This window comes from Astatotilapia calliptera, chromosome 15, assembly GCF_964374335.1.
Source record: "Astatotilapia calliptera chromosome 15, fAstCal68.1, whole genome shotgun sequence".
Classification (NCBI taxonomy): Eukaryota; Metazoa; Chordata; class Actinopteri; order Cichliformes; family Cichlidae; genus Astatotilapia; species Astatotilapia calliptera.
This window is the reverse complement of record NC_137436.1, coordinates 15,982,300-16,053,465: the sequence shown is the minus strand read 5'-3', so window position 1 is coordinate 16,053,465 and position 71,166 is coordinate 15,982,300. Positions and strand designations below refer to the sequence as shown.

General features: G+C 41.1%; 3 protein-coding genes across 10 annotated transcripts; 2 read left to right on the top strand and 1 right to left on the bottom strand.

Annotated features, from left to right (window-relative positions):
* Positions 1-718: 718 nt before the first annotated feature.
* syt14b (synaptotagmin XIVb) lies at positions 719-20,311 on the top strand. Of its 5 annotated transcripts, XM_080289558.1 has the most exons (10): positions 772-817; positions 4,336-4,383; positions 4,788-4,929; positions 9,620-9,766; positions 12,179-12,316; positions 14,740-14,999; positions 15,324-15,761; positions 16,197-16,377; positions 16,764-16,820; positions 18,630-20,311. In XM_080289558.1, exons 3-10 carry the CDS (start codon positions 4,917-4,919, stop codon positions 18,944-18,946), a joined length of 1,551 nt encoding a protein of 516 aa, XP_080145684.1. In that variant the 5' UTR covers positions 772-817; positions 4,336-4,383; positions 4,788-4,916; the 3' UTR covers positions 18,947-20,311. The 5 variants fall into 5 exon arrangements, 4 of the variants coding, with proteins under 4 accessions (XP_080145683.1, XP_080145684.1, XP_080145681.1 ...); XM_080289557.1 differs by lacking the exon at positions 4,788-4,929 and having other exon boundaries at positions 719-817; XR_013901681.1 differs by lacking the exons at positions 772-817; positions 4,336-4,383; positions 4,788-4,929 and adding an exon at positions 10,998-11,963 and having other exon boundaries at positions 8,511-9,766; positions 18,630-19,060; positions 19,168-20,311.
* A 1,430-nt stretch (positions 20,312-21,741) lies between these two features.
* Positions 21,742-62,629, bottom strand: extl3 (exostosin-like glycosyltransferase 3). Of its 3 annotated transcripts, XM_080289550.1 has the most exons (6): positions 62,409-62,629; positions 34,946-37,579; positions 32,088-32,215; positions 27,820-27,964; positions 27,597-27,725; positions 21,742-25,617 (listed from the first exon to the last, which is right to left on the bottom strand). In XM_080289550.1, exons 2-6 carry the CDS (start codon positions 37,082-37,084, stop codon positions 25,408-25,410), a joined length of 2,751 nt encoding a protein of 916 aa, XP_080145676.1. In that variant the 5' UTR covers positions 37,085-37,579; positions 62,409-62,629; the 3' UTR covers positions 21,742-25,407. The 3 variants fall into 3 exon arrangements, with proteins under 3 accessions (XP_080145676.1, XP_080145677.1, XP_080145678.1); XM_080289551.1 differs by lacking the exon at positions 62,409-62,629 and having other exon boundaries at positions 34,946-38,225; XM_080289552.1 differs by lacking the exons at positions 21,742-25,617; positions 27,597-27,725; positions 27,820-27,964 and adding an exon at positions 28,541-30,483.
* Positions 62,630-63,665: 1,036 nt separating this feature from the next.
* On the top strand, positions 63,666-70,556 carry riox1 (ribosomal oxygenase 1). Of its 2 annotated transcripts, none has more exons than XM_080289560.1 (15): positions 63,666-63,835; positions 63,966-64,109; positions 64,203-64,345; positions 65,123-65,222; positions 65,898-66,011; positions 66,360-66,466; positions 66,553-66,660; positions 67,074-67,108; positions 68,710-68,888; positions 69,203-69,307; positions 69,400-69,541; positions 69,645-69,765; positions 69,856-69,955; positions 70,041-70,127; positions 70,324-70,556. In XM_080289560.1, exons 1-15 carry the CDS (start codon positions 63,749-63,751, stop codon positions 70,381-70,383), a joined length of 1,632 nt encoding a protein of 543 aa, XP_080145686.1. In that variant the 5' UTR covers positions 63,666-63,748; the 3' UTR covers positions 70,384-70,556. The 2 variants fall into 2 exon arrangements, with proteins under 2 accessions (XP_080145686.1, XP_080145687.1); XM_080289561.1 differs by having other exon boundaries at positions 63,667-63,835; positions 64,209-64,345.
* Positions 70,557-71,166: the final 610 nt, after the last annotated feature.

The following is a 71,166-nucleotide window of genomic DNA, read 5'->3' as shown; positions in this document are numbered from 1 at the left end:
AGGAGATAAAAAGCGGTGGAGGAAGATGGGCTACGCCTTCTCATGATCAACTGAGGAAGCAGGAGGGTCCCTCCTCCAGAAGAAACAGAAGCATTTATCATTATCTTATCAATATCGGGTCTTAGGTATTTTTTATTCAACAATTACAATTTTTTGGAAAGAGAGTGCAATTGGACTGCAGTTAAACGCACAATATTTGCCCCAGAAATGAGGTGGAATAACTGGAATAATGTAGCATAACAGCAGACTTCTAAAGTGTAGGTTACTACAACTGGACAAATGAATGAAATCCAAATGAATGTTACCACGGAGAACAAAAATAACCAACCTACATCAATAATACAGTTATACTGCACATATTATTATTTGTAGCCTGTTTTATATAATTAAATATATACATATATATATATTGGGGCAGGGATAGCTCAGTAGGTAAAGTGGTCGCCCCATGATCGGAAGGTCGGCGGTTCGAACGGCTACCCTGAGGTACCCCTGAGCAAGGTACCGTCCCTACACACTGCTCCCCGGGCGCCTGCTTAGTGGGCTGCCCACTGCTTCACTGAGTGAATGGGTCAAATGCAGAGAAAAACAAGTAATTTCCCCATGGGGATCAATAAAGTATCCATTATTATTATTATTATTATTATTATTATTATTATTATTATTATTATATACATATAGAACTGTTACACAACCTCTCTCGCTCTCTCTGTGACACACACACACACACACAAATGAATGACCGGCCGCCTCCATCACACCCCCACACCCCCCTACAGTTGGTAGAGTCCGGGACGGAGCATCATGGCGATTGACGGTAGGTACTCGCTCTCAGGTGTCCTGCGGGACTCGTGGGAAACTTTGCACGGGGCTGAAGGAGGACGTCTTTCCATAATCTCACGCGGTATTCACCGAGTGTGTAATTTCTGGTCCAGTTTCTCTGTAACTCACGCGGCGAGTATACCGCAGTGCTCCGGGGGCGCGGGGCTGATGCTGAAGTGCGGACACCCGCACTGATGCAGGACCGCTGAGGTCTCATTATCTTCTCGGGATGTGCACGTGAAGTGATTCGCGAGTAAACCGAGACAAGCAGGCAGTCCCGGTGCTTTGATTTTAAACTAGGGATGTTTTTAGACGGCAGAAAAAGCGTCAGTTATGGGACACCTGTGAGCACGTAGCGATTAATTTGAATATTTTAACACAAAGTCTTAGCATGCCGCTGCTTGGCGTCACATGACTTTTTGTTTTTCTTCCGTTAAAGAACTATATAACTTGGCGGAAGAATAGGGTTGTAATATTTGAAGAACACTCCGCTGCTGTCAAACTTTATTTGATGGCTGCACGTGCTGTAGATACCTTCATAGCTAACATGTGCAGCGGATCTAACAGCCTTCATGCTGAGGGAAAAGTGTCTCCTACAGGCTTTAGTGAGAGTGACCGGGACACATCACCAGGCAGCGACAAAAAGTAGGCTCGTGCCTTGTCCCGTGCTGTCACGGATACGGGTCTTATTGTTTCACGGGCGCTTGTTCCTGCGCAGTGTCACTTGAGAGAGGTGGTGTGGTTTAATTAAAGATAGACAGCTCCAGAAGAATTTTAGTGTAATTTTTTTAAATTAGATGTTTTATTGCAAATTTTTAATGAAATTTGCAGCAGCTTGGCGTCACTGAGCAGGGGCGTGTACAGAAGGGTAGCAATGGGTGGCACTTGCCCCAAATTCCCATCCTGGGGACCTTTCCAGTAATGCCACTGGTCTAGAATAGCCATTCCTAAAGTCAAGAGTGCTGCGGCCCACTTAAAAACCAGCAAATCTGTGGGGCTCAACGAATCTTAAACCGTTACTCCATTCAAATATAAGAGAGGGTGATATGTTTCCTTGAAAATTTTATTCAAAATGCTGTTGTCTATAAATATTACCAGTTTTAATACTTTTCATATGAATAAATACATTTATATAAATTTGTAACTGTACATACTTGTGAGTAATTTCAAACTGAAGTTCTGTTATTACCACGGCCCACCTGCAGTACCTTCCCGGGGCACATTTTGGGAATCACTGGTCCAGAAGCTGGTCTTAAACCTTGATGTTAGAACATCATTGGATGAGGGTGTGGAGAGGTCCAGTGTTGAAATGTAAGGGCTTCACCACACCTACTATGCAGTGGCTGGCGAACAGAAGTTCAGAGATTCGCAGATTATACACAGGACTTGTTGAAACAGTTTGAAATACTGTGGAAAAAAACAATTTCTTTGCCTACTGTTTTGACTTCTTCTCCTTCTGTATCAGCACTGATGTGGAGGCATTGTTATATTAACTAATAGGTCGGTGTTAAGTGGCTTAACAAAAAAAGCAATTCTCTGGAAATGGTCAGATATGAGAACTGGACTAAAAATGAGTGGAAAAACAGGCAGTTTCCATAGAAAGTCTCTGTAGGACCTTCAGAAAATATGGAGAAATATAACCTAAAGTCTGGCTCAGTGAAAGCAGAATATGAGTCACAACTGTACACAGACAGACAGTGACAACATTTACTTCTATTATTGTAAAAATCCATCTCTTTTTGAGCTTTTAAGGCAAGTACTTGTTGTACACTAAGAATTACTAAAGTTTGGTGAGAATAGACAACAGAGAATTTCTGCTAATGAATTAATAGAATGAATTGAGTCGCTCAAGGTCTGTCTGCTACCTCAGTCACAGTTTTCTCTTTGCTCTGGCACTAAAGTCAAGACCTCATGCCACTTCTACTATCTTGTGCAGTCCTGGATGTGAAGAAACTAATACACCTTTTTTAACGTTATGAAGGGATTCTTAATGCACTAAAATTTTGTTTCTTGGTTTGAGACAACTCAGCAACAAATTTCAGAATGTATAAAACACATTGCCGCTATTTTTAATTTAATAATAAACCTAAATTCAGAGCCAAGACGTGACCTTGCCAAACTCTTAAGTAGAGACACCTTAATTAATGGTGATACTGGAGCCTCAATACTGAACTATTCAGCCAAAGAGAGATTATGTGTCACTGTAAAAACTTGGGGATGTGAAGGAGAGGAAGCACTGTTAACTTAAGCCTCATAGCGATTATGTAAAACAACCAGTTGACACATTATGAAATTGTATTCCAGTGAAAATACTAAATCCTAAAACTTATTTCTCCATAACCCAAACAGAGCAGCGTATTGCATTGCATTGCATTGCGTTACAAAATCATGTTGATAATTTTCCAGCAAAGCAACTCATGCCTGGGCTTTTGCATCTGTCGAGGAAATGGTTCATGTAATTTTATTTTTTAAATTTCTACGCTGTTGCTTATAGTTGTAGGAGCCGACCCAAATATAGCAATTTGACAGAGGAACTTTTAGTGACTTGTTGAAGGGTTGGGTTCACATCTGTCACTGTACATGGACTTTTTCCTCTATTTAACATACCGAAAAGGAAAGCCTTACAACCACAGAACTACAAGGCTAAAATAGATGTAAGAGCATTTATTTGAAAGATGAAATATTCTATTTTCTTGTTTAGCATAAGGCTAAAATGCGCCTATCAATGAACCCTACCTTTTTAATTTTTTTTTTTTTTTTTGGTGACTAGGCGAGTAATAAGGGATTACACAGGAAGGCAGTTCAAAGCAAACAGTGCAGTAAATGTCTCCAGAAAAATCAAACTAGAATACAAAACCCACCCTGTGCTCAAAACTTACAGGAAAGGATACGGAGAAGCAATAATAAAAAATGCTCGACTGGGAACTGAAGGCCAGTGGCAAGAGCTTTACAGGAGATGCATAAACAAGGGACAATGACAGCTAATTAAAAAGAGGCGTTATTAAAAAAAATATCCGGAAAACAAACAGAGACACAGAGTAAAACTGACAAGGCATCATAGCTAAGTGGAATTACAAAATAAAACAGGAAATTACTTTGTAGAATCCATGCCAGTCATCACAGCAATGAGTTATTAGTTGCCTTATAAAAAATGCATGGAGCTATAATTACTGCCTTTAATATGCATGACTTCTTGACATCATTGAGCCTCAGAGTAGCTGTGGCAGAGTGCATTTTTAAAAGTGTTCCTTTGTAGTGGCCCGTGGTTATTACTGGTATAGAGATGATTAATGATAGCCTACACTGCTCTATAGGCTAATATACCCATCAATATATTAAAGACAGAGAAACAGAGACCACGAAAAGCAAACAAGGTCATTCAAGCCTATTGGTTTTATGTTTGCTGACATGTTCATCTGTCTCATTTAACCTGAGGACAGACCATATGTTTCTACATTGCATAAAGTCATATTTAAAACTCTGACTCCCAGCTTTACATCGTCTTTCTCACAGGAGGGGGGAGGAACTGTGGTGTTCATGAGCTCATCTGTGCCAGACGAGGTAAGACCACATTGCAACCACACATTTAAAACCGTGCGTGTGTGCATTTTCAAGAGTATATTTTGTTAAACAACAAGAAAAGAAATTAACCAGGGTATTTACAATAATATTGCATTTATATTTAATTAATTTAATATTCATAATATTAAAAGTCTTATGATTTCCTTTTTTAGACAATAAAACTTAAAGAATACAAATGGGTTTAACATGACATAATTAAATCCCACTTCCACTTCTTCCACTTTGACTAGCTGTGCCATTTAATATTTAATATGTAATAATGTGAAAATGCAACAGCACAAAATGCAGTTAGTTCAGAGAAATAATAAATATCCTATTGCAGTAAATTCCTGTTTAAACATCCTGCTTGGATGATGTACTGATGATTCTGATTTCTTGTGTAGTGTCATCTGCGGTGCGTTGGTCTCTTTCCCACATCTGCATCTCCAGACAGGAAGGGCGGCATCATGTTTTAGATCAACATTAAGATCAACAGCAGGCTTTGGAGTTTAAATATCAAGAAATATTTGAAAATGACTCAGCTAGGTAAAGTGTTCTACAGCATCTTGGACTGATTATGGACTTCTGAATGATGCAGTGAATAACGGTCAGGTCAGGGATGATCTTTCCACACAGGAGTGTAGCTGTTCCTGTCTATCAGCCCTCCCGACAGGGTTCCCTTCAAAAAAAGGAGTTCCTGAATGCTGAATGTCACAGACATCAGCCCTGATGAATAACTGCAAATCCAGAAACTGAAATAAGAAGTTGTAGAATTCACCTCTGTATTAAATTCTGATAATGAGGCAAGCGGTTGGCACGCAGTAGGATTGTCTCTAAGATTTTGTGATGCTCCGTTTTCATGTTGTAACCATAGACAGTATTAAAGATGGCTGTGGCTGCTAGGGCTGTGCGATATGACCAAAATCTCATATCCCGATATAAGACATCTATCGATATAAATCACAAAAAATTTACTTTTTTTTTGTAAATTCTGTGAATCTCGGGCAGCTCGACTTGCGTGGACTGTTTCCAGCTGGGTGTCATGTACCTGGAGTCAAGGGTGCCGATGCATGAAACGATACATTTTTAGACATAAGTTTTAACGGCCGCCGTTTTCTTTGAGTATTTATTACACAGCGTGCTGCGGGGAAAAGCCTGTTCTAACATTTGAGTCTAAGGTTTATTTTTTAGCACCTGGCGGCTCTTTTTTTTGCTTCTCATCCGTAAATAATCTGCTCTTTCACGCGATTCAGTTTATTTTGAAAAGTCTCAACAGGATCTTGAGCTTTATTGTGAAAGGTTTATGTGGAACATAAACAAGCGGACACGTGACGCAATGGTTTTACCGTCGTTGTCGTATAAATACATGCGCTTTTCCGTCCGTAGTGTGGTTATATTAAATATAAGAGAAAGAGAGAACTTTAAGAAATTAATATAGCCACTACAGTGACCATCAAAACGATGAAAAAATATTGCCCTAAACAGTTTATTTTGCGACACCACGAAACAAACGATAGCGTAAAATTAAACGATAGACGTTTTTATATCGTCATCCGGTATATATCGTTATATCAAACAGCCCTAGTGGTTGCTGTGAAAATTTCATTGGTTTTTGAAGTTCCATTTTGAAACCTTTTCACTGTCACCATCTTGGTTGCAGAAAACGGATGTGATTTGAAAAGATGGGTCTGACTGAGAACCACTTGCTAACTTGCTAATGATTTGCGATTGGCAAGTTGTTAGTCATTGAATGAGTAGGCAATACCACGATTCAGCTTTAAGGCACTTATGCATTGGCTTCATTTTTCCAACATGGAAGCTATGACAGTGTTTTGTTTTTGTTAGTTTTATTGTTGTTTGCACAGTAGACGAGGGATTAGTAATTAATATTTACCAAGGGGCCACATGGGAAATTAGGACTGTTGTGGAGGGACGGACCAATAAGCTTATAAAATGAGCAAAAGTGAGTTGAGCTATAGGTAGAGGCCATCTACAGCAACCCCAATTTCTAATATGGACCCTTGGGGAAAAATTAATTACCCAGTCCTGTTTCAAGATGTAAAAGCTTTACCCTCATCAGGTATAAAATAATCATTTGACATGTAGATGTGTGAACTCTTTATCCCTCCTGGCAAAAAGATCAAGAAGAAATGAACGAAAAGGGCAAACATAACAGCAATTAAAACAAATACAGGGAATATAAGTATTCCTTTAGCGGCTGTGAATTTAGTGCATATATTTTTTATCTTACCAATTTACCACTTGGCAGGTGCTACATATGTGCGCATTAACCAGTTACGAGTTAATCTGACACGTGTATTCACCATCTGTTATGCATTACAGCACAAGCTGATTTTCAATCCTCTGCTAAGATTTAAGTTTCCAGATCTTTGTTTCAGCTTTATTTTGTGAGTTTTCTGATGTAAGCAGATTATAAAATTTTGATATAATGCCATTTCTTAAGCGGGCCTTTGTGCGTGCATTTTTAAGCCTTTCTGTTGCATGACTGGAGAAGACTGGCTCATCCCCCCACCCCCAGGCACTCTCTTTTGCTTGTGAATTTTTACTGAAATATGATGTATAGAATGCTTTTCTATAGCTTTCTCAGTAAGCACACGGTTCATGTGTGAATTATGCACAGCGTATCAAGTTTAGGTTCACTTCAGCAAAAGAAGGCAGCTGTGTGTTCATGATTTATTCAGAGTGGAGGTTTTGTTTCGTATCAGAGGTCCATGTGTAAGCAACAATTCCAGATTGCATAACGAGCATGTCCCAGAAACGCCACTGAGTTTTAAAGCTTTAAACAAAGTAAATTAATCAAGCACTCGCAATGTCGAAATTTTAGTCATTCTGTGTCTTAGCAGATTAGGAACATGAAAGAGTAATTTGCTTCCCTTGTTTTATTTGACACAGACACTTCATTCAAACTAGCTCACATTTCTCTCAGGCTGTTATTTATTTTCTCAATGAATGCTTCGGTGGCTGTGCTTTCATGTTTGTTTGTTAGCTTGCTGGAGTCATTACCTGGGGAAAAAAGGTAGATTGAATCCCGAGGCTCATTTCAGAATCCGGAGTTCAGCCTGAGTTCACATGCTGTGAGAAACAGATTTATTCTGTTATTTTTATCTTGTTTATTCAGTTTGCACACACAGATTGCACATGCACACACACTCAGGGAGGATAAAATGAGATGAAAGAGCGGAGTTTTTAAAAAATCCACCTTAATCTGCTCTGCTCTTAAGAGAGATATCACACTTTCCTAGGTATTATGTAAAAACAGGAGGGCGAACTGTTTCAAAGGCCTCTTTGCTGCTCCGCTCCACTTTCCAGTGTATATCGTTTGGGGGGGGGGGGGGGCTCAGGTTACCTACCCCAGGTGTCTGAATTATTCAGCTGCTGTTGACATTTACAGAATATGGCCATGTATGAAGTGTCATCGCTTGCCGCAGCTCAGGACCATAAGCTGTTCGTTTTCGACAGATGGCTGCTGCTCTCGTAGCCTCAGAGGTCATTCTGCCTCAATCAACACTGCTGTCGGGAGTGAGAGTTGATACGTAAGCCTGGCGAGTGCTGGACCAGACTAAGTGTCAGGGATTTGTTACATGTAGGATTACTTTTGAGCTGGACAACTTTGTTATTTCCCTCCCTCTTCTTAGATCATTTACTATCAGTGCTTTAAGAAGCAGTGCTTTTTGGGAACAGCTGGCTTTAAAGAGGATATTCATTTAGAGGAGGTAAGCCTCTGTTGTCACATTGCTCTCTTATCTCCCTCCTACTTCTTTTGCCGTTCTTGGGAATTTAGCATTCACCATTTTGGCAGTCTGCAGCAGGCAGCAGCTAGTTGTCAGGCTATAGTCATCTCTGCCTGTTGCCATGGTGAGACAAGTCGGTCCATAATAAGTTCAGTAACAAGGTTTGCAAAAGTATACCTCTGTTTTTCCTCTCTCGTTTTCTCATCTGAGACCAGATTTTTACACCAATTTGATCAATGACGGGTGATTGGTCCTCAGGATGTGACCACCTGCTGCAATGCAGATGTGTAACAACTGTCAAGCTCTGTCAAGTTGTCCCAAATATACCTCAGGTTTATGTCTTTGTTTTGTTTTAATGTTGAAACAAACAGTCATCTTCAATTTCACCAAACTCATACCACCAAATATAATGTGTCACAAATGAAAATGGAACAACACGGCAATATTGTGAATGAGGTTTCAGTAAGCAGTGTAAGCTTTCACCTTAAAGGGACGTGAAGCAGCATCTTAAAGCTGCCTGTGGCCGTTTTTAGACAGTATTTAAATGAGTAACTGCAGTGTAAAGTTGGTTGTTTGCTGCTGTGAGATACGTGCGATCTAATTCTGCTATGTTACATTATAACACAACAACTCAACATAACCCTCGAAACTCTTTTATACTATTGCTCTGGTATTTTGCTTAGTTACAATCGATGAGCCGTGATTGGACAATTTGGATTAGGGGTATAAAACAACCTAATCCTTAAAAATGGAAATGCAGAGGGATTAATTCATGAATATGCCCATAGTTTTTTATTGGGATTAAATTTTGTTAAGGCAGTAATATGTGCCTATAACTCGCTCAGTTTCAGTGTCTCTTATTTAGCAATTTGCCCTTTCAAGTGATCTTTAGAAATGCAGTTCATGCTTCACTGTCCACCTTCTCTTCCCCGTTTCCTGGCTATTACACTGTGCTGTGTCTGTGTTGTAGCCTATTAAACCAAGGTCCGGTCTGTTTTTTTCCCTGGGTTTGCTGAGTCTAGGTTTCAGTTAGATACAGTCCCTTTGAGGCTCTTATAAAAATAGCACAGGGCTGCATGGTTACATGAAGTATGGTTGGCCTACATACAGTGCTGTAGATTTTATCTCGTGTGCCTTTGAAGTGGATCTGTTAAAATGAAAAATATCTAACTCTCCTCTGACAAGCCAAAATGGCAGGAGTTTTATTGCAACTTTAAGATATTATCACAAAACAAATTATTTGACTGGGGTTGTTTGCGGCTTTTCAGGAGTCCTGATCAAAAGACTTTTTTTTTTTTTTTTTAGCTTGTAACCACCTTGTGTATTTTTATTAGAAAAACATGGGGCTCTTTTTTTCTTACTTAATCAAATACCTTGGTTTGGTATTACTTCTGTTTAAGTCTAACATTTGGATTTCTTTTTTTCTGTCAGTTCTTGCTTTGCTTGTTCCTCATGGCTCCTCCTCTTCTTCTTCTTCTCCTCAGTCTCTCCCGAGCTCCTGGGTGTCCTGTCTTCCATTGCAGCTTTCATGGCATTGATGGCTCTGTTTTTTCTTTACCTCAACAACAAATTGTCAATGGAGAGTCCTGACAATCTGTCACATCTCAGTGACTATAAGAACAACCAGCCAGGTACTGAACACACTCAAAGATTTATTACGCTATTAAATCTGTAGAAATTTATGCAGACGTTTGGATTGCTCTCGGCTTTATCGTGTGGGCATCACTGTAATGACAGCGCGTCCACATCTTTATGAGCCATGCTTAAACTGAACATTGTACCTGCTGCATTATGATATTAATGGCAGCTTTGCATCCTCTTAGCTGTGTTCTGTTAAAAAAAATACAACGGCATATGAACTGAGACAACATTTCTCCAAGTCAAAACGATGTCATTCTATTACCTCAGCTTACTGTTTTGTTTCTTAATTTGTACACTTGTACAGAATTTGCTCTCTGATTAAGAATTAAAACCTTCTCAACTTGTCTAAGTCTACTTATGTCCTTCTTAGGTCTTCAACAAGGTTCCTTGGACTTTCCTGTTGTTCTCAGTATTGGTCAGTCCATTGAGTTCTGTCAAATAAATGATTTTTCTGTAGTCAATCATGATCACTAAGGAGAAGTAATTAGGCTTTGGCCTTGTCAAGTTAAGACATTGTAGAACCTTAAGCACCACTTATTAGAAGGCTTAAGTAAGCACATTTTAGCCTGCATGTATATTTTTTGAACCTGGGTTGAATAGGGAAAATCCAAACTAAATTCAAACTTGTGCATCCAACTCTTGTTATCCCTCAGCCATAAAAGGCTGATGGTGAATTGTGGTGATGTGTTGTTCAGTGTAGAATTGGTTGCATGTATTAGCGCTGATGCCAAAAAGCTTGACCCAACAATTACCACAGTTCATCCACCGTGGATTCAGGCTGTTATGATTATTGAATGTTCGGTTTGCAAACGAGTCATAATGTGTGCTGTTTGCAAAAAGCACCAAGACAAAACCAGCACAGTGTCAGAGTAGAGGAAGTAAGAGTTAGCACAGTTGGCTTAAACCATTAAATGTGTAACACTGCAGTTTTTGTATTTTCTTATTTTGAAGGCAGAATAATACACATTTTATTGCTTTTGCTGTGACACACATAGTCTTGTCTAAGTTTTGAACTGAAAGCTGTTTTTGTGGTCTTAATTGTATTTTTCTTTTAGTCTATGACTAGGCTTACTCTACATCCGTGACACTGACCGATAATGTCTAAGCATGAGACCTGTAACGAGTATAATTCTTATTACCACCATATTGGTGCGTATGTACATGTCAGCACTCACTGTAACACTGCCAGCACACCATGCTAACAAACACATGTTGTGTCAGTGCCTCTGATGAGCTAATCTAGTGATCAGCACGGTGACAGGAGGAACCCCGGCTGAGAGATGGCCTTCTTCAAGAGTTTCCAGCAGAACCTCCCATCTGTCAACATTTCCTCCATCTTGGACTCAGTCACCAGTCGTGTGGACGATCTCGCCAATGCCGTCAGCGATGTCACCTATGCTGTCAGTGACCAGCTGACCGAACAGGTCACTACTATCATCGACAAGGTGCAGGAAAAGGAAGATGGAGAAAACGGCAGCCAGGAATCGGGTCAGAATTCCACCCTGCAAGAAGGCAAGTCCGGGAGTAAAAGCATGTGGCAAATGCCCAGAGACTCAGAGGGGGGGAACACAGGCTCAAAGAACAGCCAAACTAGTGATACAACCGAGGCAGAGAACACTCAGAGCCAGCTGGAGTGGGAATGGAGGGACGGATGTTGGCGAGTTAAAAAGACAGAAGCCGAGTTAGCAGAGGAAGAGAGGAGGAAGAAAGAGGAGAAGGACCTACAGGAGAGGAGAGAACAGAGGAGAAGAGAAAGGAGACAGAAGCAGCTGGAGAAAGAAGCCAAGTCTCCGAGAAATGAAGAAGACTCTCAAGAGGAGAAGGCTGATGATTTAGAAAACACAGAAAAGAAGTTAAATGACCAATCAGCTGTTCAGCAAAAAAGTGGTGACAATGATAAAACTCCTCATTCATCTGGTTGTGAGAGTGAAAGCAGGGTGTCAAAGCAGGAAGAGCAAAAAGATCATGAGGAGGAGGGAGAGAAGGTAGAGGATGGCACTGAGCGAGAGGGAGACGATGAGGAAGAATCTGAGCTTTATAGATCGTCTTCCAGAGTGAAAACGTCGGATAAGAAAAAGGGGAAAGTCGCAAAAGAGGGTTCGAAAAAAACTGAACAGGCTTCGGATGTGGAAAAAAAGAGGGACAAAGGCAAGAAGAGCAAAAAGGGGAAAAAGAAAGGAAACCAAGGTTAGAGAGTGTGCTGCTTCTCTCTCCTCACTGCCCTTTGGATCTTCTCTTCTGCTCATGTTTTCAAGTTCTTGCACTAAAATTCACAATTTTGACCTGTTGTGTGCCAGTTTCAGCAGCTGCATGTTTAACTGGTTGAGTTTCTTACTTCGTTAAATATTGCACACGTTATAATCTGTGGTTTACTAGAATTAATGCCCATGTGTGACGTGCAGAGGGAGTTTTATCAGACAGTGAGGAGGACAGAATTCCAGAGGGCGAGGCCCAGCAGAACACAACCTCTGCATGGAGCAGCACACGCAAACAGTCATCTGAGCACGGAGGATACAGCAGCGAGGCCTCCAGTGAACAGGGTGAGAGCACATGCAGTGGAAAAGTACGTACACGGTACATCGCTGAACATAAAACCCCACAAAATCAGATACAATATGATAAGAATCATAAAACACAATGCATACAAGAATCATCTAAGATTGCATAAATACTAAACTCGGAACATCAAATGCATAACATCTTTTTGTGTTTATTTATCTGTAATTGTAGTGTCTATTCTGTTTTTTTTTTTTTTAATTAATAGAAATAGCTACATATTTTGGGTTTCGTTTCATTGAGCCCCAATGTCTCTTTGGTGGATCATATGGAGAGTTTCTGGCGAGTGTCCTTTTCTCTAAACATCTTGGGTTAGTGCTAAATGTCTGTTACTAGAAGGAAGTAAAATTTATTTGGTTTCTTTCCCAGACTTGGAATAGAAAATTGATAGCAGTCTAACACCCAAATACATGAATCTGGTTATAATTCAATAATGACACTACCCTCAGGACTAATGGGGAAAAACTCACCCAGATTGATCCAGAAGTAACAAATATTCTCATGCTACAATCTCTAAAAGCCACTATTTCTATCTTTATGCAGTGATATGTTTTGATTGTGTTGTGTTCACCTGCCAGGTTTCAGATGCCAGGCCAATCTAACCTAACTGGCTGTATCTTCATTTTTTACTGCACAAACATAATGTGGTGTTGATCTTTATTGTTGTAAAATGATCTTTTAAATGTTTTAATTAAAGCTGCTTTTGTCAAATATTGTGATGAGGAAAAAAATCACAGGATGCATATTTAATGAATAGATTTAATATGAATATGAATAAGGAGCCAGTATTGATCATGTGCCTCATCACACGAGCCAAAGTGTGAAAAAGGGTGTGGGTTATTATCAGCAGAGGTTTCATGTGAAACCATTGCAAGGTATTAATGGGAATTAAAGGCACCTGGAAAGGGATCTCAAAACTACATTTTAGGTGGCAGACAGTTGGTGTTGTAAGCCACACCCTCTGTTCAAAGATGGCTTATTTCATCCTCTTTCAAACCATCTGTCTTCTCTGTCCAAAATGTGGACATTGACATCCTCGAAAGAGTGACCTTGGTCCTTTAGATCCAGATGTACGGCTCAGTCTTGTCCTGTCGAGGTGGCTCTTCTATGTTGTGTTTATGAAGTGGCTTTTTGGTTTCTCCAATGTAGAGGTCTGAGCACTCCTCACTGCACTGCATACACTACGATGTTCAGTTCGTGTTTGGGAGTTTTGTCCTTGGGATGAACCAGTTTTTGTCTGAGTGTATGGCTGTGTGTGAAGTGCATTGGGATGTCGTGCTTGGAGAAGAGTTTCCTGAGTTTATCCCATAAACCTGCTACATAAGGGATGACAGCGTTGTTCTGTTTGTCATTTTGTTTCTCCCTTATTGTTGTCTGACCTTGTTTACTGTGCGTCTTTGCCAGTTGGGATAACTAACTAATGTTCTAAGAGCTTTCTTTACAATTCAGTCCAATTCAGTTTTATTTATACAGCACCAAACCACAACAACGGTCATCTTGAGGCGTTTTATATTGTAAGGTATACCGTAAAATAGTACATACAGAGAAAAACCCAACAATCATATGACCCCCTGTTAGCAAGCACTTTGGTGACAGTGGGAAGGAAAAACTCCCTTTTAACAGGAAGAAGCTTATAGCGGAACCAGGGTCAAGGAGGGGCGGCCGTCTGCCGCGACTGGTTGGGGTAGGAGGAGGAAAACAGGACAAAAGACATGCTGTGGAAGAGAGCCAAGTATGATTCAGTGCAGAGAGCTGTATAAACACATAATGAGTGAGAATGTGTTTCTTTACTTTCTCTTTTGGCTTACAGGGAATGTTTTCTTTGTATATTTTGGCCATAAGTGGGCCTGAACAGTTAAACTACATGATAAATGTATAAAATGACAAAAGTTCTGGTAGTTCATTTCCCAGACTACCCTGGAATTATAAAATTATAAAACTTAGTTTTCCATTTATTCCCTTAAAAAAAGTGGACTCACTGTTAAAAACAAAAACACATTTCTACATTAAATAGCACAAAAACAGGAGTAGTAGTATAAAGCACAGTGGTTGGGGGTGGGGGTGGCTTTATCAGTAGGAAAAGGTGTAAAATGTATGAAAATACAATAAAAGTCTAAATATATTTGCACGTCTTATAATTTTCCATCTAGTGGGCCAGACTAGAGTCTTTGCTAGGCCGATTATGGCCCCCAGACCTTATGGTTGACACCACTATATTAGTACATGAAATATTGTTTTTCCAAGATTTAACAAGAATTTAAAATGACAATATAGGTTTGCAAAGACTGAGGAGACACTGTATGTCGCTAGACTGTTTGTTGCATACCTAGTGAGTTTCCATGCAGAGCACAGTACGACTCCAGTAACACTCCTTCTGCATCCCTCTTTGTCATTGTCGTGAGAGCAGCCAGCAGCATCCAGAGGATAAAGAAAGATTCCTCGCTCGGTGAACCTCAGCCTCCACCGTACCAGGACGAGGGCTCAGGGGCCTGCGTGGGCTCTCGATCCCGCTCAGAGCGAGGGGTCAGGAGGGCGCTGTCCACACAGCACTGTGACAGCCCCCACTGCTCCAGCGAGGCCAGCGGGGACCAGGACACAGAGAGTTACCTCAACAAAGCCTGTGATGAGGACATACCCAGTGACAGCACTGCTGTTCTAGGGCCAGAGGTGGGAGATCAGACCTACTGTTTGTTGTCTTTTCTGCGTGTAAGCAGTTTGTTTTGGATGCCCTGTAGTTTGATGGAATGATCAAAGTTGGGAGCAACACTTCATCAACACTTACAGGAAGGGCTGGGTGATACGTTCGCTGACAACAGTTTCATTTTTTTGTTGTGTATTTTCTGTAAAAATGTGGAAATACACTCTGAACTGACTTAATTATTTGAGTGTTCTAATACTATGTCAGAATGGGGAAAAATTAATAACATTCCAGAAATTAAAGTAAAATTCATAAAGGAGGGGGAAATTGTTTTTTCTTTTCTGTACATTCAGGATGGTTCTGGTCCTCCGCTTCCCACTGCCTACGAGCCAGAGCCCCTCGCCAAATACGGCACCCTGGATGTCGCCTTTGAGTACGATTCCAGTGAGCAGTGGCTGGCCGTCACTGTCACAGCTGCAACTGACATTCCTGCTCTCAAACAGACCGGCAACATCTCGTGGCAGGTCCACTTGGTCCTGCTGCCCACCAAGAAGCAACGTGCTAAGACCGGCGTTCAGAAGGGCCCGTGTCCCATCTTCACAGAAACATTCAAGTTTTCCAGGGTGGAGCAGGAGGCCCTGGGAGACTATGCTGTTCGCTTCCGCCTGTACAGCATCAGACGGATGAAAAAAGAGAAGGTCCTGGGAGAGAAGGTGTTCTACCTGACGAAGCTCAACCTGCAGGGCAAAATTGCTCTACCTGTCACCCTGGAGCCTGGCTCTGAACTTACAGTGAGAACACTTTTTAAATATACTTTACATCTCAAATATCAGCTGTACACCATTTCTACTTTATTTATCAGTATCTTCAGCATTCCTTCATCTACACATCCTTGTAGAAGCAGTTATTTTATTTTTTATTTGAGCAGTTATTAAGAAGCAACTGTGGGCATCTAGGACATAAAAACTGCATGTATAGTGTCACCATTTAAATTGGTTTAAAAAACATTTAAAAGTTTTGGTGAATAAGTTTTGATGCTTTTTTCCACTGAAAGTTACATTTCTACCATCATTCTCTACAGATTCAGAAATCTGTCTTTGTCACACTCTCAAACTGCCCCTCCTAACTCCTAGGTTGATTAATGAATTATTGGCTTCTTATTGTTTTAAATGATGATTAAGTGGTAATTGACTCAAATAAAGTGCCTCTGGGTTTTGCCTCGCCAGGGTTGTGGCTCTGTGGTGAGCGTGTCTCGCAGTGCGGGGGCTCTGTCCTATCGCTCCACTGAAGACTCATCCACACCCGAGATCCTCCTGGGTCTCATCTACAACTCTGCCACAGGGCAGCTCTCAGCTGAGGTAATCAAGGGAAATCACTTCAAAACGACAGCATCTGATAAACCCGTCAGTAAGTACATATATTTAACTTTGGGCTTTTGTGCCAGCGTGGGTTGAAGTGTGGAATGACGCTGTAAATTGTTCAGTTAAACTTCTCTTCCCCCAATGGGTGCTGATATGTCAGGCTATTGTTTGGGCCGAGCAGATGGGCAGGACTTCCAACAGCATGCAACAGAAGCAAATAGAGGATCATTACATTTGAACGTTTCCTGGCACGAACACCAGCTTTTTAATAACCTAAGCTATTAAAGCCAAAATGCTGAAGGACCTGCTGCTTGTCATGCTCGCCGTGCTTCCCGTGAAAGCTGACCTTCTGCTGTATATTGAAATCTTTAAACTGCTTCCCCTCTTTCTTCTTTCCAATGGTGTGTGTGCTATGGTGTGTGTCTGCCACAGATGGTCTGTTTTGTTGTGTAAAACAAATCGTAGGGGGACAGCTTTATATCATGAGAGGTAAGACAAAAGTAAACTAAATGTAAGCTTTCTGTACGTTTGTAGATTTGGTGAGGGTTGTACAGATGTGTAGAACTGTGTAAAAGTATTGCCCCATCTCCCATTCCTTTACATTTTTCTCTTTATATTGCCAGGCTGTATTGTAATTTTTAAAAGTGATCTTGAGCAATGTTCTCCAGGCGTTCTGAAGGACCTTCAGAGCTTTTTGTTGGGCATTGGAGGCTTTTTCACTCATTTTCAGTCCAGTCCTTGTACCTGACCATTTTCAGAGGAATGCTATGAGTCCCATCCTTGCAAACTAAGAAAAAATCTAGCACCGCGTTTGCAGGAGATGCATCTGAAACTTGAGTTGATTCATCTACTGTTCACTGAAGCCTCAGCAGAAGTGGTCTCAGTGGAAATGTTGCTGTCAAGAAACCACTCTTAAGGAAGGGAAACGAGGAGAAAAGGATGAGGTATGCCAAATTACGCAAGAACCGAACTGAAAATCAGTGCAAGCAGGTCTAATTTAATGGGGAATGGCCTCCCCAGTGTCCAGACCTCAACATTATTGAAGCAGTGTAGGATCATGTTGACAGAGAACAGAACAAAAGGCAGGCAACATCCAAAGAAGAGCTTTAAACGTCTGTTAAGAAGCCTGGAGAAGACTACTTGGAGAAATTACAAGAAAGCTTGGCTATGAGAGTTCAGACTTCGCTGAAGAACAAAGGTGGTCATACCAAGTTTGTTAGAATTTTACAAACTTTGTTTTATTTCCCTTATTTACTGCATGTTTCCATGTATTTATTTGCACATTTCATTCATTCTTTCTTGCAAAATATAAAGAAATGGGAGGTAGATCAAGACTTTTGTGCACTACATTACGCACCGTAGGTACCAGTTTGTAGCATTCTTAGGTTTGGTCCTCTGAGGCCAGACTTCAGCATTTTGCTTTCTTGTCAGACAGGGTGAATTCAGCTCTCACTTCTTTATGTTATATATATAAATCTAGAGCTGGGAGCTCAGCTAGTTGTGCATTAATGTGGTGAACGAATGTCAGTTACAAAAACATTTGTTGGATTAAAGATTTGATTGGTAGGAAACTTTTGGCTAATAGTGCAGATCCATGTAGTGCATTTCATTTAGGTTTTTTTTTTTATTAACGTTTAATGTGTTTTTAGTTTAACAGACACAGTTGTTTTTTTAGTAGTAACCTCAGTAAACCAAGTTTGCTGTTTCCAAATGTAAGCATCGAGGGAACAGCTTGCTAACATGAGAAGTGGCACAGTCAGAGGAGCATTAGACTGACTCTACAGAATTAGTTAAATTAGGTCAGCCCTTGGCTGGTTTGCTGTTTTCTCCTGTTGTTACTCTGAGATAATCCAACTTTCTCCAGGCTCTAACTCCATATTTACTAAGCTGATAGAGATCAGTATCTTGGCAAGAAAGTAGCTTCCCAGAAATGTCAGTCATGTCAGTCAGTAGTCCTTCGCAAGCCACAAAGTTTTTAGTTTTCTACCCTGCACTGACTTGCTTGCATGTTCTAAAGGTCACTTTCCTTTGGCATCATTTATAATTTATGTGCAGAATATTTCAGAAATCTGCTGCCAGCAAATATGAAATAGATTAATGAGACTTCATTTGCAGTTTTCAAAGAGTTCCACAGTTTAAAAAAAATCCACCAGCAGCATGAGTTTTAGGAGTGAGGCAATTATAGCGTTCTTGGTGTTGAGAGCTATTATTAAGACACTCCGTACCTCCTGCTGTAGTACACATGTCCGACCACTTGATGGCAATGTCTCACTTCTCTCCTCCAATGCTTCCTTTCAGACACCTATGTGAAGCTGACCATGCTGGACTCAAAGGGAAAGGAGATGTCCAAGTGTAAGACGGCCGTTTGCCGTGGCCAGCCCAATCCGATCTACAAGGAGACATTCGTGTTCCAGGTGGCGCTCTTCCAGCTGTCCGAGGTGTCACTAGTGGTGTCGGTGTTCTGCCGCCGGAGCAGCATGAGGCCCAGGGAGAGGCTGGGCTGGGTCTCCCTGGGCCTCAACAGCACCAGCGAGGAGCAGCAGGCCCACTGGACAGAGATGAAGGAGGCTGAGGGACAGCAGGTCTGCCACTGGCACACCCTCACCGACACATAGGATGACGATTTTCCAAGACCGAACTTCCAGAAAGAGCATTCCCTCTACATTTTCGGAACGCAAGAAAACTCCCTGTGGGATGTGTGTTGTGTGTGTTGCATAGAGGTGTGAGAGGTGAGCATGGGTTCCTCGTCTTAACTGCCAGACTGCATGAATACCCTTTAATCTGCCACCTTTCTCTGAGACAGATGGGCTGACTCCTGCTTCCGCCTTGTTTACAGGACCATGTTAAGACACTTCCAGACATTTTTCCGCCTCTGAATCTTGGACCAAAGAGCTCGGTCCAGTACTAGCAGGCTCCTTCCTTCTTTCCTTTTCTGGATTTCAGCTGCCACCAGCATACCAGACATTACTCAATCAGTCGTAGCCACCGACAAAAGACAATGAATGAAGAAGACTGTTACAAAGGGCCTATAACATGCTGCAGCTATACTTACAAGCTATGCTTTATACAGTTTGTTTACACGCACATGACATTATGCAAGATCCATTCATTGGTTTTTCCTTTTAGGTTCTTGGGTTATTCTTCCTAGTCTACCAGTTTTATGGTCGTTTCTGTGGGCTGTGCGTTAAACAAAGACAGATTTTCTTTTTTATCTCGTGGTCTTGCATAACTCAGTGCACTATGCATCTGACGCCACTTTAGACGAGAGGAATGCAATTCTTTCTTGTGCTTGCCGAGTCTCTTACAGAATTGGACACAGCTCTGCATGCCACCGGTATCAAAGAGCAGCTTCCTTTCCTGTGTAATGCAGATCGAGCCTGTTTCACTATTCAGCCTTCTAACAACTCAGCCATGTTCATTCATGTAGAAACATGGTGCTTCCCGCTGAGGAGGAATATGCAAAAGCCTGCACAGGCCAAGTAAAGCTGGCCGTTTCTGCCTCGACTGTGTACGCTGTAATTTGAGTTTGAGTGGCGAAACAAATCACAAGAAGGAGATGATCATATTTTCTCATTTTCATTATTAAATAAAGGCTAAAATAAAACGGGGAAAAAAATGTTCAGAACTGAGAAATCTTATTATCCAGGCGAGGGGTTCATCTGGAACAAAGGCCATTTTAAACTCCTCTGAAAGAGCAGCTATGAGTCAGAAAATCCCCCGATAAGAATGCTGAAGACTGCACAGCCACACCCTTGTATTAGTGAATGAAACCCTTTCCCCTGCTTCTGCTGGTTGAAACCGAGAGGTGTGGGGCGCATTCTTCTTTCTCTGTCCCAGTGATGTCAGATTTGAACCCTTCTTCTCACTTATGAATACTGCAACCACTCCTCGTCCCTTTAGAGCTTCTGTTGGGCCAATTTCAATTTCTACGTTTTCAAAAGAGGTTTTTGCAGGTTTTAATAAAAAACAGATGTTATCTAGATTTTCTAATAGATGATCATTTTTTTCACAATCAGGAATAACAGAAAATTTTTAGTTTGGTGTGCACTTAAGTTTTAAAGTGCAGGTTGTGTTTAGCCAGCACTGATAACCATTGACACAATATCGGGGAACAGAATGACTGCAGCCTTCCAGGCAAATGCATCCTGCTCCGAGCCAATATATGCATGTTCGCATTCTTGGAGAGTTAGCTTTAATGGCAAATGTGCAGTCCGAGCCAGCTTAATGTAGACTAAAGACTGGAAATGGAGGAAAACATCCAGGGTTGCCAGGTCTGTGGTTTTCCTGCTTAAATGAGCTGCTTTCGAAGTGTGGGATGAAATATTCATGGGCTGGCTGGATAGATGGATCATTCTGCATTTCGCATAAAAATTACATTAAAAAAAATATTACTAAAGTACATTGTAAAAATATAGTTAAAATATTTACTTAGATCCAGACTCCAGATCAGCACATGGTGCTGTAATGCTCTCCTCCTTCAAACACCTGCCTCTCATTCCCAACTCTGGCCACTGAGTTAGTTTTGTGACACACACACAGCAGGCAGCCCTGGAAGTGGCTGTGACTAAAGATATAAAGGTCTGCCCGACAAATCAAATTTTTGTGTAGCAGGTTATGAACAACTGGCAACTACATGATATATGTTTCACATCTCTTAAGGTTTCTGCCTTAATTTTCAAAAAAACCACAAAGGGGGGAAAAGTCATTTACAAATTTTTGATCTGCGCACAAAGTGGAACAAACAGTGTTTTATTTCTGAGAAAAATGACTCACTGGACACTTTATTAGGCACAGTTCTTCATAGCGTAGATTCAGCAAAGTGCAGGAAACATTCCTCAGATATTTTTGGTCCATATTGACATGATAGCGTCACGCAGCTGCACATCCATGATGCGGATCTCTCGTTCCACCACATTCCAAAAGTGCTCTATTAGGTTGAGGTTAGGTTGTGACGTTGGAGGCCTTTTTAGGACCGAGCACTCTGACTTGTTAAGAAAACCGTAAAAACAGTGAGACCATTTTGAGCCGATGAGATATTTGCATTAGTAAGAAGTTAAACAGGTAAGTGTTGTTCACTTAACCGAAGACACCAAAGAGCTAAAAAGGTCACCTGAAGGTAGGTGGTTAGTTTTATTACCTGGGAAAAAAGCTGTCATTTCGGGGAATGATGGAAAATATTAACGTCAAAGCTGAGAAGCCCCACCAAAGTTTACCAAGTAGGAACTCCAACTATTAGTGCATTGTGGTCAGAAATGGGAAATTTCTGGGAAGTAGTAGGTTGCCAATATATGCAGCACCTCCCCCCTTGACAGAACTCCACTAAAGAGCAAATAATTACTTCCCAAAATGTCCTGATCCAAGTCTAAGGAGCAGATTTCCAACAGACACCTGAATAAGGACAAGAGTCATATTTTTTTTAACAACGTTGAGAGCTTTTATTTCCATTCATCTGGCCTTCAATGGTATGTTTGACGCTGTCATCAGTCAGGTACAACGCTGCAGGTCGCCCACAGCTGGGGATCAGACCCAGGAGCACTTTTTTTTTTCCTTTTTCACAACTCTACACCTAGCAGAGTGACTGCAGCCTTCCAGGCAAATGCATCCTGCTCCGAGCCACAGAAAACCAGCTGTGCCACAGATCCTCGAGGGTGGGAACTACAGGGACCGGAGGAACACCAGCTGACCCCAACAGATCCCCGAGGACTGTTTTAGAGTCAGCCAGGTAATTATGAGGCCCCTGGAGTGCCAATAAAAGTGTTCAGACGTGATGAGGTTAGGAGCCAGGCTGGTTTTTCTAGTTCAGTGCAGCAACACAAAGTGGAAATTTGGACTCTGCGCAGCCATTTTCGCCCACACTAATTAGAAATCTGGCTCCGTGTTTATCCCTCTTGGGTAAAAAGGCCTGATCCAACATTTTTATGTTTCACTTGGAGGGATTACGGAGCAAGAGTAGCAATATGGAGCAGGCGATTTGGATTTAAAGAAACTCCACTATTGTCCCCTCACTATCTGTTTGCAAGTTAATCTTTTTAAAAACAAGTCATCCGTTAGCTCTCAGTCAGTGGCACCAGCTAGTTTTCTTTGGCAATGACAAGTTTGACAGTCAGGTTGAGATTTCTTTGTTTTCAGGTCTATTAAACTACAATATGTTGACAGTTTATTGCATGTTTCAGTATCGGTTTAAAAAACAAATCTTTTTCAGTAATATATTCAATAAATACACAGGAACCCTGGCCTTATGACATTTTGTTTGATAAAAACATCCTCACAGAACATAATCTGAATGACATTTATAAGAATCTTATGCTTTTTATTTAGATTGCATGAATTAAGTCTTGACAAGGTCAAATAAAGCACTCGTACATGATGGATTGGGTTCCAGTGGACTGACTCCTGGTCAAGTACCATGCAGAGTGGAAGTGGGTGTACCAGACTGCATCCTTTCACCTAGTATCTGCACCTGCAAACTACGCTGGAAAGCAGCAGACAACGTACCTATTTGGCAAAGAAAACATTCATCAAGCAACAGTCGAAGATGAAGTGAAACCAATATGGCGACACTGTAAAGTGACTTTTCTGTCCGAGGTGGGAGAGTTCTCTGCAGAGGGATGACGTGATTATGGTGGAACATACTGAATACCTGTACTGAAAAGTCAGAAGTGTTTAAAGACAAGTTGTACAGTTTAGAAAACAGGCTTGCCAGCTGGTGGAAAGCAAGCTCATATTTGTTATGGCTCGGTCACACTGGAGTAAAAATAGGATGGCAACCTGCTTGTGACTATGAAAAAAACAAAACAAAACATTGAAGTTTTTTTTTTTGTTGCATTTTTGCAACTGGTTGCCTACAGGTTGAGTAAGCAGCACCCTCAAACTCTGGGCACTTTTGATTCAGAGGAGACTGCACCAGTTGCCTATTAGAACCCAACCCGTCTCCAAACAGTCGTGGTGTGACTTCAACCGAATGCAATCACTCTGACAGATTGGCAAAGGCTTGCACAGAAGTGCTGCCTAAGTTACAAATGAAGACAGATTGTGGTAACTGACTGCAATCAATCTGAGTCAGTCAGGGCTGATGAGTGCAACTTGTCTGCGATAGTTTCCAACACCTGTTTTCCTTACTGTGACTGAACAAACTACAACCAGCAGCTGTTAGCTTAATGCAAAGACTGGAAACGGTATAAACATCTTAGCAAATCTCCCCATAAAATGAATCAAAAAGGGTTCATTCAATGGTTCTCAAAGCTTTTATAACATGCCCAACACCCAGGGTTTTACACTACTGTATACAAACCCAGCCGCCCATCAGACCAGGAATTTACAACCGTCAAGTTTGCTAATGTCATCTTGTTGGTGTACGGTTCCTATTAACTGTAAGAAGGGGATTAAAGAGCCAGGCAAATGTTATGACTCAATACTGTTTACCCCTTCTGCTGATAAGCTCATTCGCTGCTGTGTTAGCAAGGTTGAATATGATTGGCTGCTCTCCTTGGTGGTATATATACACTACTGTGGACCTGACTACACATTTTCTCCCCATCATCCTCCTCTTTTTATTTCCTCTGTAGAGAACATACACAAGCCCGCCGACATAATCATCAGTATTAAAGCAGGTGGAAAGCAATACACGAATCAAACGCAATTCAATCACTCCCACTTGTCTGTGACAATAACAAGTTTAATGTTAAAGTAAAATAAATGTCAGCGTCATAGCGTCAATTTATTTACAATACAAAACCCATCTCCATTCACTTTGGCTCGGAGTTCTTTCCTTGTCCTCCAAGCCCCGCCTTCAGGGGGTCTATGCCCCAAGAGTGGGGCTGGCCCCACAGTTTGAGAACCATTGGATTATTTAGTGTGCTTTACAGGTGCAATTGGGCAGTATTTGGTACCATTAAGCAGAGCCACGGTAGTTTCCAGTCTTTATTTTATGCTACGTTAGGGTCATCAGCTGTTGGCTTTGATTTAATATTTAAGAGCCTGTTTGGAGAAAGGGATTGATATCCTGCTCCACTTCTCCACCAGAAACAAAGTAAGTGTTTTTAAACAAAACATCATTGTTCTCTTTAAGATTTTCCCATAATTCTGACCGTCACTGAAAACTTTCAGCAATAATAAAGTCAATGTTTTGTTGATTTTGGCAGCTGTTATTCTTGACTTTGTTGCACTTTACCTGCGAACATTGATTAGCCGATACTACTTTTTAACGTCTAATTTTACAAACATCATAGTATTAAAAAAAAAATCAAGCTGTTTCAAACACTTCCACCGAGTCCAGATCGTGTAAGCAATATGAAATGACAACATGGTGGCTGGTTTTCATGACAAATTTGAGGCATTATGGTGACCGCTGAAGTGAATTTTCCCCCTTGAGCACTCGACGATACTTAAAACATGATTGGGCTGACTTTCAATCGAGGTCCTGCCTGATCTCCCACAGGCAGGGGCTGTGGAAAAGGTTCACTCCACATAAAGATTTACACTTAAACGACATCATTAAAAAAAAAGATCAATAAAATACTTCTGACCTTCAGTGCTTCGCTCATATACATGTACAAGACGTACAGTTTGTAACCGTAAAACAAAATCGTAGTGGCGGCCGTGCGCTGTTTGATCTCTCAGCTGAAACCGTTAAAAGTCTGCTGGGTCAAACGCAGCCTGGCATCTGTCAGTAACTCGCCAACCCCATTATCAGGTGTTGCTAACCTGGGAGAATTTCTGTACACTGTGTACACCCCGCCCTCGCTCCTCAGCAGGCGGTTAAGAGGTGCAAATGACATCTGCAGCTAGTGGTTTGATGACTGAGCATGATTAGAGAACACGGGGAAAAAGAGTGACATCCACTGAAAAGGCTTCTTTTTGTTGGCAGTGGTCCCTTCCAGCTTCCACTCCTCACATTTTCAGTAGTGTTGCTGATTAGACCGCCAGCCAACAGCTTTTAACTTGTCTTTCTGGGCTTACTTTCCATTTGCCCTGCAGCCCACCCATCCATCTTTATTACTGCTTGCAGTGGAAGGTGCTGTTTTTCACTCCTTCAGTTCACCCTGCTTTTGGCTCTTTGCTGACGCTCGCCCAGACGCTAAATGAACTTGAAGCACTTGGTCTTATCGTGGGGCAATCGAGTCTTAAACAGCACCGAGTCCACACGAAACTGCGTGTACAGCAGCGGCATGTAGCCGTAGACTTTGACGAAGAAGTTGATGCACTTGTGTCGCTCGTGGAAATGCGAGTCGTCGTGCGAAAGGGCCTGAGGGCAGCCCGGACAGCGGAAAGTCCAACGAGACGTCACCTAAAATAGACAGCAGGGGGTTAGTGCTTAAAATGTAAGAAACTCGAGTTTGCATTACTGAAATGTAATTATATGTAGTTTCAGCAAGTGGTGCTTCACAACATTGCTGTGAGAGGGAAGAAGTTTATCATTAATAGACAGCCATTAATCATCATTAAATGCACCATGATTTAATACATGCTAAACCCCGTAGCTTGATCGGCAAACGCCAGAGAACACCAGAACGGGAAAGTCTCCCACCTATGTCCTGTTCTCTTTGCAGAGATGAGCAGCTTTATGTTGAGCATATGTGACAGATGTGAAAACGTCTGGAGATGTCGTGGCAAACTTTGTGCTGCCTGCAAAATTATCCAGCGTGACCAGTTTGGCAGTGAATCAGTGATCATGTGAGTCACACAGACCTCGAGATTCTAGCCATCAGTACAGGGATGAAACCCTCAGACCTAATACTGGTGCAGTGGGCCCTGCATTCCTCCTGGTGCAGGACAACGCCCAGGTTAACGTAGTCAGGGTTTGTAAGCACTACCTGGATCATGAGGACACTGATGCCACCGACTGGACCCCACATTCCCCACACCTGAATCCAGCTGTGAACCGCTGAGATGTTAATGTATGGAAGTGAACTGTGGAAGATCCAGTAGCTCACTGATGCCCTGTACCAAATGTGGTAGGACATCTACTCTAAACAAAGGGGTAAACAAAGGCTTGATCACGTAGCCAAAGCAGAAAGAGGATAACGTTTCTGTTTTCCTACAGCAGCAGTTGATAGATTTTCCAAAGCAGCTGAAATGGTTGATGCTGGAAAAACTGAAGCAACTTTTGAAAACTCTGCACGGGAAAAGAAAAAGAGTCGGAGGGAGCACAGAAGGCGAACAGGGAAATTAATATAAAACCAACGTTGGTGGATCGAACCCTGACTCCTCCAGGGATGCATCCATCAAAGCGTGAGTGTGTGTGACTCTTTGTAAGCACTTGATTGAGTCTTGTAGTAGAAAGGTGCTACAAATACCAGTTAATTTACAATTTGCTCTCATTTTTATCAGGTTATTGCAGCAGTGAAGTGGTCTGCTTTTATTTTGAAACTATTAAAACAACACTGTTTGAAACATGACTATGTGCTGCAAAAACAGTGCATCTTTTTAACCACGCCCATGCTGACTTTCCTGACAAACATGTCCATCGTTTGTTTCTAGCATTGTATAATTTCTCACGCCATCAATGTCAAACCTTTTTATCATATTTTAGTTGTTTAAAAAAATGTTAGCTTGAAACATTACAAGCAAACAGTTGATGTCAACTTTAGCGCAATCAGCTAGATTGCAGCAAGCTACTGAATCTGACAACAAACCAAAGCAAACTCTAGCAGCTGTTTTTATTATTGTAGGAAGAGGAGAAGAAACAAGCTTGAAAAATCTGCACAAGATATCAATTCCTCACCAGTGGCACAACAAAATCCATTTATTTTCTTCTTTATTTGTCTTATTTTAAAGAAAAATAGATTCCCTCACCGCTTAGGACTCGTTCAAAGTTGCCCCAAATTCATTATTCACAAGACTTATTCCTAGCAGCGAAAACACTGTCATGCAACACACTCCATCAAAGACGTCCTTAATTCCCCTCTGAAACGCCCCTGAATATTAACACCCCACTAAATCAAAAAGAACTTAAAGTGAGGGCTGCAATGACAATTCTCTTCTAACAGCTTCCCTAGCTTGATTGCTATAATTATTTGCCTAGCCATAAGTGTGCTCGGCGGCAATAAATGTTCTTCCAATAAAAATCCAGGAGAAAAGAGAGAAGAAAAGAAATCTGCCGTAACGCACGGATTCGATCTTGTGTTTTTAAAAAGTATAATTTGTGCGGAATATTGGATATGCCAGTTTGAGTAATGGCAAGGCTAAGCAGGCAGAAATATAAATACCCACGTCCTGAAGGAGGTGCAAAGCCCCCAGAGCCAGACTGCATGCTCTGTCACTGACCTTGATGGGTGGTTTGCGGGTGATGTGAGAGACGAGGAAGTTCATGGCGATGTCCTCGCAGTTAATGTATTCGTCCACCATATCCCTAATAGCTTGGGGCATCACATAGGAGTACAGGTACGCGTAGTACTGCGAGAAGACAAGGACAAGGGGAAATATGTAAATGATATGCTCCAACACAGCCAGATGTGAACCTACCGTGTAGCCGTTTTCATTTTCTGACCTTATGGAAGAAGGCAGCTCCTGTCAGGACCATGGAGAGCTCACAGGAGTAGTTGGAGTTGTAGAGCCAGGACTGGTGGTTGACGTCCCACGCGTGATACCTCCCAGGAAAACCTACGATGCGATCTCTGGCCTCACGCCACACTCTGAGCCACCCAGAGAAGTCCACAAAATATTCCAATTTAAATCAGTTAATTAAGATGCAGGGTGTTTACATGTGCAGTTTAGTTTAGCACGATTGCTGTTAGCTGAAGCAATACAGCAGCTTCAGCTCCTGGGGTCACAAATCTTTCATAGCGCACTATAACATCCTAAACAAACAAACGACATACAAACACTCAGCGGCTTACAACATAAATTGTGGCCCATATTAGGAAAAGCATTGTGAGACATAATAGAACATAATATTTTAATGAATCACCAATTATTACAGCGCACGCACTAATTCAATCAAATAGAGAGATTGTTTTAAACCCACTTTTACTGGGGTTTTTTTGTATTATCTGTTTTGCCAATGAATTCAGTTCCATCAGTTGTATAAACATGTTCTTTTAATTGAACTGTGTCGTGCTATGCCTAATAAAAAATGTCCTCCTGTAGGCCGCCTGATAGAATAATCTCGTCTTCACTGATATGGTAAATTTGTTTTACAAAATAATTAGTCTTTGTAACAATAATATTTATCATGAATACAAATACAAAGGACGACACATGCCTCTCTATTTTCTAACACTTGCACTTCTTTAATCACATTGTGCCACTACAGCATACTGGATAGTAATCACAAAGAGACAATATCAAAGCCATGATAAATCGTCTGACTGATTTAGGTTTACACATCTTTTAACACCAGAAATACAGTTTCCCTGTTAGAAACTATGATACTGATATGTTTTGTCGAGGAGCTTGGTCTCACAGGCTCTCTCAACAACATAATGGAAACATTTAAAGCTGGATTCTTTCTAATTAAGTGTTTAGAACCAAATATAATGCTATGTGTCAGAACACATCAAAATCTGTTTACTGTTCTGTATCCTTTCACCTACTCGCTGCTACTCTGAATCAAAAACTACATACATTAATAGCTTTTGATAGCCTCCTAATAAACCACTTTAAACCAATTTAAAACTTAACTATTGAGCAGTGGAAATACAATCCTAAAGAAAAATAAATAAATTAGAGAAACAGTTGATCATCAGAGTATAACACAGGTCTAATAAACAGGTCTGTTAAACTTTAGGGTTAAAAATCTGTCCAGTTAGAAAGCATCTATCACTGTGAATCCATTTCAGCCCCTATGGTGTAAATTAAAGTGAGAACAATCAACCCCAAACAGTCATGGCAAATGTCTGCCAGGTTTCTTCCTGTTAAAAGGGAGTTCTTCCTTCCCATTTTAGCCAGGTGCTGTCTCATACCTGTTTTTTTGATTTTAGACATTTTCTCTCCACTATTGTGGTGTCCTTACCTTTCAATATAAAGCACCTTGAGGTGACTGTTGTTGTGATTTGCTGCTATATAAATAAAACTGCACGGTGGCACGGTGGTTAGCACTGTTGCCGCACAGCAAGAAGGTCCTGAGTTCAATTCCAACATCAGGCCGGGGTCTTTCTGTGTGGAGTTTGCATGTTCTCCCCGTGTTTGCGTGGGTTCTCTCCGGGTACTCCGGCTTCCTCCCACCGTCCAAAGACATGCAGCTTGTGGGGATAGGTTAATTGGATAATCCAAATTGTCACTAGGTGTGAATGTGTGAATGAATGTGAGTGCGAATGGTTGTCTGTCCCTGTGTGTTGGCCCTGTGACAGACTGCCGACCTGTCCAGGGTGTACCCCGCCTCTCGCCCTATGACAGCTGGGATAGGCTCCAGCGCCCCCCGCGACCCTGAAAAGGATAAGTGGAAGCGGATGGATGGATGTGCACTGTGGCAAAAACAAGACAACCCAACCAAAAGCGGAGTGGTTTTGCAGATGGTGGCCCACAGGCCATTGCTCTCTCCTTTTCCTACTAAGTGATATTTCTCTAGTTTTAATTTTTGTTATTGTTATCGTCACTACTGGTCCATTCAGACTGCACAGATAGTCCAGCTCCTCCAGGCTGGAACATCCATATGTGCTTGTGCATGAGTAGGTTTTGCCAGAAGATGGATGACCACACAAGGAGAGCTGGACACAGCTACAGCAGCAGGACCATAACTTAAAACATCCCTTGCATGAGGAAAAGCTGAAATGACCTCCATTAGGCTACTCAGTTTTCTGACTGACCGATCAGACTCTGTGAGGGCGGCATGACAGCCTGACATCCTTTTGTGGGACCTGTGCTCACAGACCAGCATCACGTAGTTCCACTGCCAGAGAAAACCACAAGCGCCAGGTCAGCCACTTGTGCCCAATCTCTTCAAACATCATGTTCCAGGCATAATATTTGTCAGTGTCTCCAGACTCCATCGCGCCTGTCACATGTGCTCGGTGTGATCCAGCTACGTTTGTCAAGACAGCGGGTGCCAGTGGCTGCCCTGCCAGTTCTGGTTTATGCTTCGTAACGGGACAGATTGTTATCCCTGAAGTTTAACTGGTTTTGTGTTCCACTGTGATGATTGAGTGTTCGCTTAATTTCTTTGAGCAGTGTACAAATCAAAAGCGACACACTTTTTCAGAAGTAAACACCGGGCCTGCGGATAGAAGATTTTTGCATTAGGGAGGTTTATAGGTATAAGCTACAACAGGTAAGACAGCTAATGTATCTTTATTGACATAATTTTTACCTCTTTACCTGTTACCTTTTCATCTCTTATGCAATTTTGTAACATTTTGCAAAATTCAGCTATCAAACACCAATAAATGCTGTTTGATTTGCTTAAAATCAGATAACGGGGAAAACGCCAGCCAATAATAATATTTGGTCATTGCACTCCCAGTCAGTAAACTCTAAAGCTTGGCCTCAACTATGCAGTTGCACTGAGTGACCTAGATGCACAAAATATGCAAGAACAGCAGCACCGCGCGCTTGAAATTTGTGACCAAAGAGAAACTGAATTTTATTAAATAATTTAATGGCTTTTATTCATAAATAAGCATTTGACATATTTGAAGACTTCTTAAGCAACATGTAGACACTGTGTGATGGTTCCCTTTTATTTTAGAGTTAAAAACAAATTTCTGTGTTTGGATTTCAAGAGTCTGTGCATATGCTGTCCTTTCAAATCCATCTGTTTCAACTTGTTAGCCAAGTAAGCAATGTGTCCATTTTCCTGTCAAGCATTAATTATTTTCTTTTCCATTAGTATTTAGCCTTTTTTTTCTTATGATTCACTGCAGGAATGTGCACAAAAAGTGTTTCGATACCTCAAATTGGATGCTTGAAATTCCTACTTCGGACTCACAGAGCTAAGAAATCTCAAAGCGCAAATTAAAGTCTCGAATGAGTTCATGTGAGACCACTTAAAATGTCTAACGCACTCGGCTGCCGAATGGCTTCTCCTCTTTGGCGAGAGCGGAGATTGGGAAACATTCCTGTGTAATTCTGGGGGAGTTTGAGATAATTCGTGACAAATGACCCCGCCGTACTCGTGCTCGGCAAGTGAGTTTTTGCCTGCCTCGACAAGCTGCTGCAGCACCGAGTCGTAGACAAGTCTGACAGAGGGGAGAGGTTGTAAACCAAAATAACTTAACGGCGCGCTTGATCATTTAATTGGTTTAAGCACGGCCTTCATATTCAGCTCATCTGAGTGCTGTATGGGCAAGACGCTGACAGCACATTTCCCTTTTATTTTCTATACTTTGGTCTCTAGCAGGAGGTTCAGTCTCTCTGTCGGATCCAGTGTTTTTTAGGAACGTGATGTTTCGACATTATTTTGAGCATTTTCCCTTCCTTCCTTTTTATTTAGCTCAATGTTTACGTTCAGTTTTCTTCAGAAGCACTTTTCTTGAGAAAAGCACCGCTCACAACGTATCATCTTTAATTTATCTATGAATTGTTGTTCCAGTTAATGACTTGCAAGACAAAACAACACCAATAAAAATGAAAATAATTAAACAAGTACTGTGCTTAGCAGTTGTAATTAGCTCCCTTTTTAGAGCTCTGCTATCACATTAGAATTAGGAGGGACTTTTTTTCTGTTGATCTTTGTCGCAAAATTCTAATTAAATCAACTTTTCATCTTCAATGTTGCAGCAAAATTTCCACGGTGGGTTAATACGCTTTTAATAAGCACGCCGAAACACCAAATGAAATGACAAGTGTGCACCAGGCGATAGCAAAAACATTTTTCTTCACCTGAAACCAAACATGATCTCATCGTGGCGAAGGTGAGCGTCGTCGTCGATAGACAGGATTGCCTCGGTTTCCACGGCATCCCAGGGTAGGAAGCGATTGTTGAGGCTGTTCTTTTCTGTGCGGACCACCTGCAGGCAGGAGAGGAGAGGCAGCAAGAGCTTTAATAAAAGGCACGTTTTAGAGAAGTAGTAGTAGTCTAGATGAGATCTAGTAGTACCTGCTTATGTAGTGACTGCTTCTAAAAACGCTGTTTCCTGTATCTTACTGCAAATCGCTGTTAGATGCAAGCTGTTAAGCTGAAGTGCTTTAAGTGCACTTTATTCTAAAACGGTGCCAAAAATTTGCATTTTAGAGACCAGTTAGAGCCCAAGTCCATATCAGTCAGCCTGTAATGATGCTGATGACAGATGCATATTGGTATCTGTGTTTGGTGCATCATGTGAAAACCTTTTCAGGAATGTAATGCAGAAATAATGTGTTGATCAAATCGATTGATCAACACAGGGCTGTGTCTCCATTACAATCTCAGAACCGTATGTAGCACATACAACACGGTAACGTCTTAGCTGAGGTGTGGAGTCTTCACGTTAGGGCTGGGCGATATGACCCAAAATTCATATCTCGATATTTTTTAGCTGGATGGCGATATAAGATATATATCTCGATATTTTTTTTTAAAGCCATAAAGAAAGAACAAAAAGAGAGTTCTTAGTCAAAGCTGTGTCCCAGATGTCACACAGGCACTTTTATTAACATAGAGCAGATGTACATAAAATTTACTCAAAAATAAATTATGAGCATTTATTAAATAATAATGCTCCATAAATAAAAGAAAACAATGTTGTTTTTGTGCATAACAAAAAGCTCACAATTGTGCAGTCAAAATGTAAACTAAAAGATGCTGAGCACAATAACAAAGACAGATTTCACAGCTGCTCTGTTCCCAACTTGTACTGCGTGACTGACAGCCTGGAGTTTGAAATCCGCTTCGCAACCACGTCTCTTAACAGGTGCCATTTATGGTCCTTATACACAGTAGGGTAATATTACGTTGAAGCATAGTACGTATCACTCCGCGAGGCTCAGCCGTAATGCTCCGACAATCCATCAAGCGGTGCAGCTCCGTAGCTTACCAAAGTCGTACTAAAACATTTTTTGACAGATTGCTGAGCGCCGTGTTCCACATAAAATCGGTTCGCGGCCATCAAGCACAACCAGAATTCATACATAAGGCGCGCTGTCAACTTTTGAGAAAATGAAAGGATTTTAGTCCGTGCAGCACCTCTGGGCTGCATGGCGTTAGCGTGGTTAGCTCGTTAGCATGGTTAGCTAGCTAACACGTTGACGCCGTCCAGCCCCACGCACGGGGCGATGCGCAGTAACTCGTTAACGGAGATTTGCCGTGTCCATCTTGTCGCTTCCTGCAGGTGAAGCGATGGGGGAGGAGGGGGAGTTGTGTTCAGTGAAGGAGAGGCGAGGCCGAGTAACGTTGCGTAAAGACGAAAGTGGACGAAAGAGAGGCAAACCTGCGGCTCCACAAGTATAATTATAACGTAACATAGACTATATCGATATAAAGGATATTGTCACATCTTATATCTCGTATAAAAATATATCGATATTTTTTAAAAACTCGATATATCGCCCAGCTCTACTTCACGTTAAACGTCATTCTTCCTTTTTAATGCAGCTCTAACACAGCAGCTCTGCAGTGTAGTCATTAACACATTCTTCCAACCAACAGATCCCTGGTGCAATCCCAGGAAGAGAGAAATCCATTCGGGGTTACATCAGGAAGGGCACTGGGTACAAAAACACTGTCGAATCAAACATGTGGAGCTACCTGTTGTGGTGATCCCCGGTGAATAAGGGGGCAGCTAACAGTAACACTCTGCATTTATAAAAGCTCTGCCCTGCTGAGAGGAAAGAGACATTCCCATCTGCATTTAACCAAGTAAATAGGTAAGAACGAATAATTGGATAATTAGTGCTGCGATTAATGTGTTTCGACTTGCAATAGGGATAGTGGTGAACTGAAACCTTAACTGCAAATGGCTTAAAATGTAGTGAAATCAAATCTTAAATTGAAAGTAGACGTCACAACTGTGTTAAACAGTTAAAGTAAAAGGATTCTCACGTGCACAAAGCAAAGACAACTCAAGGGATTAAGTGGCTAAGGGAAAAAAAGTTCAATTTGCCAAGGAGCATAAAGACTGGACTCTGTAATAGAGGACTCATTAGACCACAGGACCTTTTTCCATTACTTCAGAGTGATGGGAGCATGAGGGCATGATGCTTAATCGTCATCTACGATTTGTAAGGAAAAAATGCTTGTTACAAGGATGTAACTTGTTTTTTGCTATCAAGACTCACATTAATCGGTTAATTTAGTTGATGAATTTAACCAAATGAATAATATAAATAATTCACTGACAAAGATTGTGTTCAGTTTCAGTCTGGCACCACCAAATTCTTTAGTACCTCCCCATCAGCTCACCACATGTGAAGAAAGTCAGTGTGACAACCTAATGGTGTGGATGTGAACCACATGAATATTTGATTTTTCATCCTTAGTTCAAAGGCACAGATTTTATTATTCATGGGTGTCAAGCTTCTTCAATCCTTTTAGTAAAGCTGCTGGTAATTTGTATGGACTCCAACAGATTTTCAAAGAGACTGATCCTGATGTACTCAAAGAAACTTTTCATCTGACACATCAAACATCGCAGGTTACCTTTTTGCATTTCAGAGAGAAAGGATGAGCACGAGATGATTTCCTTACTTAAAAAAAACTTACTATAACAACGGTATTTAGATAAATTGTTGCACGTAAAAAAGATCAATCTTTCTACACTCACCACAATGGGCAGGCCGATGTCTGGCCACAGCAGGTCATCTGAAGGAGGCTTGGGAGAATTCCACACTACCACTACCTTGTTAAGGTATGGCAGTCCATTCAGCCTCTCGAGAGAGTTCATCAGGACCTCCTCCCTCTCATAAGTCAGCATGACTACAGTGAACTGCTCTCGGGGAACATTCCCACCCAGAGCAGCCTGGAACTCCTTTCCAGAGCCTCCTGTACCTCCTCCAATAGGCCTGAAACCAGTACCTGAGCCAAGGAATTTGGCTTCAGAGGGCAGTACCGGGTCAAGAGGAGTGTGAGGAAACAGGTGGAAGGGCCCCGGGGCCCGGTTCCATGATCTGTAAGTGTCTGCAGCTGTATATGTGAAGTTGCGGAGAAAGCGTGGAGAGGCATAAGGAGGCTCCGTCTCGACGGGACCCAAATCCAGATCACCATTGTCAGCCAGGTTGGCATCTGTCCCAGCCAACTTCCCGGCTTTGTGAGGAATCTCATGAACTGGCTCTTCTTTGATGGGTGCAGCAGGAACTTGGATGCTGGTTCTGATACTGGCCAGAATGGTGTTGAGAACATTTTCTGAGGTTGAGAAGTACGTTTCCCACAGAAAGCGGCCCTGTCGCCTCATAGCCAACATGTCATTGTCTGACAGGCTCCTCAAGAGGAAATGTAGCTCTGTTACACGGGGCTTGGGGACCAAAATGGCAGCTTCACTCCAGCGAATAAACTGGTGGTAAGGCAGTCGGGAGTGGTCCCCCAGAACAACAGGGATAGCCCCCACTTCTAAAGCCTCAAACAGCCTCATCCCAAAGCCTGCTGATGCTACAAGTTGTCCATCTCCTGCAGCAATCACCAGGGCAAAGGTAGAAACCTTGAGGACCTCCAGTCTGTCTTCTCTCTCTCCACAAAGAGCCCACTCTGTTGGCAAACTTGGCCTCGGGTTCTTGCAGGTGAATTCCACCAGGACCTGATCCAAGTGGCTGTCCTGCACTGCCTTTAAGGTGCCGATTATGCGATCGTCATAATCAGCTGGTGGATCTCCTTCCATTTCCTCCTCAAAAGACTGGGGCGGTGCCTCCTGTAAGCTGCTCCTCAGGGACTCCACCCTCTCCCCCTGGAATGTGAAAAGGTATTTCCTCTTCACGGGAACTTGAGGTGGGACTTCTAAAAAGTTGGGTTCAGAGAGGGCATGAACTAGCGGGGACACAACTAGGTCAAAACCCTCACGGTACTGCTGCTCTAGGAAAGTGGACTGAGCAACTGCTGCTCGCCCTGTGCTCACATTATACAGGAAGTTCTGTGTCATAGACTTTCTAGAGAGATGCACCAGTACATGGTTGTGTCCATCAGACCTCCAGTAAGGAAGAGCTTTCAGTTGCTTCTCCAGCTCTGAAGGAGATGGCAGTGGGAAGGAAGGGGACTCCTGCAGCTCTCCTACCAGAACCAAATACAGACAGGCAATGTTGGGGTTATTAGTTACATAAATGTTGCTCTTAACTGATGCAACAAAAGCCTGCTTTACCAGAGGGTCAATATAGCTCCCCCATAGGTAGGAGTCTGTGTCATAGACATATACAGGGAACCCAGATGTAAGGGGACAGCGTGCATAGTCGAAGCAGGAGCGCAGGCGGCAGGAGCGTGGAGACTTGGGTGGTGGCAGCCCCGGATCCTCCTTGTCGGGAAGTAACCTGACGGGCAACGACAGCTTGGGCTGGTTCTGGGCCATCAGTTCTTTATAAGAATGCTCCGTTTGGCTGATAACATTTTTCAGCTGTAGTAGATCTTGCTTGGCACTGTCGATGCTGCGCTTGCAAGCCTCGATGCGCAGGTTAAGTCGGGCGATCTCCCCATTGAGCTCCTGCCTCTTTGCCTCCAGCTGCAACAGCTCCTCACTGACCGACTCGCGGATACGGCACAAGTCCTGCACATGTTTGGCCTCGCACAGCTCGCCACCAGGCCGGGGCCCAAAGATGTGCTTGTCGCGATCCCCAGCTTCATCAATGGTAGTGAGGTAGTAGTGGGCAATAAGCGGGAAGAAGACCAGGATGAAGAAGAGCATGAAACTGAGCCACGTGAGACGCACGCGGCGAAACATCCACGGCTGGCCTCCGACGCCCACGCCGCCACCGTTACGCTGCATTGTTGACTCTCTCAGTCTGTTCTTCGTCCCTTCAGGGAACCATTGCTCTGGCGATCAGCAGCAGCCATGGCCGACCTTGTCAACAAGGCAGTGGAATAGACACTAATTCATCAAACCTGGGGTATAACTCTATCCTTCTGTGAAGGTCATCCAAGGCTGATTACTTCTCCTTAAGAGTCCTGCAGGTATCGGCTAGAGACTCAGTCTCACCTGTACTCTGATATGAACTCTGATGAGTCATAGTCTGCACAAGCTAATGCCATTCTGTTTTTGTGAGCTCTGGCTATTAATCCAACTCTGGGTGAGAAGACAGCCCCACATCTGGGGAGGGGTTCCTCCTCGTTGGGTGCAGGGAATACATAGCTACTCAGAGGTCAGAGTGTGACAGCTGAGAGGGGCCGCTTCCATCCATCTTTCATCCACCCCTCATGAGAAATATCTCCAGAGACTGTGCCTCAGAAATCCACTCTTCCTCCTCCTCCTTGATTCAGAAACCTGAGAGGGAGAATAGCAGGAAAAAGAACTAATGAATGACACTAATTATCTGCAGCAAGAAAAAAAAAAAAAGAATTTCTGTTTAACTGCAAGAAAAGCTGTTTGGCATTAAGCTTTAATATGGCAAAATATTTACTTTTTTTTATGCACCTCAAAACTTAAAGCTGAGCTAGATGTATAATTCTGTTTGATGAAGGCTGGGTGCAGTTAGTAAAGCAAACTCATTAGCCACAGCAGGATTGGTCACTTGTCACTTTCCCATTAATAAGGGCGGCCTAGTTTGTTTACTTAGATATGCAAGAGGTAAAAAGCCCAGAAATATAAATACAGTTAATAACTGTGTATATGGAATATTTACAGCTAAGCTTTCCACATCCACAATAAATATTTCTGTATAGAGCAAGACTCTGCAGCTTATCCAGTTGTTTTTTTTTTTTTGTTTTTTTTGCTGCATTCTGTGCATGACTGCCCGGAGAGAAAAAAAACATCCGTATGCTGCAAAATACCAGGGGGTAGGTATCTTTTTCTTTCTTTTTAAAGTCACACAGAAAGAGCAGAAAACCAGGGAGAGCCATCACTGCGAAACTACAAACGTACAGCGAGCCAACACCAAGAGTACCTCGAGCAAATCTCATTAAAGGCCTCCGCCTGCATCCCAGCCTCATCACTGCCTCAAATTACTCAGCATCCTTGATAACAGTTTATCCCAGAGAGTGATGCTGAATTATCTCCACTAGCTCAGGAAAGAAAAAGGCTCAGGCACACACAAAGGACACCAGCTGTAGGGTTGCTGGTTTTATTTCAGTTCCTGAGGCCAGTGGAGGTATGTGCAAGAATAACCTTGCGTACCTTACAGCTCAGAACTGGTTAAAAAATAAAAATAAAGTAGAGGGGGGGAAAAAAGACCCCAGGAGCTGCATTTTCAGTGTGCAGATGTTGGGAAAAGATAGCTCTAGGGCAAAACCAGCAATACTGAAAGTCACAGCACCTCTTCTTCCACAGCCCTGAATGTCTCTTAAAGACTCTTACATCATAAGCATAATCGAAATTTCACTACAGACTGTTTCCTTCTAGAAGCAGCATGCCACAAATCCATCACACCACAAGCCCTGAGGATGTCGAGCGAGAGGCCAAGCGCCAAACAGACCTTATCAAATACGTTACCAAACCCACAACACTGAGAGCGAGCCTCGATAAAGCGGGTCCGACTGACACAGTCGCAGAGACCAGATGAATGCAGGTGATGTTTACCTTTTTCCAACATAACAGCTCCTCTTGATAAGGATGTTATTCCCCGGGCTACTGGTAGATTCAAACATCTGTGGATGTAACGCTTTCATTGCAGCCTGGTTTGATCACAGCGCACGCAGATAAGATCTTAAAACAAACTGAGGGAAAAGCCATTTTTCATTCTGTCTGCTTCAAGTGATCACGTCGCCTTGCTGCATCCATGTGGCTGGCATTTCTGATGTTTAGAGATTACTGCGCCCTGAAAAACTGCATCCTGCAATACAGCTGCTGTGCATCTGTCTGTGAGCGTGCCTGTCAAGGAGAGGAATGAGGAAAAGGGCCGGCCAATCACACAACAGGCATGTGATCCCGTCTTGCCTAGAATGACCGCCATAGATCTGCAAATTTGAAAGCCGCAAGTCTGAAAACGTTGCATAATATCAATAAGGGAAATCTGTAAAAGATTTGTTTTTGTGATGACAAGACATCTTTTCTTCATAACTTGTGTGCAGCTTTGTGTAAATGTTTTGGGTTTTTTTTCCTTTTGATCCCTCAAAAATAGGTTTACAACACAGGAACGTAACGAGGTTTTTTTGCCAACAATTTTGAATAAACTAACCATTTTGTCTGCAACGTTTTAGTTAACTGGTTCTTTTGGAGCGCTTTTCTACTCTACTTGAGCACTCAAACCACCTCTATACAACATGCCTCATTCACCCATTCATACAAGCAATTTTCTAAGTGCTTTCTATCTTTCCCTGATGAAGACTTTTTAGTCGATACGCGTAGGTCGTGCATTTCCTTGCTTCTAGTTTTTTATTAGATATTTTTAAATCTCAGCAAGTTTTTTAGTCATTTCACCCTACTGATGAGCACCTGTTTAGAATATTTGTAAAAACATGGCAGCGCTTCATCTCTTTTCTTTACTCACACTCCAAAGGATGTATCAGAGAGAAACTTGAAGAAAGTATTTTGCCCAAGGATACTTTGGCATGCAGACTGCAGCAGCCAGCGATCAAACCACCAACCTTCCAATTAGTGGATGACCTGTTTTACCTTCTGAGCTACAGCCACCCCAAATGGGAAAATCTTCACATCACCAGGAGTGAAATCTCAAAAAGTTCTGCTTGAAAAACCACTGAAACGACCAGATAAACACTAAATACATAAAAGCAAGCAGTGATGTTTTGTTTGTTTTTATGAACCATTAATCGCTTCGTTTGTCAAAGATATTTATAGTTATTTAAAAACAATAATTTAATAACCAAACGTAGATTGCCAAAAGCATTCATTAACTAGTGCAAATCAGAGCTGTAATACAGCAACACACATACTTACACGATTAAAATAACTTTACCATCTGTAACTGATTTTAATTTTCTACACGTTTTAGTCTCGGGGTATCAGTGTGCAATAGATACATTGCAGGCTACAAATGTGGAACTGCACACAGGAATGCAGAGCATGACAGGTTAATATGAGATAGTCCTGCACAGTAACTAAAGGCCTGCATTCTGCTTTAGTTAGGAAGGTACACACAGAAAGCTCCCAGGACATATGACCCTGTGAACGCTGACCCCCATCCTGCTGCTAAGTGATGTGCCTGAGGTGCAGAGTGACCGAACGGGAACTATCACAACAGTCCGATTAATCACTGCATGACTGCCAGTGTCACCCGGGTAATGGCCGGCAGATGTTGGCAAACACTACTGCCGGGTCTAATCCAAAGCCAAAAACATGCTGGCCTAAAACTCTTCCTATAGCTGCTTCTGGGAGACAGAGCAACACACACATAGATAAAACCAAATCTCAGTCCCTTCAGTTGTAACTTTCTAATCTGCAGACTGTCTGGCCTCCTGCTACAGGCGGCTTAATCTCACTGCTGTCTGCATGGAAAACACATGGGAGAGCATTGATCACTGTGGACTTACTTTGTGGGGGATCAATGATAATGCCATCATTACCTACAGCTGAGCTGCAAGCTGGTTTGGTGTGAAGCACCTAAAGAGCTGTTATTGTAGCCATTTCCATTTGTGGGTTTTTGCAGAAGAGATGTAACAGTGCGCCACATAAAACACTGAGACGCAGCGATAGCGGCATGCCTGTCCTTGCCTTCACCTTATACATCACGGTGCGCACTTACAATGTTACACAAAGCCACTTTGCAACTCTAACTGAATGGCCGCAGGCAGCAAATGTCATAATTATTCACATTGATTTTCCGTTATGATGGCTAATCACTGTATATTATAGTACAAATATAACATTACTCAAGTAGAAAATCAATATGCATTTGATATGCAATCCATTCATTTTTCAGAGGATGAAATCCTCTGATGCAGTTAAACCAGGAGTTCTGTAGTCTTCTCAAGGGAAAGGAGAAGCTCAAGCACAGCTGATGACCCAGATAAAAAAAAAAACACTCTTGCTCAACATGGTGTGCAATGAGCAACCAACGACTCAGTCAGCAAATTGCTGGTCAGTCCTATGAATAACACAGAATGTGGGAGTCCAGGAGAGTTAATTTGATTTAGAGGAATAAAAACTGGTTTGATGCAGGACTGGTTTTTATATTAATCCAGATCAATTTCACAGCTTGAGACAAATCAGGAAACAAAACCTTAAAAAAAAAAAAAAAAGTGGGACAGAATCTATGTTGTGATGCTTGCAAACATTCTGCAATTCATCGTGTGGAATTAACAAACGTATTCATGTGAGGTGAAAAGAATGACAGCAGCAGGTGCTCGGCTCAGAGCCTGAATGAAGAAGTGGGGGTGCTGCTGGCATTTGAGGGCAAGAGCTTGTATAAATGTTTGAACAGTCTCTGCAACCTGGCAGTGCTTTTTGAGACGGTCCGGAAATTCCTTTAAGAAACACAGAACACAGACAGCAGTGACATTCGGCTATAACAGGTTTTTACTTGGCTACAATCGGTCCGACTCAAGGACCACATCTCATGAGTGGGGGGGGGTGACACGGAGGAAGGCTGCTGCTGGAGCAGCTGGTGAATGAGTAAAAGCTGAAGTTTCTGAGGAATGACATATCCTGCAACAAAGTCGAGAGCGAGGGTTTTTTTTCTGCCAGCAGATGACGAGTCTGACAGACAGCGAGAAGAAGTCATAGATTCAAGGGCAGAAGGAAATATTTAACTGCCTGTATTCTCTTGCAAAAGGAGTTTGGATTATTTTTTCAAATCTAAAGAAAACAAGTTGTTTAGCAGTTATGTTGCACAAGTTTTGCACAAGTAAATGTTCCAATGTGGGATTTTTATTCAGTTAAATGTTAAAAATCAAATCTAGTTCATGAAAAAAGTATAAATCCAATGAATTACTTATTATTCCATTATGAATCCTTATATTAAAGGAATAAGTAATAAACCTGGCCACTCCTGTAGAAAAATGCCCGGTTACACCGCTGTCAATGACGTGAAATAGCTGAGCCTGTTGTTTCCACAGCTTGCAGTATACTTAAAAGACAATGTTCAAAAATAACACCGCTCAAGGACAAAGTTGCAATGCATCACACAATACAGTAGGCTACAGTATCTCTCTAGTTTCAGCCACTTAGCACATACTGCAGCAGTGTGAAGCTTATATGCACTGTAGGACCGGGACCACTTATTGTAAAAATGATCTAAACACCTTACCTTACAGTAGAGCTCTGAGGGGGGAATCGAGTTTATCATATTTGCATTTCATTTTACTACTTGTTATTTTCCTAGCTGGGGAGAATATGTAAAAGGTCAAACAGTGTTTCTTGTCACTTTAATGCATCGCTAACATACCACTGTAGTTAAATACTAGGCAAAACCGAAACCTTAATTTAAATGTACGCAGTTCTAGCTTACTGGGCCAGTAAGAACAGGTCTTCGAAGAACACGCTTCTGCACTTGAGAAAAGCTTAATGCCTGCTGGGACTCCAGGTTATCCTGATGCATTACTCTCTCCTTAAGGGGCTTTGGGCTCATTGTGCTTGCATACTACCTTTCCCATAATTAATTGTAATTTCATTGAGGAGTTCGAAGCATGGCATTCCCTGTGGAGGTGATGGGGTGGTGGGGAGGTGGAGGCAGCTGCAGGAAAGGCACAGTGGTAGGGCTGTGTGAGGGGAGCAGCTGTTGTAGCCATGGATCACAGCTCATCTGCAGACAGCTGACAGAGGCATCTCAAGGACTTTTATCACTAGCATGTTACAGAAATAACTGTAAGGCACTCATAGGAGTTATGACAAGACAAGAGTACTTGATTAAAGCTAGCAATTGATGGTCCTATTTAAATTGCTGAAGCTACTTGATGAGTAGCATTAAACCTTGCTTGAAATATTTCATTTTATTTCATTTGTGATGTTTGCTGTTTCATTTTGTGGTTGTAAATATGCTTCCAGAATAAGCACATAACAGTGAATGATGTTGCAACTTTATGTGGTTTAACAATTATAAAAATCACACCGATCCCAAACTAGTTCATACTCCACCTACCTCTGACTATTATCTTCGTCTTCTTCTTTCAGCTTTTGCCTTTAGGGGACACCACAATGGATCATCTGCCTCCATCTCACCCTATCACCTCTGTCCCACCAACCCTCTGCATGTCTCCTTTACTACATCCATGACTTGTCTCTGTGGTTGTCCTTTTCTCCTCTTGCCTGGCAGTTTCACATTCAGCATCCTTTCCTAATAATGCCACCATCCCTCCTCTGCACATGTCCAAACCATCTCAGCCTCTCTTCTTTGGCTTTGTTTCCAAACTGCTTAACCTGAGCAATCTTACATACCAGACTATATAATATATATATGAAAGCTTATTAATGACTTCTTCATGTTCCAAATGCATATCATAAGGCATTACTCATATACTGTGCATGCAAATGAAAAATGATCAGACTTTTCTCTTTTATATTAGTAGTGTCTTTCCACAAATGGTTTGGGTGAAATTCCGGGGTATATTTGCCAAATGTCTAACATATTTTATTATTATCATCATCATCATCATTCTTATTATCCTGTCATCTACAATCTAGTAAACAATCCTCACATTCTTTTTTCACCCCAAAGTGAGCCCTGATGCTTCCCCTAATTCATTGTGTTTGATTTCATACGGTAGTCAGATGTACTTTATCTCAGTTTTAGACAGGTCTGTTGCTAGCAGAGGATCACACTAAGCACAATGAAAGCCCAGATGCTGCAGATCAAGGACAAGAATGCTAGCCATCAACTTCATCCAAGACAATGGAGCTGAAGTTCATCTGGAACTGATTATATTGTTGTTTGTTTGTCATAGAGTACTTGACAAATAAAATATCTGAAGATGAGAAACAAAAATATTTCTGCTTAATATTTCATTTAAGAGAGCCACACTCATGGACACATTTCTTACCAACCGCAACTGTCACAAATCAATCTAAATCTGTTGAAAAGCACTGTAGGGGTAGGCTAAACACTGCTAAATTATGCAACGCAGTTCAACACCACCACAAGCGACACCCTCCAAGATGATCTTACAGTTGAAAAAAAAATTGCCTCTCACTGGCAGGATTCCTGCAATAAATCCTTACTTTATGAGTTTTACAATCTTCAGTTTGTGTTGCAGAGAGACTGCAGTGATTTTACCAAGGTATTCTCATCAAAAACACAAAACAAAACAAAAACCCCCACCAGTTACTGAGTGTGTTTAACATACATATCATAAACAGAGAAGCTATTTTTTGGAATATGCACCTCTTCCACACCAAAAACCATGCAGAAACATTTCTGACTGTACACCAACTTAAGGATGAAATACTTTTCCACACTGCTCTATGAACTGAAAACGGTTCAGTGGATGCTCATTTCTTCCCTCTTTCATTATCAAATAATGCTGAGGAAATGACAATGAGGCCGTTATCACTATGAGGGGTATCGGTGCGATGATCGCCCAGAGAAGGAGCAATTAATTTCGCCCTCCGTGTGGATCACCTCCTACTCCGTACATAATGTATGGGTGCGATGACCTTTATATATCCGTGTGTGCATTAAAAGAGACGGAGACAAACAGAGGCAGACAGAAAATCCACACTAAACTGCCCTCTTGTTTGCAAGCGAATATCACTAGGTCTAATCATGAGTATTTATAACTCTGCTGAATACCATTTTGCGCAGACAGACACAGACAGAGATGTAGATAAACAGAAAGAGACAGAGAGTGATGACCGGGGAAGGGGCGGGAGAGGAGGAATGAGTTCATGACAGATGGGCCTGGGTAACTTCCAACCTCCAAAGCTCCTGCAGTATGACAACGATTACACACGAGCCTTAAAAATAAATAAATAAATAAATAAAAGTCCTGTGTCCTTTCTGGAGTGCACATATTTATCATTTAAGAGACAACCTAGAGTAAATCTCACATGAAATGTGCAAATATCACCCACATGATCGAAAGACCCTACACCGGTAATGTAGACCAACATCTGCGAACATCTTCGGTGACCTAGCGCTCGGAGAGCGATAAACAAAATGAATCGTTCTGCCTTTGCAGGAGGTGCTAATCTGTCAGTGAAGCCTCTGCTGTTTAACTGCTGTGGCACGAGCTGCCCCGCAGGGGTGAGGCACGGAGAGTCTCTCGCCGTGGTGGTGAGAATTGCGAATGTGAGAGCCAATTAAAGTCAAAGCAGACATAGAGACACAGAGGACTCCTCCATTTTTCACCACACAATAGCTCACACATTTTTTGTTTAATGAGTTTCAGCTTCCAAAAAGCCTCCAAAGAGATCCTCTGACATCTTTAATTTTTATTTGGCCTTTTTTTTCCTGCCAGAAATTCGCACAGTAGGCAAAAATATAATCATGTATTCTTCGGTTTCCCAAAACTGGTTAGTTAGCTTTGTTACTTTGCTCCTTCCTGAAAACAAAGGGCAGAGTTGGCAGAAAAACATGAAGCTGGTTTTTGTCGCTTTCCTTTAATTAAGGTTCCAGTTTTATTGCTTTTTGAAAACACGTATTCATGATGCTGGACAGACTCTCTTTGTACACAAACTCAGACAAAATAACGTCCAATTTAATGTAGAGAAAAAGATTTTAAAAATACAACAAAGAATTAGAGTTTGCTACAGAGGACAGGAAGGAGAAGTGAATGCGCTCAAGTTACACTGAATCCACATTCAAACAGATGCATGAGATGAGGTGCCTGCTGAGCAAAATTCAGGCGAGATGCGCAACTAATTCTTCTTGAAGTGGTATGAAAAGCAGTATTTGACAATTTTCCTTTGGCATTTCCTCTTCCCCAACAGCACGGTCATGCTTTTTATGTTAAAATTGTATTTACTTAGGAGCTGAGTGTTATCTAGAGCATCTATTGGTTCACATACTCCAGCGTCCTTCTGCGGTCTCTTTGCACAAAGAGTTTCCCAGATATTGTTTTGTATCGAGAATTGTTGTGAAACTAAAAGCTTAGACTGACTGTGACATACAGAATTGACTGGGTTTTTCACAGTTATTGCTTTATCCACAGTGCAGACAATATCTGACTGTGACAGAGAGGAGACAAGCTAAGGGAGAAAATTACATCTACAGAGATAAAAGATAAACTATAATTTGCTGTCAGTTGCCTCCGGATTGCCAAAGGTCTCTCACCCGGTCGGCTTTCAGCAGCGTGATGGAGGTGTCAGTTTGTTGCCTGTGCCAGACAGGCTCCATTGTCCAAAAATCACAAGCCGGTCTGGGCTCAAATCCCAAAACGACAAACTTTTGTCCGCAACCACCTGCGAGTCTTTAATTGCACTTCTTTGTTTTTCCATTTGAAATGCATTTGAAGCTCATGCCAAGCCCATGTATTTATAAAACTTTTAAAAAGACTTTGAAGAGTAATCATGTCAGATCTGGCAACCTGCGATCTCTATGGAAAAATATATATTTTGAAACGGTCTGGAGAGTGGTTGCTGGAGGTTGTTGGCTGCTGCTGGATGAAATTGGTTGCACGGTCACCTGTAGTTTGCATGGAAGTCACATATTTGTTTTCAAACACTTGTAATTTACTCTCTGAGCGGCATTTGAATTATGAAAATTGTGACATACACCGACAACAGAGAATTTTTGCCTTTAAAGTAAAAACTGTGCCATACTGCTACAACCAACACGCTTCAGATAAGATAAGATAAAACTTTATTAATCCCTCGGGTGGGTTCCTCTGGGAAATTCGGTTTCCAAAAAAGCACAGCACCGACAGAAGTTACAGAGTTACAGAATATTATATATACACACACATATATAAATAAAGAGACATATATAAATAAAATATACAAAGGGGATAAATAGAATAAATAGGAATAAAAAATAAAAATACAAGTGAAATTGCACATTTGGCACAAGTTTTACTTTGAAGGCAAACATGCTTTGGGTGCCTAGAAAAGCGCTATATAAATCCAATCCATTATTATTATTATGCTCTTGTTTCTGGTTTGTGTTGCACTTTTCATAGGTTCACTATGACTTGGTGAATGGTTTGCAAGTGTTTGCAGACAAGCTGGTAACCAGTGTAATCTGCTTACAACCAAAGGAATTGTATACGTCTTTGTGACCAAATGCTACAACTGTTCGTCAACCAATCGAGGAATCCACTTTTTTTTTTTCTTAAGACCAGTGGTTCTCAGGTGGTCTACAACCAGTCTCTAGCTGTGTGTGACTTAAATAAGCAGGAATTGTGATTATGACTTTTGCCACTGTACAGCCTTACTGGGGCTTACTGGTTGCATGGATTAATCAATGTTTTTTGAGCTTCTAGTGCTGCCAGAGGTCTGAACAACAAAGCAGGATTTGAGCTTATCTAAGTAACTTCAGGCTTAACGCTTGGTTTTCTTTACTGTGAAGGTGATTCCTTTCTTACCAGGGTACATCACCATGATAACATATCATGCAAATACAATTTGCTCTGGAGCAGGCTAGACTCCAGATTTAAGATCAACAAGAATGAAATCACCACCTACTGACCAATCAATGCTCTGGAAAACAGCCTTAGCATTCTGGGAATACCTTAAACAATCTGTACGCAGATGGTATGAGGATTTAATGTTTTTGAATATTTTCCAATGTCTTTGCATGTCCCTGCACCTATATTGCACATAGACTAAGCCTACATTTGAACTGAATTTAGTTTTTCTTTTATCTTTACACTCACAGAGGCTGCAGCAGAAAGAATAAAAACTAAAACTATCCTTTAAACATGAATTTAATAAAACCTTAATCATAACCAATACCTCAATAGTAGCTCTTTTTCAGTCTTACTGACCAAAGCACTTAAAACGCACACTTTAAATACTATATTATCCACACTGCTCTTCCACTCATACACGCACTCCTGCTTGTGCTTTGACTGCAGCAGCAGCTGCTGTATAATTTTAACTTCCTTTGGAAAACCAGCCGCATTACTGCCTTACATATATCCATGTTTGTGATTGGTCAGAGGATGACAATGCCATCCCTTGCATGTGAATGCACAGAAGAAACTCTAGGTTAACTTAATGAGTTGATAACCAGCTTCGCATGACTGCGTATGCTGATGACATTAGTAAGGGACGTAAATCTAGATAACGAGAAGATACCCTAGGTGTAGGGCTGCCACGATTAGTCGACTAGTCACGATTACGTCGACTATCAAAATCGTCGACGACTGATTTAATAGTCGACGTGTCGTTTGAAGCTTTGTAAGATCACAAAAGACGCAGGAATAAGTAGTAGGATTTAAGAGTGTAATAACGGACTGAAACAGAAGATGGCAGCACTGCATGTATAAGGATGCCAGCTGCCATTAAACCCTGAAGAAGAAGAAGCTGTGTCCCAGAATTCATAGCGCAGCCCAGCACAGTTGTCAACAATGGCGGCAGCTAGTTCGTTTTAATATTACTCTTATTATTCTTTCTGGGTCACAAAATAAACGTTTAACATATTTTCAGGCGAGAATGTAACTGTATAAATCTCAAATATCTGCTCAGTTTATCAAGACACCACATATTTTCAAAAGCGCTCCGACGTTTTCGTTTTCTGTTACCCACTAGCTCGATAGCTAGCCGGGGGCAAGGCTCACTAGAGCCGCTGAGAACACCGGACTCCCTGCAAATTGTTTTCAAAACCACCAGGTTAAATATATATAAGTCACTTAGATAACTTCAAAATGTTATTGTGTTTTTTTAGTGTTTTATTTGTTCCTGGGTAAATTGGTTTGGCTGAGATTAAAGTTATAGTTTTTACACAGCTGAATAAACATCAAGAAGACAGCTGATTATCAGAAGTGTGAGATGCTCGAGAATACACTCCGGTGTCCCGTCATATTTTAGATAGCAAGGAGTTTATTAAACTTCACCGAAACAATCTGCAAATTTCATTAAAATTTAATAAACTATCATCTTGTCTTTATTTTTAGTTAGCACATACCTTAAACACTTAAAGCTGTAAGCTAATGATAGTTATATAAGAGCAGATGCTGCTGGTGCAATAAGCTGTACGTTTTACGTCCAATGGATGCATGATCTGATTAGTCGACTAATCGCAAACATAATCGGTGACTAGTCGACTATCAAAATAATCGTTTGTGGCAGCCCTACCTAGGTGTGTTGAATTTTCTTCTTTGCGCACAAAAAATGTGGAGGACTCTCACTGGTATTTTCTTTTAAAATTCACTTCTGTAATATTACAAATGAGTAGCGCTGATTCATCAATAATTTTTTTGTTAGACCCAGAATAATGAGAACTTCTGTCAGTCTCTCGAGTGATGAGCAAAGTCGGTTCTAAGAAAAGAAACTTTCGGGAAATCAAAGTTCAAACCGTCTTTTCATCCTCTAAGTAACGACGCGTCTAAATGACACATCCCTGTCCCTTGTCAAGCTACACTGTCAAACCTCGTCTTTACAGGGAAGTTCTGTGCTTGAATGCCTGCAACTGGTATTTCACCCATTCATTACCAAAAATCTAATTACAGGCTGCCACATGGTACTCATTTAAACATTTGAGTCTGCATAATTACTTTAGTCAGAGATGAAATAGGACGGAAGAGTCTGAGGCCACAAACAAGCCTCTCATGCACTCTTCCTCCTGGCAGAATCTAGTAAAATCTCACCCTAAATGGAAACTACTAAAAATAACTTTAACTCATTATATGTGGCCTCTGTATATTTCTCACCTTTGTATTTATACTGTTCACTTCACATTTATACTCTTATCTTCAGCCAAAATAGTACAGAATCTCTCAGTTTGTGGGTTTTTTGGGGGGTCCAGGTGCTTCATTATCCATTTCCTGTTAAAGCCACGCAGATTTATAATAAAATAAGTATTCATCTCATTAATCACCATCTTAGAACATTTCACAAGCCCAGATGTCACAATTTTGAAAAAGGCATGGTCGACCCCAATTAGTCGCTTTGGCTCTTATCACACTTTATCTGGAGCAAAGTGAATCCAGCCGTCACAACTACACAAAGTTCAGTCTCTCTGTGTTACAACAGTTCGTCCGAGGCAGGAAGAAGAATGAGGGCAGAGAAAATGAAAGAGTTTTTCTGTATTCCAGAGTGGAAACTGCTTCTCTGATTGAACACATGTCAAGTTCACTGCCGCAGAGGCTCTGGTGTGTCAAAAAACCCTCTTTTTCCTCAAAGAAGCAACATCTAAAGTAAAGCTGTGTAACATACACCAAAGCACAGGGAGTTCCAAATCCCGATTTTCTCTATGTATGCTGAATATATTATAGGACAAAAAAAAAAAAGAAGCATTTTGTGGATTATGCTTTCTTTCTTACTGAAGTTAAACTGACTTATAAGACCGACACCATTAATGTCAGCGGATTAAACATGAAGCAACAAATGCGGCTGAATGAGTTAATTAATGCTGGGAGCTAGCTTATTTTATTTTATTTTTACATTTAGACAAGTCTGGCACCGACTGGTGAAAAGTTCGGCTGCTGACGTGAATGACTGATTGTGTCTAGGAGGTGGGGTCTTTATGCTAACCTTAAGGAGAGATGTCTGACAACCTTAAAAATTACTTTCCTTATTAAATTATAGCATTCCATTTGGTATTCCTTTTCCATAGCCTTGCATCTTTTAAGACTTTGTGGTTATGTATATATAACCGAATGCAATTATTCACAGTTGGCTTCAACTTTGTTACTTTTTAATTAGTTTGTCTCAACACAGATACAGCAGACCTACTTTTATCCTGTTAACAAGTAGAGAAAGTAGGTGAAGAAGGGGAGATGATATTGCTTGAACTTCCTTTCAGTTAATTTGTCCAATAAACGTAAACCCAAACTGATGCCAATTGTAGCAGGTTTGTAGTTGTTACATTGATATTTAAAATCATGGAGTATGGTCTGGTAGTAATCGACCCCACTGCCAATAAACACCTGACAGGCAATAATTTCATTGTACTGGAAAACATGACAATAAAACTTGAAACTATAAAAATAAACTATCTTATGTAATTAAGTGAGCTTATACATCATTTGTTTATTTTTATTAACCTTTTTTGTTCCAGAGAAGCAAAGACCTGTATTATTTACAATAAAAAAATAACTGAACAGTTCTTTAACTCATTCACTGCCATTGACGTCTATAGCCGTCAATTGCAGTGAATGAGTCAATGGGTTTAACTCATTCACTGCCAATGGCTGGCAGTGAATGAGTTAATATTAGGCTTTTGCAATGCTAACGTCAAACAACAGATAGATATCTTTATAAACCCAAGCAGAATACCATCCAATTCTCTGTTAAGCTTACAGAAGTCAACAACACCGTTGTGAGCTGACACCACACAAACACATTATGTTTACATTATTATCAGCGCAGCTCCTGCATCATTCATAGTAACAAATGCAAGCAGTAATTATAATTGCTGCACCAATCCAAGTTTTTCCATTTCCAAACCAACACAGACGCTTTGATTACTACTGATATCGAGCACAAATCTGATAACAGTATTCAACTAATACACTTGAAATCCATCCTTTAAGTTTAAGTAATATAAAATATTACACATTTTTGACAAATTTACTTAATATGCCTAATTTTTTGGACTAATTCTCTCAAATTCTTAAATCAAGGAGAGTCCATAGGTTTATGCTTACTATTGTTTTTTGCAGATGCAGGTTTCTCCTTTTTCTGCACCTTCTCTCTCACACAAACACGGTAAGAGATTGCACTGACTAATAAACCTTTATGTTACTCTTAGCGCAAGAGAGAGAGAGAGAAGCTAAAGCATCATCTCGTTGAAGTCCTTCAATCACTGAATAACTCCCCAGTTGCTGCGTCTTTGCCATTAGCTTCCTTCATGCTACATTAGCTGTCCTGCTAGCTGCTGCTGTCATGCGGCAAAGTAAACACAGAACAATAAACCACCCGCTTCAATTTCCCAAACCGCCCATCCTCAATTCCTCTTCTCGCCTTAGCGCCTCCCACCAGAGATGCAAGTGGAGGAGGCGTGGTAGAGACACAAGGAGAGAGGGGTCGAGGCAACATGCACTTAACTAAATAACATATCCTCTCCTTGGAGCAGTCACTTTAGAACAACCCAAGTGCATCATAAATAACTTTGTTATAGCTGCAACTACAGCTGTATTTTATGATCTCAGATTTAACTGTACTAATATCATGTTTTATACTTAGGAAGACTTTTCATTATACAACACAATATGGCATAATCAGATAAAACATTATCATTTAAAAAAAAATTTATAATGATCACAGAAACAGTTAAGGGCAAAAAAATGTATCATCCTAAATAATTGGAATAGTTATTTGATGAGTCCTTCTCCTGCCGTGGTTTGCCATGTGTGCCGCGCCTCGTTATGCCCTTTAGGGAACATAGCATTCTGAGATTGATTTCTGAGCTACAGGCTGGAGAACTGAGAAAACAATCAGGCACAAATAAATTAAATGGAAAAAAAAATAGAACTGAATTGAACAGATCAGCACGTTGTCAGCATCAGGCCAATATCCTGTACAAATATCCAATGGGTGCATTCCCAGTAAAAATTATCAATACTGATCAAAATGAGCAAAAATGTTGTGACAATATTTTTTAAGCTGCATAGTGACTAAGTCACAGAGAGAGATCAATATCATCGACTTAATCTGAGGGATCTCCATGTGGCGATGGACAGCTGTCAGCAGAGGATCTGCAGATCATCTGTTATTCCTTTGACCAAAAGTTGCTCTTACATTATCACGTGCTACATGCGTTTAAAGTTCTGCCATAATCAGATATTTTTTTTTAAATCTTTTTCACTGCAAAATTAGAATTTATCATGCACTAACAAAAATCTATGCAGGCGTCCTGGTTTGTGGCAAACATAGATAAAACAAAATCATTACTGCAGTAGTAATCACACCTCTGCTTCTTTAACATCTACCTTAAAGAAGGCCATTCTTTAACCCTCATTTAGTTTTCATTGATGCCTGCAAGCCCCTGCTGCATCATTTGATTGTGACCTTTGGCTATTTTATAAATGTAGTGTTACATCCACCAACACGATTTGAAAGATTTCTCCCTCTCAGTCTGCCCTCGCAAAGTTGCGGACAGCCATCCACTCTGAACAGACTACAAATGGAAGTATGCCTCCAAATATTTGCTTGACGACTGAGTCTTATTGTGAGGTCTCTGCCAGTTCTCTCTCCCAGCATCAACACCACTCTTTGCCAGGGCTGCAATATCAACAATTGGGCTAAAGCCATAAATAGGACTAGTTTGTAAGCCTCAATAATCACATAGAAAAATAGCCTATGTCTGGCTGGAACTCAAAAGTGATTTAAATCCACTGAGCACTGTCTTTGCTCCATGAATATAACCAATTTCAGCACATTTCTCTTTGACAGTGTTGGCGTAAATATATTACGCCACTGACAATTCATTTTAAGACATAGAAGCTGTTTATGTCAAAACAGCTGCAGCTTTGAGTTAAACCCTGGAAATTATTGGCACTGTCAGACTGTAAATTAGGGATGTTCTTTGTTCTTAAACAGAGACTGGTGCTGTCTTTTTGTGATGCACTATGCTAAAGTTACAAGAAGTATATTATTTTTCAACTGATAAATTTCACACCAGCAGAATAGCTTAACATTGCAACGAACCAGGGACAGATGCACTTACATAACACAGGCACCAGCTACCAACCGTTTTTACTATTATATCATTAATTATCAATTAAGTGTTTAATCAAAGACATGTCTGAACTGAAGGTCAACAGTTAAAACACAACCCCAGCAATAAAGGGCTATACATACAAACAGCTAAACCTAATGTCAAGGCAGGTCCTCACGAAGTCATACATGCTCAAACCTGACTCCCCCCCTATGAATACTTTCCAGACAGAACAGTCAGCAGATAACACAGCAAAATTTAGCACACAAATAGTAAAATCCTGCCCTCTCAACATATAACTCCTCCTGTTATCTTGCCATAGCAGTGGCTTGCCGTGTCCTCCCGAGAGCTCTTTCTCTCCCCCTTCCCGTGCAGGCTGGCGTAGACCATAACAGATTGACTCAGCCTGACAACAGCTGCCAGAAGCCCGCAAGCCTCATCCTCCAGACACTGATGGATTGTGGGAGGGGAGCCAGGGTGATTAGCCCCTTGACAAGGCTAAATTATTGCAGTGTACCACCCCAAAAGAGACTGCACCTGAGCGTCAATGTAGAGCTTTCACGCTACTTTAAGTCATGCTGTTAATGACTACTCAGCCTCACAATGGGCTGAACTCTAAAGCTACACTGATCAAAAAAAGGAAAAATCTTACCACGTGTATTAAAAAGTGAAGGAAATGTCTTCCAGACTGACAATCAACTTTTGCAATAAAGCAGTTATTTTCAACTGCTTCAGTCACGAGTGGCTCTTACAGTACCTTAAGGGTAACAATGAAATGACTAAGGTCCACCAGGTGTGCACAAAACTGTTTTTCCCATTTAAAACACGTTGCTTATTGCTCCGTCAAGCTAAAGTACAATATAGCAAGGCAACCTCCAAGCAACTTGGACAACGGATTTGCACAATGAAATTTTTCACATTTGCCAACCAACTGACAATAGTTGCAGCAACCAAACGCTCACTGAAACTAGGAATTTTGGGGACTTGTGATCCACAGTTTGCCCTGGCAGCTTCATTTAATCCCTGAAAGTGGTGACATCTCTCCCAGAGCTCCAGTTTGGTGACATCTCTGCATATCTTGTAGAGAATAACTTGGAGCAACAACAATCACTCTCAAACACTCTCGGTGAAGGTTTGCAAATAACTACCATTTAATTTCTAAACAGACAGACTGATTGCAACGTGTTGGCAATCAACTCATCAACACCACAACACTTTACAATAGAGGACTCAGATCGCTAGTTGCCAACTGGCAAGGTGAATTTGCAGGTAATTCGCAATCTTGCAGCAACTTTGTAACCATGTGTGGCAGAATTTCATCATTTCTGTTTCAAATCTATGAGGATCTGCCTGAACTCTAAAGGCAAGTAGTTCGTGTGAATTTCTGTGTATGCAGATAGGAACCATTTTCAAATTATCATCGTATTACCACAAAGAGATTGCATGTAGGGCTGCCACAAACGATTATTTTGATAGTCGATTAGTCACCCATTATTTTTGCGATTAGTCGACTAATCAGATCATCATCCATTGGACGTACAGCTTATTGCACCAGCAGCATCTGCTCTTATATAACTATCATTAGCTTACAGCTTTAAGTGTTTAAGGTCTGTGCTAACTAAAAATAAAGACAAGATGATAGTTTATTAATTTTTAATGAAATTTGCAGATTGTTTCGGTGAAGTTTAATAAACTCCTTGCTATCTAAAATATAACAGGACACCGGAGTAAATTCTGGAGCATCTCACACTTCTGATAATCAGCTGTCTGCTTGAAGTTTATTTAGCTGTGCAAAAACTATAACTTTAATCTCAGCCAAACCGATTTACTCAGGAACAAATAAAATACTAAAGAAAGCCAAACAATAACATTTTTAAGTTATCTAAGTGACTCATATATCATGTTTAACCTGACTAGCGAAAGACGGCGGTGGGTTTGAAAACGATTTGCCGGGAGTCCGGTGTTCTCACGGCTCTAGTTAGCCTTGCCCCCGCCTAGCTAACGAGCTAGTGGGTAACAGACGTCTCCGAAAACGTCGGAGCGCTTTTGAAAATATGTGGTGTCTTGATAAACTGAGCAGATATTTGAGGTTTACACAGCTACATTCCTGCCTGAAAATATGTTAAACGTTTATTTTGTGACCCAGAAAGAATAATAAGAGTAAAGTTAAAACTAACTAGCTGCCGCCATTGTTGACAACTGCGCTGGGCTGCGCTATGAATTCTGGGACACAGCTTCTTCTTCTTCGGGGTTTAACGGCAGCTGGCATCCTTGTACATGCAGTGCTGCCATCTTCTGTTTCAGTCCGTTATTACACTCTTAAATCCTACTACGCATTCCTGCGTCCTTTGTGATCTTACAAAGCTTCAAACGATGCGTCGACTATTAAATTAGTCGTCGACGATTTTAATAGTCGACATAATCGTGACTAGTCGACTAATCGTGGCAGCCCTAATTGCATGTAATTGCAAACCTGACCCATTCAATTATGCACGCTTATAAATCACTTCATAATCCTTACCCAATGCGCCACAGTCTAGCAACTTACAATCGTCACCTCGACTTCGCCTCAAAATTTATATTCAGTAGATAGATAGACAGAGACATAGACAGAAACAGATGGGAAACTATTCTCTCCACAAATGAAAAAGAGGTTTTCACTATTGTTTGTGCATTAGGTGTCTTGAAGTTTAGCTTAGCCTTCGGGTTATAGTCTCCCTCTCTGTCAAAATAAATAAATAAATAAAAAAAATAAATAAATAAAAATCCTCTGTACATTTCCTAGTTGCAGATTATATCTGACTTTATACAAAACTTGTGCAGTTTTACATTTTTTGAAATCCATGACCTTCACAATTTTTTACCTGAAAACAAAATATCGTGTGGTCTCTAAATCCTACATCATTAATGATCCTAATTGGGGATTTTATAAGTTTATATAAATGTTTGAAATAACGATTTTTATGGAGCAGGGCGATAAAATACTTAAATCAATTATCATACAAAACTCTCCTAATTCGTGTCTTGAAACATGGTCAATATAACGTCAACAGAACTCATTCCATCCATGTTTGGACAGACAACATGAAAAGAAAATGACAATCAGTATAACACAGATCTAAACAAATTTAAATAATATTTTAAACATTTATATTTGTTCAAATTCAATTATAACTCGTTTCTATAAAACTATTTCCAATTTCCAAAAGCTGCTACGAATCCTCTCCAACACACCGACTCAGTTTAATCTCCATCCTGAAGCCTCATAGTCGCTCTAAGGACGGGAACTGACTGCAAGTAGTCACAGCCTTACCCTACCCGTCTTCAAAACAACCATTTAAAAGGCAAAAGGATCACAAGTTTATTGTGCTTTATTTGTTGCAGTAATTTTAATCATGTCAAAGTCCCAAACTACTGTTTTCCCTAGTGTGACTGTAGTATTATTGGAGATGAGTGAGCCGAGAAATCCTACTGCTTGCAGGCAGTGCATGAAGAGCTGCTGTTTGCTAAGTAAAAGCAGGACTGTCATTCTGCTCTTTTCTCATTTTCTGAGCCGCTGCATCTGTTTTTGTCAGAAGCTTCACTCAAAACATTTACTTCTGTCTTCTAGTGCAAAGAAACCATTCTTCTGTGTTTCAATAAACAAATGGAACAAGCTGTCCATGGTTTATGTTGCCTAACTTTTCCTGCCGTTTAAAGAAGATTTAGAGGATGATGCAGAGTAGCAGAGCTCACTCCTCCATAGTGTGACCAGTCAGCTATTCAAGTAGCTCTAAACCTCTGCATTTTCTCTGACAAGAGCAGAATAGTTTGATAGAATCCAAGTCAAGAGGCACAAGCTCTATTTGATGATTCATCCAGGCCCTCATCACAAAATACAAGGCAATTAATGTCTTCAGTGTTTGAAAACCACAGCCGAACCCTCTCACTCTAGTGTGGTAAAAAACAAATCAGGACTGCCATAAAGAAGCACCTCCATCTCCTTCCACGGTATAATTATCATTGCGAGCAATCAAGCCAAATTCTGACCACTTTTCTCTTCATCACAGTCAGTGAGAAAATAACAACTGGGCCATTTCACAGCAGATATTTAGATATTTTGGCCTGCGATAGCAATCAGAAAAGCACAGGTGTCAGAATCTCAGTGAGCTGGCAAGGACATACCTAGCAGTCTGAAGCTGAGAAACAGAGACACCTAAACAGAATTCAAGAATTATTCATGTGATTTAATTAGCTGTCTAACATGGGGGTGGTCTCAAGTGGCTGAGCTGAAGGCAAATGGATTCCTTTTTTTTTTTTTTTATTCCTGAAGATGTTTCACCTCTCATCCAATAAGCTTCTTCAGTTCTAACAGCTGATGGGGAGTATTGAACTTATAAAATAAGTCCAGCTGCCTACACAGGCGGCATCATAATAATAAACATCTGAACATTCATGAGCAAACCAAAACGAGTTACTCCTCACTGTCAGTGCAGCTCCCACCAGGAAGAGGATACTGTACCAAAATGAACTTCAGGCTTTTACAACAAACTTGGAGACAGGCCAGTGGAGAATGGGTTGGATGCTCATTCATACAGTGCTTTCTAGTCTTACTGACCACATATCAGTCTACAGTCATACAGCACTTTACTCTTTGTACTTAAGCCCTTCATCTACCTCACATCCTTGGCCAGTACAAAATTAATTTAACATCAATATCTTTGGATATGGATGGAAGCATGAGTATCTGGACAAAACCCATGCAGCCACAGGGAGAACCTGCAAACTCTATCGAGATCAGATGATTTGAGCCATGGGCCTCCTTGCTGTGAAATGACTGCAAACCAATGCAGCACCTTGCTGCCCAATTTGGGTGTCTGACCTCTTCCAGTGACAAAGCCGAGGCTGCTGCACATCTAAGTACTAATAATTACAAACACTATGTCCCAAGTGAGTAACTACAGACTTATTTTAAAAAAATAACAAGTGTTACATTGTTAGTTTGGAAAATCCCATCAGCATCAGGGCCAGGAAACCTCACTCTGGTAGTGCAACCACTTTGCTGCTTTTAGAGCAACCAAACACACTGCACTGCTTTAAGGAAGGCCACATGTGCGTTTCCTGAGGTTGCTGGAGTTACCCTGCCTACATACGACTACCTATTTGCACACAGTGTATTGCACTCAGGTGTACTTTCATTAAAATGTGAAGTAATATAACATTAATGAATATTTTGCCCTGCCAGCCCTGAATAGAGTGCACAGAATGTAAACAGCTTCATTATGACTAGCTGACCAGCATTAGCATAAACACCGATAACGACTGTGGTTGTTCAGGTGCTTATCAATATTTCACTACTGACCAGTCTGGAACCTGGTTATACTGGTTCTCATACAGTAGGATTCTGCCAGATGCATTTGGTTTAAATCAAGCATATTCACTTCTAACCCAAACAGGATCCCATGCCAAAAAAAAAAAACTGACTTCAAATCCAGAGCCTCATATTTTCATCTACAAGGTGACTCCCACCGTTCATAAGCAGCAAGTACTTCCCTGAAGCTCCTATATAACTATTAATCCTATAGCATATAATATACTGATGTAACACAGCTAATTTTTCACTTGAATGGCCACTAGACATGATCAAATTTAATAATGTGCACCTCAGGTATGTGTTTAACAAGCAAAGGATATTAGCAAGCATATTGTACCTTTTGGGAAATGCTAGTTTTAACACTGGTGTGTCTTGTGAAAGATGTTGATTGCTACTGTGTGTGACCACAAGAATAAGAAATCACCCAACCCCTCAAAAAATAAATAAAAACAACACGTGGCAGTGACACCTCCAAAAACTAGATAAATATCCTTATCCACAGAAGAACACACGCTGCCCTGTAATGCCCATATTCATCCACACTGTAGTCCAATCTAACCGTGTAAGTGTGGAAATTTCTAACCACACAAACAGCTGTTTGGTGAGATTTCAGCTTTTGGAGAGATCTTTATTGGCATTCTCTATGATAGATTTTGTGCTGCATCATCACAAAAACACATGTCTCTTTTGTTTATTATCATGATGCAAACACTTTAACAACCTGCTCTTGTTCATATCTCAGCACAGCAAGAAAAACATCAAGAGATGGAAGAATTCCTTCAAATAAAAACACTTCCTGTGATAACATCAGACACCGGCACTAACCGGATAGGAAGAAACTGCTGCCCAGTCTCAGACAGAACTCTAATAACACATGACAAATACAGACACGATTATCAATATTGGTTTTAAGATAGGGGAAAGTACATAAGCTCCAGGTGCAGTGTTCACAGAAGCCAATTTCCCTGCACTCTTCTTTCAGAATCAGAGTGTATTCAGCAGCTTTCACCAAGCGTCAAGTACAAATATGACATGTACTCAAACTCATTTGTCTTTTAAATATGATCTACTGACTTAAACGTAAAAGTAAACAAAAGGTATAATCTGATAATGCAATTCATTAAAGGCACAAATGAATTAACCTCACAGCTACAGCTCTACAACTCTGATACAGCAGCTATTAAGTGGAGACCTTGGGCAAAGACATGTGAGTGAAAACTGGTTCGCTGGTTATAGAAACATGCTTTAAAAGCACTGCCCCAGGCAGAAACCTAAGGCTTCCCAAAAACATGCCAAGCCTTGCCTTAATATCAGCTACAGGGCTTTATATTCCACATCTGCAAAGAGCTCACTCAGAGTGGGCTTACACTCACTGGCCACTTCGTTAGGTACAACCACTCATAAATGCAAATATCTAATTAGCTAATTACATGACAGCACCTCGTTGCATTCAGACATTTAGGCACGCTGAAGGTCAAACCAAGCATGTAAATAACTTCACTTTTTTTGCAATTCTCTGACTGGGAAAACATTACCTGGTCCTGGTCTCCATTTCTGCTGTGATTTTCAGGTGATAGAGACAAAATTTGGAGTAAACAACATGAAAGCTTGGATCTTTTCTGCCTTTTATCAATGGTTGATGCTGCTGGTTGTATAATGGAACACTGTCACACTCTGGTTGCCTTAGTACCAACAGATCATCGTTTACATGCCACAGTGTACCAGAGTATTGTTGCTCACAGTGTCCATCCCTGCCCTCCGGCAGGATAACAGTCTTCCTACATAGATCAAATCATCTCAAAGTGCTTAAACACAACAATGAATTTACTGTACTCAAATAACCCCCACATGTGCAGTCGACAAATCTGCAGTAACTGTGTGATGCTATTACTTCAATAAGGACCGAAATTACTCCCGAATGTTTTCCTCATCTTGTTAAATCCATGCCACAAAGAATTAATTGTTCAGAAAGCAAAGGCGGGTCCAACCTGGTACTAGAAAGGTGTAACAAAAGAAGATGCCACTGAGTGTAAGACAATACTCTGGAAAACTCCCTCACTGCTTTTAAAAAGTTTCATGCACTCAGTCTTAAACAATCACGTCCAGTTTTTTGTTTGAGCTCAGTTTAATTTTGTGGTTATCTGGCGAGTTTACGTAATTTTCGGTCTACCCTCGTTTATATAAACGAGATGATAGATGGCAACTGAGTAACGAATGCTGAGTTTAGTCAAAAAACACAAGGCAGCACATTAATTTTTCATATTTATTTCCTATCTTATTCATAGCCTTTTCCTTTTTTGTTTTCTTTAGGTCACGAGCAGTTGTCCAAGCATTTCACTACATATCGTACTGTGTATGACTGTGTACGTGACATTTGAATTTACTCATATTATGGGAATCAATACTAGTTAATGGGGTGGAACAGCCAGGAGATAAAGTCACTGAAAATAATATCTAAAAAGGAGAAAAAAGCCAACTGATTAAGTGGTTAAGATGCAGTCCATGACTTAAAGCCATTTTTAAACTTTTCCAATCGTTGTGTTAAAACTAAAAAATGTCATTATAATTGACTGCCTATTATAAAAGCAAATTATTATTTATTATTGGTGTGTAAACGATGACCGGTGAGATGCTGAAACTGTCGTCAGTATATTAACATGAAACATGAATATAAATTATCACGACTGACAAGCAGCTCGATGTTGAACTGACAGCGACATTTGTGACAATCTACACGCCATAAAAGTGGCGCAGGTTTTGCAGGTGACAATAAAAAAAAAAACGGGGATTCAAATATTAAAGATCGAAATTTTTTCGGGGCAGCCCAGGTGGGTCATATTCAGACAACATTACAGCAAAGCCTCGAATACACCGGCTGTGTGCCGAGATCAAAGCAAAACATACTCACGACTAGCAGGGGCTACAGAAATCCACTCAACTACCTTTCGGGACTTTGAAAATTCACATCTAGGAACCAACGAGGACGGGAGGACATATTAAAGATGGCCAGGGGATTGCAGGGAACCACACAAGGGGCTACAAATCTCATCTCTCCAACTAGCTAGCGTGCTAGCCAGCAGTGGTCACAACAAAACGCATTTGCTCTGTACTACACTGGCAGACTGATGTTAGCTTCAGCGGCTACAACTCACCGGGATAGAGGAGTCCAAGATGTCCTAAAAAACTGAGTGAAAGGCGCCAGGAATATCTGACACACCGCAGAAATCTCCGTGTGCTGAATCTGCAGGTCTACAGTCTCAAGACAAGCCTGCGGTGTTGCAGCATTTTCATCTCGCACCGCTTCCAGCACCATTAAAAGCTGCACTGTTGGAACGACTGCTGGACAAACAGCGCCGACCGCACGCAGCAAAGCATTATGGGAAACTGTGTCGATGCTACGGTGCCGTCAAACGCTGGAAATGCAGTGAAACTGCGCCACCTGGTGCCGGCATTATGGACCATAAAAAACAGATGTCTTCTAACAGGTGAACGGTGAAGTGGCTTATAGTTGGCTATAGTTGGCCTATAGTTAATTAATTGTTCAACTGACGAGTTCATTAATTAGCAATTATTTGCCTTCATTCTTTTTCTTGTTTAATTTTTTTATTAAGCTATTTTATCACTGTTGTATGTGACTTTGTCCATTACCTATTGAGCCTTCAATGTGGGTCTATTTAGGTATCATAAAGTCAAATAAGGACTGTCAGCTGTGTACCAATCTGACTTCTGCACAACAGAACTGATGGTCCCAACCCCATTAAAAAGGCAAGAAATTCCACAAATGAACCCTGAGAACACTTCTGAACAAACTAGCAGGTGTAGAAGGCCCCTACTGGCCCATATCTATGGGACTGATTTTTCCTAATAACGCCCACTGAATAGAATGATAACATCCAAAGTGGGTGAAAAGGCCCACCTATGAAGTGAAAACCATTTTAGGTGACTACATCATGAAGCTCAATGAGAGAAGACCAAGGCAACAAAGCAAAGGATGGCTACTTTGAGGAGTCAAAAATATAAGACATATTTGAGTTACTAATCTATTTTGTATTTGCTGCATAATTCCATATATTTTGCTTCATATATTTGATGTCTTCAGTATCTATCAACAATGTAGAACGTTATAAAAAAATAAAAAATAAAGAAAAAACATTAGCCTTTCTCTGTTGCTTCATTATCTTTTGGGAAAAACCTTTTTGTTTTTGGTAATTTTTTTGATTATTTTCCTGCCATCATATTGCTGTACAACAAAATTTTTTTTACAATAAACAGTTTTAATTATTTTTAAATTCACACTGGTTTACTTGAGAAGACGAAGAACAAGGAGAAGAGGAGAAATTGAAATAAATTGAATCAGGTCAAATCAAGCACACGTCTGTAGGTGGTGGTAAAGAGTCCGTTAGAGAACAAATCGACACAACATTCGTAGAAGAAGGAGTGGCGCACAGGAGCATGTGTAGAAGTCGTGGGTTGGTGGTACATCGGGTGTGAAATGGAGAGCAAACACATGTCAGCTTTTGCCTTGTATCAAAATTTAAAACCGGACCAGCCTCCTCCGGCTAAGAAGCCTCCAATGCAGGTACACACACGTAAAACCAAAGACTGAGTGTCTGACTGCTGCACGAGGAGCAACACTGACTCCAGCCCTCTCCTCTTTATCTGCACACGTCTGTCTTCTGGGCTTTGTTTTAACCTCTCTGTTTTTATAGGCGGAAGTTAAGAAGAAAAAGAAAAAGGACAATGCAGCCTTTAAGCTCAAAGTCAAAGTTCAAGCAAAAGCTGAGAGGAAGAAGATGCGAAAGAAGCTTCACAAGCCGTCACAAAAAGAGGAGAATCAGAAGGAAGTTCCGCACGTGAGTGTGTTTACCTGCTAGTGTAAATATAGAGGTTTAATGTCTTCTGAATTTCAAAAACGTGTAAGGCCTAATAGAGTGTGTGTTTGTCAGAATCAGGTGACGGTGGAGTGTGTGAGCGCTGAGCCTCTCGAGACTCTGCTGGCAGACCTGGCAAAAGTCAACAACAGCAGGGAGAGAGCGAGCAAGCTGTTCCAGTGGCTCATCACCCCCATTCCTGACAAGATGTTTTTCAGGTACAAACAGCTGGCACTCCTTATTTCGAAGCTCTATCTATCTATCTATCTATCTATCTATCTATCTATCTATCTATCTATCTATCTATCTATCTATCTATCTATCTATCTATCTATCTCTCTATCTCTCTATCTATCTCTCTATATCTCTCTCTATCTCTCTATCTCTCTATCTATCTATCTCTCTCTCTCTCTCTCTCTCTCTCTCTCTCTCTCTCTCTCTCTCTCTCTCAACCTTTATTGACACCCAGTAACTTTTAGTACACACTTTAATATTCTGCTCCTTCAGTTACTTTACCTCACTTTTCATTTACGTCATTTACATGTGATAAGGTCCACAAGCACAAACAGGGGCCTTGTTTTAGGACCATGTATTAATGCTCACAAAACAATAAAACAGTTTGAAGCTAATAGGGGAGGAAAGGAGGAAAGCTGTGCCTGAGAATCTATTTCTTTCTGATGCTCATCAGGGAAAGTCCAAAGACTTTAGACACTGTTAAAACGTTATTATTCATGCTCAGTAGTCTGGGGGATCTTCTGGGAGTGGTGATATCATTTTCCAGAGACCTGATTGGCCATTAGCCAGTGATTTTTATACATGTTGATCTTTAATCTTGAACATAAACTGCTCTGGAGCAGGTTAGGTCTGCAGCATAAGTGACCTGTCTGAGAAATGAACTGCTGCAGCAATACTCAAACCCCAGGGTTAACCAACTAACTTAAATCATGCTCCTTAGTACAGGTCTTGGGTATTGATACATTTCCCTCTTTCCTCAGGGAAATATGGGAAAAAAAGCCCATCTTTGTCCAACGTAAGAATCCTGATTACTACAAGGGACTGTTCTCCACAGCAGAGCTCGATCGCATTTTCAGAGAGGTAAGAAACCTGAAACTAAGTCTTAAACTTAGTTAAAAATGGATACTGCGCTTTTTCTTTTTCAAAACATTGAATTAGCACCAGGTGAGTCAAGGGAAGGTGCAAGTGGAACCAAGTACTTGAAATGTTTGGCGAATGGGTGGATAAACAGAAGACATAATCTCCCCATCTGTGTTTATCAGGGGACATGATGGATGGCAGGCTTTATTGGCACTTTTAAGGATTGTAATCTGTTACTGGAAGTCTCACAAATGTTTTAACCAAACTGGCACCTTTTTTAAACCTCTAATTCGGGGATGTCAATTTGGCCCGTCAAAGGCAAATCTGGCCCACTGGACAGTTTTGGAACACGTGAAGTCGGACATAAATTTTGGGCTTTTAACTGTATTTTTCTGAAGTTTTACAGCTTTTCCTATTGATGAAGACCTCTGCCACAGCCATTCACATTACCAAAGTAATTAAGATATCTCAGGGATTAAGTGTCTAGTTAAACTTCTTTACACTGATAGAAAGGGGCGTTTCACTGGTCGACTGTATGTAGCCGCCATGTAAAATTAGAGACAACCCTGCTCTAATTGTGCAGACTAATAATCGTCCAGAGCAGTTTGGTCATATTTGTTAGTATAAATAAGGAATAAAGGTCCTGAATATTTGTTGACTTTTTTAATATTTAAGGAAGATGTTCAGTATGGAGTGAACCTGGATGTCACAAGTTACACTAATGGCAAGAGAGAGACTCACAATCCTCCAGGGAGAGTGCTCCCATACACTGCGTGGGACTTCTATGAGGTGGGGACACAGTGCTGCAGGCTGCTGATTTATGATTATGTCTAAAGCAAGATTTCAGTGATTTCTGCATTTTTAATGTCCTGATTACTTTCCTAATAATTGGGCCCTTTGATGCAAATTAGCTGCATTCACTTTCTCTGTGGGGATCATTAAAGCTTATCCTCATTTTCATATTTTCTGGGACCACCTTCATTAAGAGAAAAATCAGATGTATATTTATGTACTAAGTAATATTTTAATTTGAATATTTTTCATTGCCGCATGATAGAAGTCATTCCATTAGCTGCATCAGTGCGCCATCTGCTCTGTGCTGCAGATTAGTAGTCATCTTGGTGTCTCAATTCCCAGAGTGGCTGCTCCCTCCGCATGCTGAATCCTCAGGCTTTCTCCTCCACGGTGTGGAACGTGCTGTCCATCCTCCAAGAGCAGTTTGGCAGCATGGCGGGAGCCAATATGTAAGTATTTGGGGCAAAAATCGGTCACATTGGGGAATACTCCATTTGTTTTGGTCTTGATCTGTGTATGCCTTTTCTTCAACCAGATACCTGACACCACCTGGCACACAAGGATTTGCTCCACATTATGATGACATTGAAGCCTTTGTGGTTCAGCTGGAGGGGAAGAAACACTGGCGAGTGTACAGCCCAAGGTGAAAAACGGCAGGGAAACTTTCAAAAAAGAGCACCACAATTTTAAAGTGCACATTATGTGATGTCATTACATTAGTAAACCTCTGCAAATGTTTTAAATCAGCAAACTTGCATAACAGACTTATTTATAGTATGTGGGTCATGATGGACTAAAGTTTTATACAAAACTACTTAAGCATCCAAATCAGTGTTGATTGAACCCAGCAAAGCCTGAACCATAAAATAATTGGCAGAAAATTCTCATTTTCGTGAAACTGGGGTGTTCATTGAACCTTCAGACCAATTAAAACAATAATAAATTAAGTCAGTTTGCATATGTGGTTTTTAATTTGTTTATTTTTTATATATATATATATATATATATATATATAAAATTTTAACTCTTTCATTTTTGTCTTTTTTTTTTTTTTAGATCAGACGATGAGGTCTTGCCCGTGCTTTCGAGTCGTGAGTAAAAACAAAACTAATCGTCTTAGTAGTTTTTAACGGTTGCGTTTTATTAGCATAATTATTTGATGCCTTTGGGTCTGAACCTCATGGGATCCTGGGGCAGCAGGGGAATGGGTACTTTGTAAAAAGCACTTGTAATTAAAAGTAAGAGAATGATGGTGGAGTGGGTTTGATAAAGGAGGGCAGAAAAAGAAATATTTCATGTCTTGTGGTGTCACTTACAAATAAATTTAAAAAAATTACAAACAGTTTCTAATCATAATATGTAAACATTATTATACATGGAGAAAATGCATGAATATGTAAAGATTTGCTAGCCCTGAAACAGACTTTGGCTCTCAGCGAAGGCGGTCGCACTTTTCCTCCTCTCCTCCTTCCCCTTATCTTCCCTGCTTAGCCTCTATGTCCTTGTCTTGTCTTGTGTGCATTACTTTCCCTGGAACAGTCTCTCACTGTCGTTCTCTAAAACCTAAAAGAGAATTATGGATTTGATCAAATGGTCTCTGAATGCTATTGACACCCTTTTCTCAACGAAAAGTCTGGGCTCGGGAGAGCCCGAGTGCCCTGGAGGGACTTTCCCTGCCGGATACACGATGGACGGGTGGCAGAACTGGAGGGTCATGTGCCTGGCGGGACTGTCGATCGAGGACGCTGAAGATATCTACCTATTCGGAACCATGATAACAGGGTTCTTGCTGATCGGAGCTGGCTTGGCCCTGGTTTATCGGAGAAATAAGAGAGTGGAACCGGCTGTTCAAACCCCCCCAAGGCTGCCCGCTGGAATTGAAGCGATGGGACGAGGCGCGACCTCTCACAACGAACGCAGCATGGTTAACACCTTGGAGACGCTTACAGCTGCTGTGAAGGCTCAAAACAACACCATTGAGCGTATGGGGGGGATACATCAGAGAGAGGCCTGCTCAAAATGAGACCCTTGAGCGACAGTTGGAACACATCGCGGAACGGATCACTGCAGTTGTGGGGTCTCAGAATCAAAAGAATGACAACACCACCTAACAGAAGTTTGATACCATCATGGGGAGGCTCGCGGCTCTCCAACAGGAGATTGAGAGACCAGTGTCGGAGTGTTAAAGAACAGCTTGAAATTATCCTGGGCTGCTCGCATGGAAAATCAACAAAATCAACATAGTAATGCAGACACCACCATGGTGCCAGCTGCAGGCCCAAGGCTGGACCCGAATAATCACTCCCTGATAACGACTGTGTGATGACTATTCTTCCATGCAAGGCCACCTGGATTGGCTGGAGGACTGTTTACTTAGCCTGATAGGGCAAAGGACACTGTCTCAGCTGAACTATGGACACGCACACACATACACTTACACTGATAAGCACTCACTCATCCCTCAACTCATCACTCAACTTGTAACCCCATGTGATGTCTGTGTTATGTGTGTAAGGTCGGGGGGGGGGGGTCCCATTTTCACTGCAGGGCAACCTGCTTGTGACAAATAAAGCTTGATTGATTGATAAATTACTGATTTGTGGAAATAAAATGGTCTCTCTTGCTTGGAAAACAGAATTATAAATAAATATAATTAATGCTCAGGGGTGTCTGCTTTGTGATTTCTCTTCAGCAAACTTCGACCAGGCAGACATTGGTAAGCCGATCCTAGATGTGGTGGTAGAAGCCGGAGATCTCATCTACTTCCCTCGAGGTTTTATCCATCAAGGCAACTGCCTACCAGATGCACACTCTCTGCACATCACCATCTCCTCTTACCAGAAGAACAGCTGGGGAGATCTGCTGCAAAAGGTAAAAAAAAACCTCCCTGTTTCCCCCTGTGATGCATGCAGATGAAGACAACGGCCGGACTCTGAAACCAGTACCAGTGCCAGTAGTGAGCAAAAGGGTATAAATCTTGCATCCAGCATGAAGTGGTTTTGCATTGCAGGTGAAGAGTAATAATCAAAGCAGTCTTTCCTGCTGACAGATGATACTAATGATTTCTGGTGGAGAGTATTTCGCTGACGGTTCATACATCACCTGTCTTTCTTAACCTAAGGATTGCCTAAGACAGTTATACTTACAAAGGGGTATTCATAATTTACTGCTCTTTTTTTTTTCAGCTGGTCCCAGCAGCATTGGAAGTAGCAATGGAGGAGGACGTGGAGTTTAGACGGGGTTTACCTCTGGACTACCTGACGTACATGGGAGTACAGAACTCCGACAAGGTATTTAAATGAAGTGATTTTTACCAACTTTTCAGGTGTTGTCCTCATTTACTCCCAATTACTAGCTAAAGACAAAACTTATCCTTGTGTAGGAAGACCCGCGCAGGGCAAAGTTCTTCTCTCGTATCGATAATCTGATGAAGAGGCTAACAAATTACGCACCACTGGATGCTGCTGTTGATCAGAAGGCTAAAGATTTCATTCATGACTGCCTTCCTCCCACTCTCACTCCAGGTATGTGATGGAGAGAGCTGTAATTGTTGCAATAGTTTTTTTTTTTTAATGAGATGCATGTCACGATATTGCTTTTAATTCTAATTCATATCATCACCCACAGATGAACTGGTCACCAGTGTGAAAGGAGCACCTACAAGGTGGGAAGGTGGACAAGTAAAGGATGTGGGTGTACACATCACTACCCAGACTCAAATCAGAATTCTACGTGCTCAGTGTGCCCGGTAACACAGATTTTTTTGACTATATGTTAAGGCTACCAATTAAAGCAGAAAAGTGTCATTGTCATTTGTCTTGTAAATCTTTATCGCCAGGTTATGCAATGACGGAGATGCGGTTCATCTTTACTACACCACTGACAACTCCAGAGTTTACCACAAAGAGCAGCTCAAGAGTTTTGAAATAAAACCAGAGGTAAAGATTGGTAGATGTGTTTGTCATCAAATGTCAGGTCTCGTAAACTGTGCTAATGATGGGGTTGACTTGTTTTTCCTCTTAGTACACAGATACTGTCGAGTTTTTGATCCATTCATATCCCGGCTTTGTGACAGTAGGAAGCCTCCCATGTGAATCTGCGCAGGACAGGGTAATTATTACCTTCACACACTCTGTTATGTTTAGTTTTGTTTTTGGCAGAAGGTGTCTCGTATGTGGCAGCTTATCTTCAGTGTTTTAGATGGGTACCTGTATAAACGGGGTTTCTGCACAGTGAAATCACTTATTTAGTCCTGTGTTTCTCATTAGTGGTTGATCCTCATGTTTTTCCCTTTACTTTTTCCCAGATTGCTTTGGCTGAACTACTTTTTGAGAAGGGGATTATCCACACTGCAGAACCACTGTAGCACTAGATTCTTCCATCATGGTGACTGCATGAAGAGATCAAATCACTTTATACAAAATAAGATCTTCAGTGGAGACCATGTCTGCTCCAAGTAGCCTTCATTAGCTCGACTGGAAATGGATAATGCATTTGTGATTTTGCTGTTCAACTAAAAATAAAAATTTTTATATCGTTTTTGTCTTGTACAACCAGAATCATTAACAAGTACCAAATGATTTCAATTAATGGCGTCTTTATTATTGGTTGATACAACTCAAAAACAGAGGTACAGGAGTCTTCTTAAATATTGTGATTTGAGGACACCCATTCGTTCACACCACACAGGCTTTCAAGTAGAGAGCAGTCTACCTCCAGGTCACCTCCTCTCCAGGCTTCAGTTCCCTATAAAAAGAAGAAAAATTTGAAGTTTTGTAAGATGTTTGGCTTTCGCAGAACAGAATGATGGATGAGTACAGTTTTACACCAGAAGATCACTACTGGAGTTATCGGCTGAAAGTGGAAAAGTGTAGAAACAAAAAGTGTTATATGGTAATCTATTAAAGTGGATTTGCATAGATATAGAAGGCAGTTGGTTATTAATTGAGCCTTTTTTAGGAAAAAAAAAAAGGAGATAGGAGTCAAAGTAACCTTAAGGATTTATAGCACTAGCTTTTTAGGAAAATTTACAGGTGGATTTTTTATGAAATTGCAGATTTCATGTATTTATAACTTTGCCCAATTGAAAATATCCATGCACTAAACTAATAACTCCAGGCCATGGGCTATTGTGTACACAGTGACAAAC

Excerpts from the sequence above, each read along its gene's own strand:
- extl3 (XM_080289550.1), bottom strand. The coding sequence starts at position 37,084 with ATGCAGCGTAACGGTGGCGGCGTGGGCGTCGGAGGCCAGCCGTGGATG. Across the intron at positions 32,216-34,945 it reads ACATCGGCCTGCCCATTGTG|GTGGTCCGCACAGAAAAGAA; the intron begins GTGAGTGTAGAA and ends TCCTGCCTGCAG. Across the intron at positions 27,726-27,819 it reads GAGCTGCCTTCTTCCATAAG|TACTACGCGTACCTGTACTC; the intron begins GTCAGAAAATGA and ends GTCTTCTCGCAG.
- riox1 (XM_080289560.1), top strand. The coding sequence starts at position 63,749 with ATGGAGAGCAAACACATGTCAGCTTTTGCCTTGTATCAAAATTTAAAA. Across the intron at positions 63,836-63,965 it reads CTAAGAAGCCTCCAATGCAG|GCGGAAGTTAAGAAGAAAAA; the intron begins GTACACACACGT and ends CTGTTTTTATAG. Across the intron at positions 66,467-66,552 it reads AGCATGGCGGGAGCCAATAT|ATACCTGACACCACCTGGCA; the intron begins GTAAGTATTTGG and ends TTCTTCAACCAG.
- syt14b (XM_080289555.1), top strand. The coding sequence starts at position 11,057 with ATGGCCTTCTTCAAGAGTTTCCAGCAGAACCTCCCATCTGTCAACATT. Across the intron at positions 12,317-14,739 it reads CGAGGCCTCCAGTGAACAGG|CCAGCAGCATCCAGAGGATA; the intron begins GTGAGAGCACAT and ends TCGTGAGAGCAG. Across the intron at positions 16,821-18,629 it reads ACAGCTTTATATCATGAGAG|ACACCTATGTGAAGCTGACC; the intron begins GTAAGACAAAAG and ends GCTTCCTTTCAG.